Source organism: Vigna umbellata, chromosome 3, assembly GCF_029865625.1.
Source record: "Vigna umbellata cultivar VRB3 chromosome 3, Vumbellata_1.0, whole genome shotgun sequence".
Classification (NCBI taxonomy): Eukaryota; Viridiplantae; Streptophyta; class Magnoliopsida; order Fabales; family Fabaceae; genus Vigna; species Vigna umbellata.
This window is the reverse complement of record NC_142167.1, coordinates 20,449,632-20,510,579: the sequence shown is the minus strand read 5'-3', so window position 1 is coordinate 20,510,579 and position 60,948 is coordinate 20,449,632. Positions and strand designations below refer to the sequence as shown.

General features: G+C 34.0%; 7 protein-coding genes across 8 annotated transcripts in view; 3 read left to right on the top strand and 4 right to left on the bottom strand.

The window, feature by feature from the left end:
* The first annotated feature begins 5,476 nt into the window (after window positions 1-5,476).
* Window positions 5,477-6,674, top strand: LOC124840982 (actin-depolymerizing factor 5). The gene is made up of 3 exons (XM_047317141.2): window positions 5,477-5,610; window positions 5,768-6,027; window positions 6,306-6,674. The coding sequence occupies exons 1-3, from the start codon at window positions 5,590-5,592 to the stop codon at window positions 6,454-6,456; spliced, it is 432 nt and encodes a 143-aa protein (XP_047173097.1). The 5' UTR covers window positions 5,477-5,589; the 3' UTR covers window positions 6,457-6,674.
* Window positions 6,675-16,284: 9,610 nt separating this feature from the next.
* Window positions 16,285-18,997, top strand: LOC124840962 (subtilisin-like protease SBT1.6). Its single transcript, XM_047317119.2, has one exon. It carries the CDS (start codon window positions 16,364-16,366, stop codon window positions 18,689-18,691), a length of 2,328 nt encoding a protein of 775 aa, XP_047173075.1. The 5' UTR covers window positions 16,285-16,363; the 3' UTR covers window positions 18,692-18,997.
* Window positions 18,998-21,379: 2,382 nt separating this feature from the next.
* Window positions 21,380-23,250, top strand: LOC124840964 (protein EARLY-RESPONSIVE TO DEHYDRATION 7, chloroplastic-like). Its single transcript, XM_047317123.2, has 3 exons — window positions 21,380-22,442; window positions 22,563-22,647; window positions 22,815-23,250. Exons 1-3 carry the CDS (start codon window positions 21,434-21,436, stop codon window positions 22,996-22,998), a joined length of 1,278 nt encoding a protein of 425 aa, XP_047173079.2. The 5' UTR covers window positions 21,380-21,433; the 3' UTR covers window positions 22,999-23,250.
* Window positions 23,251-23,323: 73 nt separating this feature from the next.
* LOC124840978 (amino acid permease 4-like) lies at window positions 23,324-26,041 on the bottom strand. Of its 2 annotated transcripts, XM_047317138.2 has the most exons (8): window positions 25,900-26,041; window positions 25,688-25,808; window positions 25,176-25,409; window positions 24,977-25,070; window positions 24,633-24,847; window positions 24,390-24,547; window positions 24,068-24,295; window positions 23,324-23,984 (listed from the first exon to the last, which is right to left on the bottom strand). In XM_047317138.2, the coding sequence occupies exons 1-8, from the start codon at window positions 25,945-25,947 to the stop codon at window positions 23,559-23,561; spliced, it is 1,524 nt and encodes a 507-aa protein (XP_047173094.1). In that variant the 5' UTR covers window positions 25,948-26,041; the 3' UTR covers window positions 23,324-23,558. The 2 variants fall into 2 exon arrangements, with proteins under 2 accessions (XP_047173094.1, XP_087965282.1); XM_088109156.1 differs by lacking the exon at window positions 25,900-26,041 and having other exon boundaries at window positions 24,977-25,409; window positions 25,688-25,868.
* A 14,827-nt stretch (window positions 26,042-40,868) lies between these two features.
* LOC124840961 (myb-related protein 308-like) lies at window positions 40,869-42,450 on the bottom strand. The gene is made up of 2 exons (XM_047317118.2): window positions 41,852-42,450; window positions 40,869-41,729 (listed from the first exon to the last, which is right to left on the bottom strand). Exons 1-2 carry the CDS (start codon window positions 42,112-42,114, stop codon window positions 41,216-41,218), a joined length of 777 nt encoding a protein of 258 aa, XP_047173074.2. The 5' UTR covers window positions 42,115-42,450; the 3' UTR covers window positions 40,869-41,215.
* A 2,825-nt stretch (window positions 42,451-45,275) lies between these two features.
* Window positions 45,276-50,224, bottom strand: APX3 (ascorbate peroxidase 3). The gene is made up of 9 exons (XM_047317120.2): window positions 49,986-50,224; window positions 49,707-49,831; window positions 49,410-49,459; window positions 48,031-48,096; window positions 47,896-47,944; window positions 47,671-47,753; window positions 47,506-47,585; window positions 47,268-47,370; window positions 45,276-45,691 (listed from the first exon to the last, which is right to left on the bottom strand). Exons 1-9 carry the CDS (start codon window positions 50,099-50,101, stop codon window positions 45,500-45,502), a joined length of 864 nt encoding a protein of 287 aa, XP_047173076.1. The 5' UTR covers window positions 50,102-50,224; the 3' UTR covers window positions 45,276-45,499.
* Window positions 50,225-52,137: 1,913 nt separating this feature from the next.
* LOC124840943 (synaptotagmin-2-like) overlaps window positions 52,138-60,948 on the bottom strand; it is a 9,580-nt gene continuing 769 nt past the window's right edge. The window contains exons 4-12 of the mRNA XM_047317084.2: window positions 60,844-60,948; window positions 59,757-59,875; window positions 59,571-59,672; window positions 55,323-55,397; window positions 54,650-54,726; window positions 54,303-54,549; window positions 53,873-54,223; window positions 53,277-53,405; window positions 52,138-52,456 (exon numbers count right to left, since the gene is read on the bottom strand). The exon at window positions 60,844-60,948 is cut by the window's right edge and continues 19 nt beyond it. Of these exons, the coding sequence (XP_047173040.2) occupies window positions 52,319-52,456; window positions 53,277-53,405; window positions 53,873-54,223; window positions 54,303-54,549; window positions 54,650-54,726; window positions 55,323-55,397; window positions 59,571-59,672; window positions 59,757-59,875; window positions 60,844-60,948 (1,343 nt within the window). The 3' untranslated portion in view covers window positions 52,138-52,318. The remainder of the gene's footprint in view (window positions 52,457-53,276; window positions 53,406-53,872; window positions 54,224-54,302; window positions 54,550-54,649; window positions 54,727-55,322; window positions 55,398-59,570; window positions 59,673-59,756; window positions 59,876-60,843) is intronic.

Below are 60,948 nucleotides of genomic sequence, written 5' to 3'. Positions count from 1 at the left end.
ATAAAAATGATAAAATGTATATCTTAAAATAAATAACTAAATTAGGAAAATATTTAATATTTAATTTTAAATGATTTAATAAATTAAATATATTTTAATAATTTCAAATAATATACTATGGCAAATATTAAAATAGATGAGGCAGAGAAAGAAACATGTTCATACACAGTCTTTGTATCAAATTTCAAAAACAAATATTATTTATACTCGTACTTTTCACCGTACATACGAAAGCAGATTAATGTATAATAAACTAAACATTAAATATAGACATTTATTAACATTTAATATTTGATGAAATTAAAAAACTGGTTATGGCAACAACGGAATACTAAAATAACTGGTTCCTTCCTATTAATTAGTAAGAAACAAAAATAATAAAAAAGAAAATATGGTTTCCTGTACAAATATATTTCCATATTCCTTAACGGAAATAATTGCTAAATTGTTTTGCTTTAAGATGTTAAAACTTTTAATTTTTTCTTTTTCACATTTAATGTTTTATATTTAAGCTATTTTAGAAGGATTGGAAAGTTTTATTAAAGGTATATATATATAGCCTTTATTAAATAAAAATCAAATCTCCTCAATGAATTAGTTTATTATCTTTCTATTGAATTAAAGAAAATCTGAAATAATATTTTGTTGACAAAAATTATCCAAGATTTATTACTCATAATGTTTTTAAAAAATTTAAAAATTAATTATATGTAATTAATTACTTTATATAAAATACTAAGCACATTTCTTAATTGAATTATGTGCTTAATATTGTTAGTGGCTAATGCTTTTAATTGACAAGAGTTAATGACAAAGAAAGAATATTACAAAAATATTAGAGAATATTTTTTTTAAAAGCCTAATAACATGATTGTATATGAATGGAAATTTAATATATATATATATATATATATATATATATATATATATATATATATATATATATATATATATATATAAAGAATTTAAGTCATTTAACGAAATGAAATATTTTAGAAGATAATTAATAATAAATATGTATGTAAAAATTATTTCTATTTAAATAAATATTCTTTTTGGATATAAATCTTTCATTTTAGTTACATGAATCTCGAAGTGTTCCTATAATATTAAAGTGTTTTTTTGCTTTCTTATAATGATATTAGTTAATGTATTAATAAAACAATATGTTGAAATATATGTTAAGTTACATTGATAATGAAGGGTATGTATAACATTGCATGGAAAATATAAAGAGAGAATTTTGTTGTTGAGATTGAACTTAGTTTTATCTTATGCACTTATAAGAAAATATAATTAAAAACATTACTTATATTTTTTACAAAACCAATTAAGTGTGAATGGTAAGCAATATCTTTTTTTCTAAATATTTTTTTTTAATTCTTATTAATAAAACGAATATTACATGTGGCTCGAGTTTGATATATTAATTAAGTTAAAATAACTGTGTACTAATTAATTTCATGCTCAAAAAATAACAAATCTCAGTTAATAACTTTAAATAAAAAGTTTTACCTGAAACTTTCATTATTTGTAAAGTAAAGTGTCCTTATTATAGTTGACATTTATGCTTATACACAATTAATTTGTATCAAAAATCATATGAGTTGTTTATTACATTTTAAAATATATTAAAATATATAGCACACAGATTAAGTATTTCAATGTACAAATCTACTAATATTAATGTTTCTATATTAAATGTTTACATTAATTTCATAAATAATTAGTTTTTATATCAATAACTGAACCATTTTATTTATTTATCTACTAATATTAAAGTATATTTTTATCAAATAATATTGTGTATGTAAATAATGATGTTTACGTATTTACTTCAATTGAAAATTTTGCTGTGATCGTAAAAGTAAACAGTAAATTCTGCTACGTAATGCTAAATAACATTTGTAAATAAGGGCAGGTTAGTCAATAATTTTGTTTAATACAAATTTCATTAGCTTCATGATTGAATGTATGAATCAATGTGAAATTATTTCTGTTGATTTATTAGTTATTAATTATCTCTCATAAAGATAAAAATGTGTATGTTATAGAAAATAAATTGTTATATATAGGATTCAAAAGTGATTCTTGTATAAGTTGACTCACTTTAAGTTAAACAAAAAATAAGTTTCTTCAACCCGATTCATTTTTAGTAAAACATAAGTTTTTAATTTCATTCACTACGATATAATAGGTTGACTAATTAAAATATATTTTATTTTATATATTATAATCAAGGATCGATTTAATTCATCTTTCATTGTAATACACTCAAAATATTAACTTATTTTACCAAATATTACTTATAAAAATACTGATTGAAAATTAAAATCAACCTACATAAATTTATAAACAAATAAATTACACATTTAAACTATTCAATAATATTTTAATATTTAAAAATTAATAAATGAAAATTATAAAGAAAAGTGATAAAATTTTAATAAAGAATTATTTTGGATAAGATACAGGTCAACTTACTTCAACCATATTAAACCTTCGATTAAGTAAGTAGATTTTAATTTGTTTTTCCATTAAACAATGCATCTAATTAACATCCCAATTTAGTAATATAAACTACTAAAATGGACCTTACATTAATAATGATAGAACAGAACTACAAATCTTTCGAAGAATAAAATTCTTCACCTAAAGAATAAAAGTAGAACCTACTCTATAAGCTTCACTCCCAACCTCCTGTTGAGTCAACTGAAAAATATATCCCTAAGCTCACACCATTAAGGTGATCATCGCAATAGAGAAACCACAAACAAAGACAGACCACAGAAAATGCAAGGGTAAGCTAGTTTACAATTGAGAAACGATATATATATATATATATATATATATAAACTCATTTCAAACATGTTCTATACAACCAACATATCACTACACAATCACAAACCCTTTATGCAGAACACTTATTATGAATGGACTATCCGGACTTAGAATGATTGCCGAGCTATGGCGGGTCGTGCACTCGTGGTGGCTTCTACTGCTTTGCAAAGCCATTGCCAATGGGTTTCACCCTACCACACTCACGAGGTTAGTCTGTTATCACTCATCTTGGATCATACTGGAAGCACCCAAGACTAGGACCTCCTGCTACTCCTCACGACATGGATCAATCATCTCTACTTGAGAATGAAAGACCATTGGAGTTTCAAGATAACCCCAAAGACTGAGCTCCTACATTCATTCTAAACATACTTGAATCTCAACAAGAGAATTCACTTTGGATCACAACATAAGGCACCACCATGTAACCTCTCCGTGAGAATCATGGAATTACGTCCATCAACCATACTTTGAAATCACATACTTTCACTTTATAACATAACTCGTGAAAATAACCAATTATGTAACGTAAGACGAACTTAAACATACTTCATATTGCACTCAACAATTCATTTAAAACAACTTAAGACTAAAAGAAAAGAGTGAATTCAACCTGAACCATTCGCACAACGCACACATTTGCAGAGCGAATTTAGAAGTTTCTCGCACAGCGACCCAACTCGTTGTACGAATCCTCAAACAGAGACCCACTCCTCATAACCATTCGCACATCGATTAAACTCGCTATGCGAATAAACTCCTAATTGAATCAGACCCTAAACCCCTCGCATAGCGCCCCAATTCGCCATGCGGATCATCAACCAGAGAGCAACCCTCTCAAACCATTCACACATCGATTAAACTCGCTATGCGAATAAACTCCCAATTGAATCAGACTCTAAACCCCTCGCATAGCGCCCCAATTCGCCATGCAAATCATCAAACAGAGAGCAACCCTGTCAAACCATTCGCACATTGCGTCTATTCGCTGTGCGAATGCCCTGGCAGAGAGCACCTCGCCAGGGTGACTCGCTGTGCGAATCCATTCGCACAACGAGTCTGCATAATCTGCATAACGAAAATCTGAAAAATTATACAACTCAAATCCCAACTACCAATTCTATCTATTTTTCCCAACTTCTAACACCTCTAGATTGTTTTATATACCTAATTAGACTTGACTAAGTGATTTTAAACCTTCATAACATCAATCTAAAGTGTTTATGAACCAATTTCTACCCCAAAACTTACAATTCAACAACCTAAGGACTCAATTCATAATTTATCACTTTTGACACGTTTTTCAGCAAGGTAAGACTTCAAACAAGTCACAATTGACTTAACTAAACTATTACAACAGACCATTTGAACCTTTATCCCCTAATTCTCATTTTCAGTACTCCACTTCCTCAAAATGAACTTTAAACCAAGTATAACTCTACCTTATCTATCATTACACCTTCTCCCCACAAATTCATCCATTTTAAACATCTTAACCACTCAAAACAGACTTCACATACTTCAAACCAGTTCACAAGACTTCTCTCACAGTTTTCACTTCCTAAGACCTTATTTCAAACCAAAAACCTATAACCAAGATTAACACTTGCTTCCAAATAATTCCATCATTAAACTTCACTTTATCAATACCCAATCCAACATCAAAACACATATAACAGATTCCACATAGCATACATCAATCATCATCACACAAAACATCCACCACATAATTGATTTCTATACTTCCAAATCATAGAACATAATTTTACTCAAATATTTCAATATTCATACCTTCTCTAACATGCACAATTAACATAAATTAAAGAAACTCTAGCTTCCCTTACCTCTGGTCAACAGCACAGCTCAATGCAACTCTGACATATGCTTGCAGCGCAAGGCAACTCTAGAAAACCCTATAAATCACCAATTGGTGATAGGAAATCAACCTTAGAACCTAATTTGAGCTAAGAATCGAAGAGAAAAGCTACTAGATACATGTAAACATAATTTTATCGCATGATCATAGTTCAAGAACGTACGGAGGAAAAAGAGGAAACGACTTACCGACTCAAAACAAGAAATTGATCGGTAGAGATTGTTGCCCTTGACGCAAGGATCGTCTAGGCACTTCCTAATCGTCGAACAAATGATCCAAGAGTGAGAAAGGTTAGAGAGATTGTAGAAAACTCTAGAAAAGTAGTTTGTGGAGAGATGGTACGTTTTAAAATAATGAAACTCGTTTATAATAAAACTATTTATAATAAAATCCTTTAATTTAAAATAATCGAGTCTCACTATTTGTAGACTACCACCACTTCTAAAATATCATTTTACGGGGTTTCACCCGTAACCCATTTTCACTTAAGAAAATAGATAATTGTAGGTAAAAAACGTTTAAATATAAAATAAATAATACGTTAGATTAATTTAGTAAATTATGAATAGAAATTAAATTTATAAATATTTATTTTTTGTAAAATTACTAAACAGGCATTTATTCAAAGATTGAATGATTTTTTATATATGCCGAGATGAAATTAATGAATATTTAATTATTTTGACGATTTATTAAATATAAAACAGGACACGTCTGTAAATAAGAGGAAATAGCGATGGCAAACTGGGGGAGACCGTGCTTATATATAGACCCAAGTCCCACTCTTCCTTCAGATTCTTGTCAACTTTCAACGCTCAATAAGAAAAGAGAAAAAGTAAGGGAAACTTTGTTCTTCTTCTCACCTCATAAAAATGGCGATGGCGTTCAAAATGGTACCTCTCCACTGCATCTGAAACCCTTTTTCTCATTCAATTTCTTCTGATTTTGATATGAATATCATACAAGAGTGTATGCGGTTGGATTTTGTAGATTTCGATGTGTGTTTATAATGTTATAGTGATGAATCGGTTGTGATTTGTGAATTAACAGGCGACTACTGGGATGTGGGTGACGGATGAGTGCAAGAACTCATTCATGGAAATGAAGTGGAAGAAGGTGCATAGATACATAGTGTTTAAGATCGATGAAAAGTCAAGGCTTGTGACCGTTGATAAGGTTGGTGGTCCCGGCGAAAGCTACGGTGATCTTGCAGCATCTTTGCCCGACGACGATTGTAGATATGCCGTGTTCGATTTTGATTTTGTCACCGTCGATAACTGCCGGAAGAGCAAGATCTTCTTCATTGCATGGTATCTATATATATACAATTCATTTACTGACACATTTCATGAGTTAATCAGCCTTGTATTGTTCGTATGTCATGACTGTCATCAGCACCAGAACCATGGTTGTTTGCAACTCACCCTGCACCCTTCTTGTATAAATTTTGACTCTTTAGGGCAAAATAATGTAATTGGAAAATGACCCATTACCCAATAGTGTAATTTAAGTTATTTTTTAGGTGCAAATGCAATTATGGTGGGAATTAAATAAGATGGTTGATTTTGTTTTTTGCAAAATTTGTCAGGTCTCCAACAGCATCAAGGATAAGAGCAAAGATGCTGTACGCAACATCAAAGGATGGGCTGAGAAGAGCTCTGGATGGAATAAGCTATGAAGTTCAGGCCACTGACCCAACCGAGATGGGATTCGATGTAATTCAAGACAGAGCAAAATAGATGCCCTTTTTTAAGTGGGAATCTTACTCCTAAATTATGTGCTCATCCACCTAGCTAATCAATCAATTAATCCCTCAATCTTACTCTCTTGTTTCCGATAATAATACTTAAATAACTATATCTATATATGTATATGGTCCATCCGATGACTCTGTATGACATGTGCTCTTCTTATTTCTTGTTTTTATGCCAGTTTAATCGTGTTGGTTTCGGCACCACCGTGATGTAAGTGGGGCATCTGATCTTCAATCCTTAGTCATGATAATAAGTTATGTGTAATATATGACTGTCGGGTGTATGATAAGTTAATGGCAACAAACTTTGGTTGCGATCTCTTTAATGATGAAAATTATTGAAAAGAATGGATTAGCTCAACTTTTCACACGGAAAGTTGATGCCTTACCGTGTATAACTCACGCTTTTCCATTCTACATTCTTAATACCCAACTTCTTAACCATTGCAGTTTCTCGTGGATTTCTGCAAAACCAGAAATACAAAATCAGAAACAGTGTCTGAGAACATCGAAATAAACTAAACAATGGAAGACCTTTTACATGTCAAAAGTATTTTTATACTTTTCCAAGATAAAGAGAGAGAATATAGCAAGTGCACCACCAATATTTTAGATTAAAAGTAAATCTAATGGTTAAAAAAATAATATTTTACACAGAAATAATAGTAATATATATGAACAAGTGTCTGCAATATTACTTGGACGCTAAACTATCCGCTGTCACCTTTTGTTTGTATGACAGGGATTTTCTTTTGACTTTTTCCTTTCGTCTTTATCTTTTAAACAGCCAACAAAATTGAAAAGATGTTGATCGCATGAAATTGTAGTATTTGGTTAATACTTGGGTAAATGCACCATCTTTTCTTCACAACACATTCAAAGGGCTTTTCTTGTGCAAAGGACGCCAGAAAGATTACACACAAGTTAGCTAGCCTATCAAGATGGCGATGTGCGTGATTGTCAAAGATTGAAAATTTCTCTAAGTTAAATATATATATATATATATTCCAACATTCATAGCTATCATTTTCAATACCCTAATATACATGACAAGATGCGAAAATATTCAGTACTGTGAATAACTCAGAAAGTACAACATATCGTAGTGTGTGTGATATATTATATGGAAACAGAGGTTGTGTAGTGTTTGTCGGTTAAGGTAATGCAGAGATCTAAATTTCGTAGATGGGTTGAGTTTGTCCGAATTGGGCAATGGTAGTGGGTAGACGGAGCTGGGCCGGGCCGGGCCTTACTGTTGATTCCTTGGCAGAGCATAAATCAACCTTTTGATTTCCATGTCGTTTTCGTGCTGCTGTGGACGCATTAACTTCACCATTCAACCTTATCACCAATTCGTCTTTTTCTACAACCCCACCTCAACTACTCTCCCTTTTTTTCTTTTTTTTTCTTTGCTAATTATTCTTACTCAATAATGCTATCATCACATGCCTTTTTAATCATTTGTTGAGCAATAAAACTAAATTATTACCATTTATTTATAAAAGCTGAGGAGGAGAAATGGCGATGGCTACTCGAATCAAATCAAAGCACCATTGCATGCTAAAACCAGAAAAAATGTCGATCGGATATATAGTTCTAGGTATTCACAAACATTGCTCTTACAAGCCAACTCCAAAAACCAATTTATAGCATGATATAAACAAATCTTATACGAGTTTTCTAATAGTATTACTAACCAACGTCACACATTTAAACACACTTCCCAACTATCACCAATGAATGCACACTACATATCATTCTTCATACTTATGTGGCTGTGTCTCATTCCTTGAAGCTTAAATAGCAATAAATGCACACTACACCGCACTTTAAATATTACTATATTTGAGTATCAAAATAATATTAAATAAATAATTTAATAACTTACTTTAGGTTTTATTTCAAGGGCTGACTAATGCAACCAGTTCTGCACTTTAAGAATGTTTTATCCATTTCACAAATATTAAATTTTAACTTACTTTAGGTTAAAATTTTCTGGTAAATATATTGTAGTTGTTTGCTATCATGACTTGTACAGTTAAAATAGCAGGCAGCACTTGTACAAGTTGCCTGGTTTATGATGATCACTGTTGAAATGGACCACAACCGGAAGCCTTTATCACTGGCCCAGAATGCTGCCATTCTACTATTGGGCTTCGCTCGCATTCGGTTTAGATGTCTTTCAGGGGGTTACTTCCTGCACCTAATATTTTTTTCTGCGTCCCCAAGTTCTTCAAAATGCCACTACTACCCTTTGACTTTGATTAGGTAAAAACAAAATAAGAAAAATGATGTAGGAGGATTGTTGATAACTTATTTAGAGAGGAGCAGAGGACATAACAATCTGACTGAAAGCAGATTTCAAAACAAAATAAGTGTTGACAGTTTTTGTCGATTGTATATCTTGTTAGTATCTAGAGTATTTTATTTTTCTAATAATTGTGATGTTATCATGAGTATCCCTTTAATTAAATTAGATAATGTTTATCAACTAAATACCATGTCGTGCATACTCTAATAATAAGTAGTTTGAATCGGGTATCCTATAGATACTACTACACTAAAAATTACCACAAAGTTATACACAGAGTTGATTTACCGCAGTTTTGCAAGTCTGTTTTTAATTTTTCTTTTTATTTCTTTGTTACATATTAAATTTTTTTATGCTTGAAATTATTTTAACTATTATGGTTTTATTTACCACCGTGATTGTTGAACACATTAATTTGTTTGATGTTGAAGAAAAAATCCATTTTCCTCTTTTTTTTTATTGGGTTGTGATTAAAAAACAATGGATTTTTAAATATCATATATTTATATATCCTCAATTTTTTCGGAATAGCAAAATCTTTAAAATTAATTATATTTGGATTTATATATTGAATTTATTCTACTGATAATACTCTCTATCCCATCATTTTAAAGTCAAGAATAATTATGTTAACAAACCTTTACATAATCATTAATGTTGTGTTCACTTGGGGTTGGGGTGATTGGGAAAGATGATTTGGAGAAGAATGATTGAATGGATTTGAGGAGATTTGAGGAAACCCAAGTCTACATGCGCCACCATTTTCTACTTGAGACTCGGTGACCATTAGAATGTCAGGATGAACGACAGCAGCTTAGTCTACTGGAAACCCAGCATCAATATTCCACACCAACAGTACCAAACACCCAATTCATCCAATTTTACATTCATGCAGCTTTATCCAAATCAATTTCATACACATGCATAATTATCAAACAACATATTCATACATCAAAAACCAAGTAATTAAATTATCTAGCTTCCCTTACCTCTTAACCGGACCGAAGGAAGACCTCTCACTGAAATGGCTATCCCACACGCACAATCACCGCCTACAAATCTTTGGATGGTTGAGAAAACAACATTCACCCAACCCATAACTAAGAATTAGACCCAGAAGAGTAGTTGATTGACACATGCAAGTTAGTAGTGCTCGGTCTTGAACCAAACGCTCGGTCTCAGTAGTGTTCCGTCTTGTATTAAGCACTCGGTTTCGTCATATTACCAAATTATATACTTGTATTTGATACCAATAGTATTCAGCCTAATTCAATAGTGGTCGGTCTAAGCTAGCAGTGTTCGGCCTAAGCTCTTAGGTTTAGGATTAAAAGCTTTTAGTATTCGGTCATGCCTAATTATAAGTATTCTATAGTGTTCAATTCAACTAAAAGTGTTTAGCCTGGTTATCACGTTCGGTCGCGTTGGTCATTAAGAGTTAGTCTTTCGTTCGGTCTTGTTCTTAGGAATGATGTTATCTCTTTAGGTTTTTTTCAAGGACGGGATCATATTTTATTGTTCGGTTTGATTGTATTGATGATTAAGTATGATGGTATTTAAAATGTGATATGAATGGAAATGTATGGATATGAAAGAGTATTACAAGGAGGAATATCTCATGGTTGGATATTGGAATGGTAGAGTATGAATGTGGTTATGCTTAGCTAGCGTTTATCCTGATATTCTATGATTACTCATTCTCAAGTAGAGAGGAGTAAGTCATGTGTGAGAATGGCAGGAGGTCCTAGTCCATAAGGTGAACTTGGGCGGAACGGACTAACCTCGGGTGGCAGCTGTTGAGGGCATCTCGGCTACTACATCACCCGGGTGCACAAACGTCGCAGCTACACAAAATTCATACATTCCGGACAGTCAAAGTAAGGTGGTAGGTCATTGCATGTATTGTTGTATGGTTATGATTGGTTGTTGCATGATTGACCTTTTGATTTATGTCAGATTTATGTGAATTATATGTTTTACTGAATTAATTAAATTACATAAGCTTACCCTACTTTCCTGTCTTGACATGTTGTCCGTCCGGTTATTCTTCCTGTTGTAATGATCATCCTGTGGATGTGAGCAGGGGGGGACAAGTGTTTGCTGGAAGAGGGTTTGGAAGAAGTGGAAGTTAAAGATGAACCTTAAGACCGTTCGGTCGTTAGAACTAGTTTTATTTTGTATAACCGTTCGGTGTAAGCATAGTTTTGGAACCGTTCGGTCTAGTCCTTCATTTATTAAAGTTTAAATTCTGGAGTATTATTGTAAGGTCGTTCGGCCATAAACGTACCACCTTTTCTTTCAGAACTGAACTGTAATATTGTTAATTGTGAGTATTCTATGATATGATTTTATACTGTATTTTTGGGATACATATGTCATAGCGCTTATATTTTGTGTTTGTGTATTTTGTACAAGGAAATTAAAATTAATTTTTAAAAAGTAATCATACAATGCCTCTAGAAGCTCCAGTCACCACTACAACAGGCGCTTCCACTTTCTGAGTTGCTCCACTTCCCGCTTCCTTCAGAGTAGCAACCTGCGCTCTCACACCTGCACATACGCGTATCAAATAATCACCAAAACTGAACACGCGGACATAGTAACGATTGTAAAGCAAAACGCAAAGAAAAAAACAAATCGGTACCAGAGAATCTAAACGGAGCATTCGATTGGTGACGAAGACCGGAAACGGAACGGTGATTCGTGAGAACCGGAGACCATTGCCGGATCTGACAGACTTTCCGGTTACCAGAGGCGGCAAAGTTGGCGGTTCGAAGAACGACATAATTGGATCCGGCAATAAAAGCCATGAGTGTTCTTAAAATGCAACGAGTATTTTAAGTACCTGTATTCATCTGGGAATTATTTCCAGGTCAGGGACATTTAAGAGAATGTGTATTTCATCCGTCCAAATCTCTTTACAACTGCGGGTGAGTGAACAGTAAATGAATCACACGTTTCGTTTCAATTTCATCCACGCATTTCACTTCAAGTGAACACGTAAAAATTGAAAATCATTGCTCGCCAATGACAATAAAGAGTGTAATCAACACAAATGAACACACGCTAAAGAAATAAATAAATAAATAAATAAATATATATATATATATATATATATATATATATATATATATATATATATATAGTGTTTTTAACTAAAGCCTTGCGAATAATTTTAAGCTTAGTTAAATAAGATATAAATAAAGATTATTTTCACTTAATAAATTAATTTTACAATGATATAATCAATTTTAAACTCATCTTTCAATCAATTTGCAGGAATAATTTATGTTTAATAATAGCTTATCACCTGCCTTGACTTGCCTGACTTATATAACTCAAACTTCGGTAGCATGTCTATAAATGACCGTTTGAAAGTTTAGATGTGTCTTATTTTTTATTCGTAAGTGTAACTAATTTATTGATTTAATCTTAATGGAAAAAATTAAATATAATTGTGTGTGGGGACATATATTCCGTTGAAGCGTGTTGCTTTGTTATCCATGGTGTGATTCCGTAGTGGATGGATATAGATTGATTTCGAAGTGCATCAATGGCATATATTCCGAGTTGACTCAACATCTAAACTCGTCGTCAATGGGAATTAACCACCTTCTGACAAAAACCACTTTCCAGCTCAAACCAAAATAAAGAAAGGCAAAGAAAAAGAATAAGACATGTGTCGGATCAGACCACTCTTGGGGCCGTCAATCACTCAAATCATCACATGTCCTCCCACGCACAAATCTTTCTCCAACGCAATCTCCACCCTTCATCTTTCTCCACCATGGCCCACCCAATCATCTTACACCGTCCGATTCAGCGTCGTGGGACACTGTCTTACTATGTCCCTTGCCTAGTTAAACAGGGGACATACATAAACGTTGTGCAATAAAATAAAGTTTAAATCACCTATTGCTTCCCACGCGACTCTCAAGCGCGTAGACTAACTTTCTTTCCCTGCACTGCTCTAAGCAGTTCTGCAAATCGAAAGCATGCGTGCAAGGTGCTTACTCTGTACATGCTTGTTTCCTAGCTAACAAAAACAAAATAATTTCACATTTCATTTCATTTACAGTATTCATTAGAAATAAATAATAAGCAATGATGGTAGAAATATTGCATTTTGGCTTCGCTTAAATTGGCATTAACTATGATTATCTTCTGATCATTTCTTTTTTTTTCTTTTTCACTTGCTTTAACTTTTTTTTCTGACTATCTTTTACTCTATACATTATAATAATTTATAGTGAATATATATAATAAAGTATCAAATAAACAGTGCCAATTTTTTGTCGGTTGATGGAAAAATAATATTAAAAAAACATTTCTGTCGGTAGTATTGTTCCTATGGAATTTTTTTTGGGGGTTAAAGTCCCTACCAGTTTCCTGTATTGCAAGTAACTGTTGTATATGATTTGTCACCACTTAAGTTATTTTTACTTTCTTACATAAATTTATGTTAAAATTTGAAGATAAGGAAAACGCTTTTAAGTAACTGATTTGGTTATAGGATTAAGGTTATTCGTCTACTAAGTTTTTTCTTTTAATGTTTGTTTGGCTTTTGATTCTTTTAAATTATTCAATACACTTAAGTCATACGCAAAAGATATTTTGATGTATATTAACAAGTAAATTTAAAAATCCCACGATGAGATTGTATGATAAGATTTATTTATATATTACAATTTCACTTTATTTTTAATTGACGTGGACCTTTCAACCGTCTAATAATATAATTAATGTGTAATCCAATAATGGACTGACAATAAATAAAATAAAATGTCCATATAAATCTCGTTAGGAAAAAGCTAAATTTAACATATTGAGTAATTAATATATAATAAATATAATCACTTATTTTTTATTTTAAATTTGTATTTATAAATTTTGAAATGAATTTTAAATGATTATTAACTCAATTGATATTAATCATATTTTTGTAAATTAATCTTCACCAAAACTAATTTTTGTTTAAAAATATCATTCAATTTGAATAATACAGCCGATCTCTTTAATGATCGTCGTGATGTTTTTCAATGTATAAATTGTTCAATACTAAATTAACCGGATGAATATATTGTACAATAACAATAAAAAGTATATAATAATCGGTTAGATTAAATTTTAATGTGTAAATGTACAATAGTTATTATTTCAGGGAATGCTTTAGTTTAAAATAGTACAAAGAACAGGTGTTTAGAATTCCACGACGAACCTTACACTTCCATGAATGGATAAAATATTTATTGGTGAGTCTCCCAATTGGCATGCATGCATGGAAATAAGTGCATGAATACTCTTAAATGCCGTGGGAAGGTAATTCATGACACTTATGTGATGCTACTGTTATTTTTATTTTACTCTAACTTCAAAAGTACATTTTTACATTTTCAATTTATTGTTTTTTACACTATATATTGAGACATATAAATAGTTTTTCGTTTTAATATCTGTCGTCACTTTTATCATTTCTCTAAAAATATAAACTTCTAATATTGATATTTAGTTTTGTTATTCTAACTCCACAAATTACCATCACGTAAATACAAAAGATTACGTTGAAAATTAAAATAAAACAAATCAATTTAATAAGACACTAGACAGAAACAAACAAACAATAAATTTAAAAGTCCAGAACAAAAATAATAATGTATTAAATAGTTAGATTTCTCTGAGAGTTTGGTGTGTATAATTGATATTGTTTTGTCATACCTTCAATGATATATTTACACATATTTACCATATACAAATAAGTGGAAGGGCATACTGGTGCAAATTTTGACTTAATGTTAATTATCTACAATTTTTTTTATTAAAATTCGTGAAAATAAATTTTAACTGCATTTTCTCGGTGAACAGTTATTATAATTTTGAATATTTGAATACATTAAAAAATTAAATTCAATATGAAGAGAACAATAATCATGTTTTAATTATATTGTGCTGTATATAATAAATGCAGCTTAGAGAAGAATTAAAAAGGTACAATAATTTCGTTGGTGAGGTCCAAGCGGTGTTAGTAAGATTACGAAAGATATACATGTGACATTTTAATGTATAATATATACTTTTGTTGTCACTTTCTAAGATGTTTTTTCAACATGAAGAAAGAAAGAAGAAGAATTGGGGGTGATTGAATGAGACTGATGGAATGGGCCATGGTCTTAGGTGTCATGGGTGTCCAAGTTTCCTTTCATATCATTTATTTATTTATTTATCATTTAATCCTAAAATGTTGAAACTTACATTTTTCATATTATTGCTACACATATAATTAGATTTTTATTTCAAGTGTAGTTAATATTAATTTTGATCTGATATTAATTTATATAATGAAAATTTAATATTTTTACATTTTTATTACTTTTTAAACACGTATGGAGTCTAACTTCTTTTTTATTAGATACGGTCTATTTAATACTCAAATTTGATTTAATTATAAAAATGTAATGAAATGTTTTTATTATTATTCAACAACATTTTTTTTATGAAAAAAAAATGTCTATTCTTATGATAATTATTTGACTGGACCGTTGCACGAAATGAATGTGACAAATTTAATCTAAGTTTTGAAGTTTATCATATCACGTTTAATGGCATATTAAAAAGAAAAAAAAAATCCTTTGTTGATATATATATATATATATATATATATATATATATATATATATGTATGTATGTATTATGTTTATTTTATAAACCATAATAATTATTGTTTTTGTGACAATAATATAAATGAAAAATGTTTAATTCAATCCATTTAATTTAAATTGTAATGAATTTAATTTAATTTATTTCACTTATTATATAATGTATTTTATTTCTATCTAAATTATTTTTAAAGTTTAATTTAATTATATATAATAATTCAGGTAATTTGTTGTCACTTTTATAAACAATAAAAAAAAACTCTTTACACAGTAGTAATATAAATAGGATTTATAAAATTGTGTTTTATATGACCAGATTCATGAACAGGGGGTAATAATTTTTATGCAATTAAGAATCATCGTATTTATTAGTGTCAAATCCAGATAAGAGCTTTAATATTGATGTCGTTTGTAATTTTCAATTCATCCTAATTACTTTTGAGTCTTTGTAGTAAAAGAGTTACAATTATATTAAAGTGAAGTCCTTCTCATGCCAGCAGTTAAATCCAAAATTGGAAATAGAAGGGTACATGGTGTTTGGTTTTTCTCAATTAAAGGAAGAATTAACTTTTTTTATGTGTTAAATAACAAAATGCATCTATTTTTTTTTAAATGTTATTTATATATATAATATATATTTAAATTATGCGATCTAAAATATTTGCTGGGATATTGAGCTGACTCATCCGATCTGACTAGGTAGCAAGGATTAGTTACTAATTTAGAATTAAGTAAGGGAAATGAATTATTAGAAAGAATTATATTATTTAAAAACTTCCATGTTTTTGGGTTTTATGTTTTAATAAAAAAAGGAAAAAGAAAAAAGTGTTGCTGAGTGTTGAGTGTCCCAGAGAGTGGATGTTATAACACTGGCCTCTCACTCGCGAGTTTGTTATCAGTAGTGACTGAGTTCTCACTTCCGAGTGTCTGAAATGGGCAAGCCAGTTTTGAAATCGAGTCTTCCCCAGTTAGCTTTCTCCGTCCTTTTCTTGTTCATTTTCTTTTCCTCTGTTTGCTCCGATGAAGCTTCCAAAACCTTCATCTTCCGTGTCGACTCGCAGTCCAAGCCATCGGTGTTTCCCACTCACTACCACTGGTATACCTCCGAGTTCACCCAACAAACTCACATCCTCCACGTATACAACACCGTTTTCCACGGCTTCTCCGCCTTTCTCACGCCCCAACAGGTAGCCTCCATAAGCAACCACCCTTCCGTCCTCGCTGTCTTCGAAGACCGTCGCCGCCAGCTCCACACCACACGCTCCCCGCAGTTCCTCGGCCTCCGCAACCAGCGAGGCCTCTGGTCCGAATCCGACTATGGCTCTGATGTCATCATCGGAGTCTTTGATACCGGCGTCTGGCCTGAGCACCGCAGCTTTTCTGATTTGAACCTCGGCCCAATTCCCCGTCGCTGGAAAGGCGCGTGCGAAACCGGCGCCAGGTTCTCTCCCAAAAACTGCAACCGTAAGCTCATCGGTGCCAGATTCTTCTCCAAGGGTCACGAAGCTGGCGCGGCTTCCGGTCCTCTCAATCCGATCAACGACACCGTTGAATTTCGTTCCCCTCGCGACGCGGATGGCCATGGCACGCACACCGCTTCCACCGCTGCGGGCCGCTACGCCTTCCAAGCTAACATGTCCGGGTACGCTTCGGGAATCGCGAAGGGAGTGGCCCCGAAAGCGCGATTGGCGGTCTACAAAGTTTGCTGGAAAAACTCTGGCTGCTTCGATTCTGACATCCTCGCTGCATTCGACATCGCTGTCAGCGACGGCGTCGATGTCATTTCGATATCCATTGGCGGTGGTGACGGTATTGCCTCCCCTTATTACCTCGATCCTATCGCAATTGGGTCCTACGGTGCGGTTTCTAGAGGAGTGTTCGTGTCTTCTTCCGCCGGCAACGATGGGCCAAGCGGAATGACAGTGACCAACCTCGCTCCGTGGTTAACAACAGTGGGAGCGGGCACCATTGATCGTGACTTCCCGGCACAGGTGTTTTTAGGCGACGGGAGGAAGCTCTCGGGCGTGTCGCTCTACGCCGGAGCGGCGTTGAGTGGGAAAATGTATCAACTGGTTTACCCTGGGAAATCAGGGATTCTTGGGGATTCCCTCTGCATGGAGAATTCCTTGGATCCGAACCTGGTGAAGGGTAAGATAGTAGTATGCGACAGAGGAAGTAGCCCGAGGGTTGCGAAAGGGTTGGTGGTGAAGAAAGCCGGCGGCGTGGGAATGATTCTGGCGAACGGAATCTCCAACGGCGAAGGACTGGTGGGAGATGCTCATCTTCTTCCTGCATGTGCTGTTGGCGCCAACGAAGGAGATGCAATCAAGAAATACATCTCAACTTCCGCAAACCCAACGGCCACGCTTGATTTCAAAGGCACCATTCTTGGAATCAAACCGGCACCGGTCATTGCTTCTTTCTCGGCGAGAGGACCCAACGGTTTGAACCCTCAACTACTTAAACCCGATTTGATTGCTCCCGGTGTCAACATCATAGCGGCATGGACCGACGCTGTCGGCCCGACCGGTTTGGATTCGGATACGAGGAGAACGGAGTTCAACATCTTGTCTGGCACTTCCATGGCTTGCCCTCACGTGAGTGGCGCAGCAGCTTTGCTCAAATCCGCGCACCCTGATTGGAGCCCCGCCGCCATTAGGTCCGCCATGATGACCACCGCCACCGTCTTCGATAACCGCAACCGGATCATGACCGACGAAGCCACCGGGAACAGTTCCACTCCTTATGATTTCGGCGCTGGTCATCTTAACCTTGGACGAGCCTTGGATCCTGGGTTGGTCTATGACATCACCAACAATGATTATGTTAACTTCCTTTGTGGTATTGGTTACGGACCCAAGGTTATTCAGGTGATTACTCGCACACCGGCGAGTTGTCCGGTGAGAAAGCCGTCACCGGAGAATCTGAACTACCCTTCCTTTGTTGCCATGTTTCCGGTTTCGTCCAAGGGAGTGGCGTCCAAGACGTTCATTCGGACCGTGACCAACGTGGGGTCCGCGAACGCCGTTTATCGCGTGAGCGTGGAGGCCCCGGCGAGTGGTGTGACCGTGACGGTGAAGCCATCGCGGCTGGTGTTCTCGGAGGCGGTGAAGAAGCGGAGCTATGTGGTGACAGTGGCAGGGGATACCCGGAATCTAAAGATGGGTCAATCTGGGGCTGTTTTCGGGTCGCTGACGTGGACGGATGGGAAGCACGTGGTTCGGAGCCCCATTGTCGTTACTCAAATAGATCCGTTATAAACTTTGATCATGTGGTTTTGATCGATGCGGCGCGTGAGTAGTGATGGAAGTGAGTGGCACCTCTCTAAGTTGCCACAGCTAATATAAGACAATAGTCAAATACTTTGTATTTCTTTTTCTTTTTTAATTATTAATTTAGGATGTGTTTGGTTGAAGTGACAAGCAGAAGTTGTAAACTTTTGTCGTACTTTTTTATAGTAAGTTTTTTTATTTTGGATTCAATTAAACTTCACCCTGTATTTTTAGACTTCAGGAGTCTATCTTTTATACTTTATAAAATTATAGGATGAATTATAATTTGTTTTATACTCTTTATGTTAAATTATTTTATTTCAATATAAATAACTACGAGTTATTTATAATTGTAATTTTGTTTTTCTATAAATTAGTTATTATTATTATTATACCAACCTTAAAATGTGAGGTTTCTGCTGCCAATTTACACTACATTAAACAGTGCATTAATTAAGGAGGGGAATCTCCTGGTTTCTTTGACTAATATGGAGGACTTCTATCATCTTCACTCTCGTATCTGTTTTCTATTATTCCATCTGCATGTTAGCTTTATTTGGTGTCAATCTTAATTTTAGGAATTAAGAACCATATCCTGAAAGGGAATAAAAAATCATCTAATTCTTGTATTTCTTTTATTACTGATGCTTATTTGGATATATATTATTTTCATTTCTTTTTTCAAAACCATAACATTGAAATAAATGATAATGAATGGATGGACAGAATCTTGACTAAATATAAATTATTTGAAATACTTAATTACTGTAATCTTAATATAATAAACATCTTATTGGAATTTAATTACTATTAAATCATAAAAATACTCTCCTGCTCGAATTTAACCACATCATTCTAAAAATATCTCAAACCCAGTCATTAATATTAAAAAAAAAAGTTACACTATTAAAAGCTAAAAGGCTATCCATAACATTGCCACATAAATTGTATTGTGTTAAAAATCTGATATTGAATAAGATAATTACTTTTATAGTAGAATGATTTTCACTTAAAAGATAATATGCAAATCTTTGTACTGGTAGAATATGACAATTGAACTCTTGATTATTGAATTAGTTTCATATATAATCTTATAAAAGAAAGCGAGCAGATAGACAAGAGTATCAATAGCCTCACCATACAGTATTCTTTTAAGGACATTTATAACTTTATTATTGTAAAGTTCGTTTGTTATACAAAAAATATTTAATGTGTATGGAATGGAAATACATAAAATAGCGTCAAAGTATTAAAATAAGCACAAAAATTGATGCCATAAGATGAAAAGAAGAAAAAACTGCGACGCAAAGTGTTGGGAAAGACCAAAAAAAAAAACAGCTACATGTGGTAGTAGTCAAAGTTGCATTTAATATCCTTGATTGAAGTTATGCATGTGAAAGAAAAAAACGCAATAACATCTTTTAAAATCAAAATAAAAGTAAAGATGTTATCGAAATAAATTCGAAGTAACTAGATACTAAACCTTATATAACAACATTATTTTATGCTTTAAGATATACTATTTCAGAATTTTACATAGAAATAGGTGTAATATACAGATAAAAGAAATGCAAAAAATATATATATTTTATTTTGAAATAAGTTTATGCCCGAAATGAGGGGATGGAGTACCTTATGTGTTAAGGGACAATGGATTGATTAAAGAGCCATTGCCTTTTGACCAACAACCTTTATTCCTTACCTACGCACCAATATTTAGCATAAATTAGTCAAATTCGTCTTCTTTGAATTGGAATTCAATCTCATTAAAATTTTGTTCTTAAAACTAATCATGGCTATTAAAAGAGGAGGTTGACTTTAATTCTTAAATTATGTAAGATTTGTAGATGTATTAAAACAAGTCTTCTATTGGTGGGTGAATGATGAGTAGATGTGATTTAAAATCTTTATTTTTATCATTATCTTATTTATTGCGTATTAATCGATTTTATTTTAAGATGAACCTTCAATGTGAATAGCACTCGTTACGTAATTAAGAGAGATAGATGAGTAAACAAATTATCAATAAAAAATATAAATTCTAATAAATTATAGAATTATGAAATTTATATAATTTATATTTAAAGTAATATTAAGTAGAAAAGTACAATGTATCTTTATTCATTTTTTTCTTTTATTGTCGCTAATTAGAGTGAGACAAGAGTGTTTCTTTCTGTATTTCTTCACATTTCTCCTTACATTTCCATATTTTAAAAATACTTTTTCTCAATCAATTTTGAAATTCATTAAAATTTTCGAAAAATTCTTCAACCGATTTTAAAATTTATTGAAATTTTTTTTTCTTCAATAAATTTTAAAATTTGTTGAAGAAAAAAAGTGAGATATAGGATTTTTTGAAATATAAGAAATAATTTTGAAAAAAATGTGGGAGTGTAGAAAGAAATACGGAGTAGTGTAGGGAAAACACTCTTGAGCCAATTGGGCCATGGAACGTCACAGGTCCAGTTAAAGGGATTGGCCCGTATGGAATCTGGATTGTTCGCAGTTCATTCTTGATTTCTTAAACAGAAAGTAAGTATAATTGCTTGACACCGCGGTTGTTACACGTAATTCCCACAACCACGTCACGTGTTTCCTTTTCCGTGGCATGTCGGTTTTGTTTATGTTTTTTAATGTTCGACTTCATCTTAATCTATCCAACGAAGTAACGGTAGGTATATATATCATATTTGTCTTCCATCCTCCATAGTTCTTCTTCACTTACAAGCCATGTCTCAACAAAATTCATTCTACCCACAAGTTGATTTGACAAATCCAGAAGCTGCTTCTCCCTTTTCCCACCATTCATCGTCATCTTCTTCTTCCATTTATCCTACAGTAGAAACAACAGAAAATCTCATTGCGGAAGAGCCGAACGCGACACAAGCCATGGAAAACGTTCTCGTCACGGTTCCGGGTGCGATTCTGCATCTCATAGAAAAGGATTCAAGCGTGCACCTCGCTTCAGGGGATCTCACCATATCCAGCCTCGGAGAAGGGGACAAAGTGGTGGCTGTTCTCGCTCGCGTCGGAGACAAGGTTCAGTGGCCGTTGGCCAAGGACGTGGCGGCGGTGAAGCTGGACCAGTCGCACTACTTCTTCACGCTGCAAGTTCCACAGAAACAGGCGGAGAACGGATTTGAGGTGTTGAATTATGGGTTGACGGTGGCGGCGAAGGGGCAAGAGAGGGTGCTGAAGGAACTGGACGGGGTTCTGGAGAAGTATAGCTTTCTGTCGAAGGAGAAAGTGAAGGGTGTGAGTGGATGGGAGGTGTTGGATGGTTCCGTGTCGACAGAGACATCACCCGAAGAATTAAAATCAGAGGAGAAGAGGGAAGTGATCGAGGAGCGTTCTGGTGCTTATTGGACAACGTTGGCACCAAACGTGGAGGATTACAGTGGGAGTTTTGCGAGGTGGATTGCTGCGGGGTCGGGGCATGTTATTAGGGGGATTTTGTGGGCTGGGGATGTTACTGTGGAGAGGTTGAAGTGGGGGAATGATTTCATGAAGAAGAGATTGGAGCCTGGTTCCCACTCCCAGATGAGTCCTCAGGCATTGGAGAATATGAAAAGGGTCAAGAAGTTGACCAAGATGTCAGAGAAAGTAGCCACTGGTGTCCTCTCTGGGGTTGTCAAGGTGTCTGGATTCTTCACAAGCTCTGTAGTCAACTCCAAACCTGGAAAGAAGTTCTTCAGTCTTCTTCCTGGAGAAATCGTCCTTGCTACCATGGATGGATTCAGTAAGTTATATTAATTTATCATAGCTGTTTTGGGGGTTTAGTATAGTCTTTTTGATTCTGTGTCAATGGAAGGAAGGATTTTTTTTTATTTATATATTTTTTTGGCTGTGTGATGTGCAGATAAGGTGCTGGATGCTGTAGAAGTAGCTGGGAGGAATGTTATGTCCACTTCGTCATCCGTGACCACCGAACTCGTTTCACATAAGTAAGTTCATTTCTTCAAAAGTTTTCTTATCATTGCCAACATACTTGCCTGGCTTATTGAGATTAAGACCTTTGCATGAAATCTTACCTTTTTTTTATCAAACCAATGGTTTGTTTAACGATTGACATGGTTTTTTTTTCTTTCCATTGCCTTTTTGGTTGTGTTAGGTATGGAGAGCAAGCGGCCCAGGTTGCTAATGAAGGTCTTGACGCCGCAGGGCATGCAATTGGGACAGCTTGGGCAGTGTTCAAACTTAGGAAGGCACTCAACCCTAAGAGTGTGATCAAGCCAACAACACTGGCCAAAGCTGCTGCTGAAGCAAATTCTGCCAAACTCAAGGCTAAGAAATGAGTTATGTTATGACAGCAAAAGAATTAGGACACCCTTTATATAGAGTAGTTTGTCTGTTTGTTCATGGATTTTTTATTTTAATCAATCTTGATAGTGGTTAGTATTTATGGTTTTAATGTAGATGTTCGGGAAAAGGAACTTTGTTTGTTCCTCTCTTTTTTCCATGCAGGGTTGTGTTTTTTTATTTATAGAAGTCCAACTGGTTACGCACCAAATTTGCGATAATGAATTCCATTTATTCTTTTCCCTTGAGTAGAGAAATGTAACATAGCTGAAGAAATAAATGGCACTAGCGACTGTGAAGAAGATAATATGACTAAAGAAATAAAAGGTTCAAAGGCTTCTTATTCCTTTTGACTTCAAAGTAACACTTACACAGACGTATATATAACTCCAAATCTGAGGCATGTTATGTCCAAAGTCCAATTATATAATTTTCGTTCTGAAATCAAGCTGCTCCAACAGCAGCAGACATGGAGCGTATTTACTTTAACTGCACAAACTAACTTTTGACTAGTCATCTGCTTAAACACTGGTATTTGTGAAGAACTGGTTTTCACTTAATAGCTAGTTCTAAATGGCTTGTAAGTCTTGAGGTCCAAAACCACCCCGGCCATGGAACCAATGGCAGATACTAATGAAATCATGAGGCAACTAACGCTAAGTAGCTGAAGTCCTATCCATCGACTTGTCCACCGTTCAATCTTCTTTTGCGAAATATACATGTCGATAGGGAAGTAAACTGTTAATGGCCAGAACCCAAAAGCTCCAAGCATTCCAACCACGTCATTGAAAAAGGGCATGAGCATGGCTACGAGGGTCGTCAACAACACAAAAATGCTTCTCCATACTAAGCGGAAGAAGTTGAGTTGGTACACCCCATAGAAGGGAACCGCTATGTCATATTCTGCCGTCACAAAACAACTCTTTGGCCATTTACGTGCACTCCATTTCTCCACAAATGCAAATAAGGGCTGGGAAAAAACCTGGAATAATATATACAGTTCAGAAAGAGGTTTGAAGCTCTGTTCAATTTTCTCAAGTATCTACAATTCACAACAGATAATACCTGGTATGCCCCAACTAGGTGCACAACAATTGCAATGTTGGCAATGTCCAGAAGCCAATAAGGGTCATAAAACCCAAAACCAGTTAAGAGATTTCCAGGTGCATTGTCTCCGAAAGCTGCATACCCCATGCATCCACAGAGTAAATAGAACACTGTGGTAACTGCGATGCTCAACGCTGTGGCTTTTCTCATGGTCTTGTGCTCTGCAGGAGGAGATTTTATGGTGTCCTTCATCAAAGCCAGATGCTTTCTTAATTTCTCATGTAGTATTGTTAATTATGTGCAGAATACGTATGATCGACATAGGCCATATCTGAGTTACCTGAATTTCGATCAGGATAATGGAAAAAGAGTATGCAAAGGCCATTGCTCCCAGAGCTTGTAAACTTCTCCATATTTTCTGCGTGCCAGTTACTGTTCCAGCTTGTGTCACTGTGCCAATGCTAATTCCCAGCATGCTTCCTTTAAAAGTTTTGTTTTCTACAACATGAAAAACAAACTTAGAAGTTGCACAGACCAGGAAACAATGGTTCCACGCTGACATAAAAGATAAATCTGCTTGCACCTGCCACTTTCGCCACGCCAAGACTCAATCCAACTGAAGAATACGTGAAGGACATAATGGCCGCGACTATGGATAGCCACCACACCTGATCAAAGTCTGGGATTTGGGAAAAAATCACTTCTGCTATTCCAAATGTTATCATATACCCATTGCTTGACATGTGACAGGGATCTTTTCCATGACTGTTATGGTAGCAATTCGACCTTTTTATGGCCCTGAGTTAATCAAAAAAAGGTCAACTTTTAAGGGGAGGGAAACATCACTAGTTTAATCAAGTTCATAGTTTACTTATAGAGAAAGAGAGAATATATAACTAAAGTCACTAATGTTTGAATTGAACTCACATCATACTGACAGAGGCAGCAATGGTATACCCTATTGCAATTCCAAACAGATTGACATATTGAATCAGGCCACATAACTTGACCTTTTTTCCTCCTGAAACCCAAACAAAGTGGTATGGTATGATAGTTCCATTAGCAACACATTGGTTTCTTTTGGTTACATAGATATATAGTAATGGAATGTTCTTAATCCTCTTACCCAAGATGGACTTTACTGCCTCCATGTAGGTGTAATTTCTCTGTCCAGTAACAGAGTCACCCGTCCTATAACACTGTGTTAGTAGGGTGGAAGTGTAGAGATTGACCAAAGCAAAGAGAAGCATGACAACAGGTCCAGCAACCCAACCAAGCTGAGCTACTGCCCATGCAAGAGAAAGAACTCCAGACCCTATCACAGCAGTGATGATATGAGCAGTTGCCGTCCAAAATGTTCCTGCAATCACAGGCACAACATTCTTTCTCACTTCCACATACTGCTTCCTCCAGGATTGCCTATTGCTACTGTTTTACGTAGTTTCGCTTAAGAGACAAGACAAGTTTTACTTCCCAACAACCATTTTCGGAAGGTTAATACAGAATTCATTTAAATATAAATGTATATACTAAAAATTAACAGTATAGTTAATGAATAGGGACATATATAAAATATGGTCGAAAACTGTAGAACTACAACAGCATATAGATTTTATATCAAGTTAAAGTATGGTGAACCTGTTCTCTTCAAACGACCATCATCATCTAAGCATTTGGAATAGTTAGGCTGAATATTCATAGCAACAGTCTCCGTTTGAGTATTTTGTAAGTAGTGCTTCACATCTTGCCTCTCTTCTATCTGTATTAAACAGTGAGCATCAATCAACGACTGAACGTAAATAATAGTAAATGAATACATATACAAAAGAAGGAGAGTGCATAGTTCCTACAATTCCTTGGTGCATTCTGCTGGGAAGAGTTCTACTTCTTTGCAACATGGGTGTGAGCTAAATGCAGGTAACAGTGAGAGTAGGAGTGAGGTATTGAAAAGTAAGAAGCAAGGTGAATGAAAGGGAAGGGATGTTTCTAAATGATGAAACTGAATGGGGTTTTATAGGAAAAGACTGTGCCTACATACAGTCAACTATCGTACTACACGTTTCCATTGATAGTTATGGTATAACATTTTCATGAAAGTTATGGTATTGGGCAGGCTCAATTTCAGCTTGCAATCAATGCCTCTTATGACGAGATAGCAAACTGCCACTATACAAATTAATAATATATATACTTATATAGGTGCTGCTTATATGTAGCTTTCTTTTGCTATTGGTTTCAAGCAATTGAACATTTTGATATTTTTTGGTAGATTGATGGCTGTTTTCTTCATCCTAACACTGCTAATCGCTTTATACAACAAGTAGGTCCATATTCATGATGACGATTGCTTTCGACTTTCTGATATCACCAAGATAACGTATCCATTTCACAACGACAAAGCTTTCGGCAAACTATGTTATCATTTCTTCTTATAAGCTGCCTCGACAAACTATAGTAGAACCCAGTTCTACCTCCTCTTACTATCATTAGAACACGTACGACTTAAAGCTCAAGAACATATTTTTTTATCATTTTAACAGAAACTTTAAGAGTAATGATATCGTGCATTGTACTGCCAGAAATGTCGAATAGAAAAAACAAGGATAAAACCGAAGGGGGCATGGAAGAAACAGTATTTTCTGAACTTTGTTAGTGTCTTGTAAATTTTAGTGCATGTACGACCATATGGTCGGAGGAAGAAAAGTTTGAATTACGAGTGTACCACCAGAAGAAGGTGGTCAATGTGATTATTTGTCAAATATTACATTTCTAAAGTAATAATCTTAAAGTAAACCTGAAATATTCAACAGGCCCTCCTCTTATCATCTAACCCATTTTACGTATGAATTAAAATTTACAAAACCTACTTATAAAATAATATTTATCTTCACTTATATATATTACAATATTTATCTTTACTTATTTATATATATATATATATATATATATATATATATATAAATAAAATGTAAGACTAAATATTAATAAATGATTATAAGATAGAACAATATATCTAATAAATTTGTTATGATAGATTCTAACTCATGACTATGATATTAGTGGATTTTAAATTTAATTCAATTTTATAAAATTGGCTTATATAAAAATGAGCTTTGTACTCGTTTATATATTTTAAATTGATTTTTGTTTCGTGTATAAGGTGGAGGATCTCCGCAAAATGTTCTTTCACACTTGTCATTAGGTTAGCTTAGGTTATTCTCCATGCACTTAGTTAAAATTCTTTCTTGTTCATGTTATAAACCGTTCGTGTGTATCTGTCAAAAACACTCTAATGCTTAAGTTAGTAATCAATCCGATTGGGGTCACAATAAATTTTTTAAATTCGTAATTCATCTATTTTCTTACATTTGATTTATAAGTTTTGAGATAGGTTTTTGATTAGTGCAATCCTAATCACGACCCATTTTTTTCACTAAGTAATTCTTACTAGTAATTTTGATTAGAAGCAATCTTTATAAGTTCTTACTGTTGAGAGACATCTGACCTTTCGGTGTTTTATCCCCGTGATCGTGCGATCAGCTAATAAATAGTGTTTATTAATAATCTTAATTAAATGATGTTTAATAATGTTAATCGCAATTTATTTGAACTGGTCGTCCTTTGTCGTAGTCTTATCCAATCGATTATTCTATATGTCGGTATGACCATACGGTACAACTTTATTTATAATAGATGAGGTTGGGTCTAAATTTATACTAGGCAAGCCATGAAGATGTTGGTGGAGGGAGAGATAGATAAAGAGGGAAGCACAATGGTGAGACGTTGGAGGAAATGGTAATAAATGATTGGTTTGATGAAAATATGGGCCTCTAGTAAACTAAATGTTGTTGACCATCATCTCTACTACTCGAGTGTGCTCTGATTAACTCCAAAACGTAATGCGGTTGTTGGATCATACCGTGTTTGTGGGCTTACCACTCAAGTCCATTCATTGCCCACACCCAAAAAATCCATTACTATCATATCATCCACAACATTTTTTTTTCTGCTCTCAAGCACATGGAATAAACTAAAAATTAACTTTCATCTTGAACAATTAATTTACTTCTGTTATTGTTATAAATATATTGACAACGTAAAAAGTACTGTTATGTGATCATAACTTGTAATATATAATAAATTTCTTAGAGTTTTATAATCACTTTTTTCAAAAAGTTTCATGGTGTATAAGTGTTTCCTTTGCAAAATTTTCGTTATAAATAAGCTCTTGAATTTTAGTCTCTTTCTGATGAAACATTTAATTTTAGCGTATCTAATAGATATATTAATTAGTAAATAAGTAATACTTGGAGCTCTTTTTTAACGCAGTTTGAACAATCATAACAAGGGATTAAAAGTCATTAGTTTATTTATAATAAGAAACTTATAAAAGAAGCACTTTAGAAACATCAAAGAATAAAACAATAGTTCAAGCATCGAAATGCTTTTAGCAGAAACGAAAGGTTTCTATGAGCGAAGGATCAAGCCACGCTATACAAAAATTATTATAAAGTAATGAAAATTTAATTACCTTCTTAAGCATTAGCAATGCCTTCTATGATTGAAACTATCGTTTTATTAATTAATTGTGATGATAAAGTGAACGTACAAAGACATTAAAAATAATAAAATATAAAATGACCTAAAATGAGATTAGAAATTATCATAACATGGTAGATGTAGATAATAGTATTGAATGCCTTCATTTTGTATCACTAGAAGTGTCGTTTGCTCATTAACAAGAAAAAAGAAATATTTATCTGAGAATTTAGCTTAGCAAGACCATAAATAAGTCAAGTTGTTTTTTATTAAATAATTGTTCTTAAAAGATCTTAGACAATATCCTATCATCCCAACGTATGAATATGAAATTTAAATAAACAACTCAAGACATGACTAAACCCATACACATGATTCACAAACTCATTTTGACTTTAGTCAAATTAAATATGATAATTTTTCTTTAAATAGACAAAAAAAATAACACTAAAAAATTCATAGTCCATTATAACACTATTTCTATTTCTATTTTATCTTAAATTATGTGAAATTTTTCATATCAACTTAACCATTCTAAAACTAAAAAAAACACAATATAGAAATAAAAGAAAATAATCAACACAAAATAACCCAACATGATCAAAATACTAAAATCATCATTAAAAGTGTTTCTTGTAATGTATGTGGCTAGAGATTTATTGGTCCGGTTAATCGAAGTCTATAACTTAAATGTAATTAAGACGAGATACTGGGAACTGGATGTTGGAGACCGGACACTGTGTGCTCATATCTCCTGTAATCTATTAAGAGTGCAACGTGGGCTGATTCAGCCAAAGATGAGTCTCGCTTAACCGTTAATTTGGCCATTGGATTTCAAGGTCAATGGGCTAATAAGCCAATAAGTTAAGTTGTGGTCCATTCGAATGTGTTCATGGTCAATGAGATAAACACTATAAATAACATTAATAATGATTTACTATTCACTTGTTACATTAATTGATATTCGACTTTAACTTAGTATTGACTTGAGTTTTGGAGAGTCATCTATAGATATTTTCGAAACATGAGGTTTGGAGGATTGATAGTGTAGAATTGTGAAGATAAGACATTTTTATAGATTACACTTGATCTTGTGAGAACACTCTTTATTCTACTCTTATGATTTTTTATTTTTCATACAAGATTTACACTTATTGGTATATAACATACCGAAACAAAATTCCTTTTTTAAGGAAGTGAAAACTGTACTGAATACAACGTTGCAGGGTTACATATGTTCTTGGCGAGTGAGACAAATAAGTAGGTTTCAAGAAATTTGGTTTGAGGCCACAATGTCTTTGTGATGATCTTATAAAGCCTGATCCACGTTTATATTAATTGATTGATGTTGAAGAAGCCACCAAGCAACATGCTTAGGTAACGTCCATGTCTTAAACCCACCATTATTCATCAATTTAATAATGTTCTGAATTGTGAATCACATGTTTTACATTCAAAATGTTAGGTCATTCGGATTTTATCTTGCCACATCAGACTAAATCTAAACACACCAGTCTCCATTCAAATCTCCAATAACAAGTTGACTTTACTGTCATAAATTACACTGCACTTGTTGTGTTGTAATTGATTACGTAAATCTGCAAACTTAAATATTAGATTATAACTCCTTATAAATCAATCCACTGCATGTCTATCTTCGTCACAAATTCTTTTTTCTTTTTCCTTTTCATAGTCAAACGGTTACATGTACTTGTATAATTATTGTGCTCAATTTCAGAAAAAATGTGTTAAAAAATCAACAAAATTCAGTGAAAGCTCGTAAAACAATCATTCACTGTGCTCAATGAAATCTTCTGTTCTACTATTACCTTTACTCTGTTCTGTACCCTATAATTTTTGTTTTTAAAATTAGACATTTAAACGAACACGATTAAGTAACCAATCCCTTACTATAAGAATTTATTTACGTTTATATCACTATACTATTCAAGTTAAATTTCTTAGTGTGAAAGAACATTAAAATAATACTATGAGTAGTATCTTGATTCATGGAAATTCATATCTTAGTCAAAAACTGCTTATCATTAGTGAAAGAATTATAATTAATACGCTGAATACAACTTTTTCTACTTTATAATATAATAATTCAAACCATTATAAATTAACTCAATTAACTAGAATTACGGGACAATGACTATGAACTACGGATATTCCACCTTGAGGGTTTCTATTTATAGTCTCTCGTCAATTTAATGAATATACGACATGTTTAATATCTAGTTTATCCAAATGGTCACAACCTATTATTATTATTATTATTATTATTCTATTTCTAATACTTTAAATATATTATATGTCCGAGAGTTCATAGTCTTTTTGTGGCTTTATCACTACTTTATTGACTACGTGGCAAGTTGTCATGAAGTTTGAAGATTTTGATTCGGTCAATGCCTTTATTAATTTATCATATATTTCTAAAACATGTATCAACGTCTTTCACTTTCCTTTTCCCATCCATCAATTTCATTCACTTCTAGTATTTCTTCATCGTAGTCCACACAACCTCCATCAGGCCCAATCATAACTAAAAAATCTCTAGGGGTGCAAACAGCAAAAAGGGTAAAATCCCATGGCTGTATCGTTTGTTGGGTTGGGCCGTGTAACTCTGAGTAGCTTCCACGCTGTTGACACTGGTTTTGTTTTAAGGTGCAACATGTGTCTCTGTCGTGAAGCAGATTCATCGGAAAAAAACAATACCTATTGAATTAAACGTTATAAGAAATCATTATGTCTAATCTTTAAAGTTAAGATAATGAATTTGAATTTATAATTTTTACTAATATGTTATGTTTATGTTAAATTGAGATGAGGAGGACTCCTGATCAACTATTCTGAACGAACGTCTGTTCTCTTTAATCGGTTTGAGATAAATAATCTGCAGAAGATATTTCGACGTTCAAATCAGAATTTTTCTTTGAAAATCTCGAATAATAACATAATGCAACTAACTTACAAAGTTGATGGAGGATTTGAAAAAAAAGTAAATGTTTTGACAAAAGCACCGAAAAGGCACGTGACATGGACATGTAAACTGTGGTTGTATTGCATTGTAATGATATGAACTTGATTGATGATTGTGGTAGTTGGTAGAAACTCTAGCTCAATATTTTATTTGTTGGTGTTGGTTGTTGCGTTCAGGAAGCAGTATCACATTTTACACACATCTTAAATTTATCTTGCTTCTGAAGCTTTTGGAAAAGTGCTTTTGGGAATTCAGATAAGACAGTGTAAAGTTAGTTATCCTCTTCAGCAAATTGAAACAACTCTCTCGTCAAGAAACGCTTGGAAACTGAGAAAAGAAAATCCAATAATTGGAGCTAACCGTTTAAAATGTCAGCATCAAATTTAAGATAGATTATTGTAAGTTAGTTGCATTATGCGTCGGATTTTTTAGTTTTTAAGGGCCCAGCGCCATGTGATGGCAATGGCATGTCAAAAAACCAATTCATTTCGGCCTAAGCTTTTTTGTAAGATTGCTTTGATTTGGAAATGTTTGGAGTTTAGGCTGTCGATGTTTGGCAAGGATTTTTGCAAAATCCATGCTTCCTTTTCTTCCTCTTCATCATCTACTCCACTCCAGGTATCCATCACTTTCTATAACACTTTAACATAAATAAATCCTCTAAATTAATTCAAAATTAATATATAAATATAATCTATCTTACTTGAAACTTGACCGTAAACTTTAAGTTGATAAGAGAGTTAAAATTAAAGTATAGTAGTGTTTATTAGAGAATGTGAAAGATAATTCATTCGAAATAATAGTTATATTTATAAATTCAATATTAACAGTGAGTTTATGTTTCTGTTTTTGAAATAATATTTAATTAAAAAGTATAATAATAATAATATAATAATAAACAATAACCCATAACACCAAACTACTTCAATTTAGTTATAAAGATGATCCTAAAATATAAGTTGAATTGTTTCATAATAAAAGGTTTAAAAGAACTTATTGGATTTTAGTCTTTAATATATCTATTGGATCTGACAGGAACAAAATCTAAGTAAGATTGTTTTTAAAAAATTAGTAAATATTAATAAAAGAATAAGGCTATTTATCATGTATCAATCAACAAATAATCCTAACAACTACAATTAGAAATTAAATTTCATTTTACTCAATAAAATTTGTTCATTCATAGTTATGAAGAAATGTTAATGTTAATGTTGCTGAATGAAATTGCTAAGAACATATGTTATAAACTTACTTTAACATATATTTTTAGATAGACTTTGGTCGAAAATAGTCATGGTGAAATTAATTAAAAATTATATATATTAATAAAAATTATGTTTCATGTAAGTATTTTTAATATTGATAAAAAACCATAAATTAATGTTCATTAAAAAATAATATAGTAGTATGTATAAAAAGATAACATTGGCAAATGTAATTGAAAAACAAACTGTAATCAAATTTAATGGAGAAAATACATTTTTCGACATCCATATAAAAGAAGACGTTAAGATGTCATAACTAAAGTCAATCTAACAACATCTCAAATAAATTAAGTCAAACAGATAACACAGAGAGAAAAGGCAAGAATTTAAAAGAGAAAATTTATAAATTCATATATTTTAAATTATCATATTACTTCTATGTAATCTTATTATTTAAAATTGTTTTCAAAAAAAGTATACAATACAATATATTCTACCATAAAATATTTCAATTTTTTTAATAAAATGAATAACATTCTAAAGCTTCACCCCAATCACAAGGTATATATAATAACTCTAACATTCATATAATTACACATATACTCAATTTGAATATATACATGCATACACGAATATATCTACATGTATACATGTTTTCAAAAGACTAACTTTAAAAATCTCGTATATGGCTGCTGTTACGGTTTATAAAATTAATCTTTAATATAAATAATTAAAAATTATAATTAAAGATAAAATTAATTTATAATATATAAGCGACGATTTTATTTCACTTTTACGAGGTGTTCTAACGTAGATCGCTCCGATTCAAGCGTCACTGCACAATTATCATACACAGTTACAAATCAAACAAACAAACAAAATAAGATAAGCTCACAGTAATAAAATCATACGAGCTATTAACAATAATAAGTAAACATATATCATGGACTATACTAAATGCACAAAAAGCACGTTTAACAGTAAACAGTGACACTGCAGGTTTTGTTTGATTCTTAAACGACGTAGAATTATTAGATGTGTCTGTAGGAGAATTTATGTTCCTCAGTGGCTGTAATGGAAATGCAGAAGTTGTTTTGTGGAAACGTTGGTTGAGCAGGAAAAGGGCAAAGGGAGTTTTTATGTGTAATGTCAAAGGACCACTTGCAGTGTTGGCAAGACATGAAACAAGTGAACAAGTGGAAGAGTTTTGATAAAAAAGAGAGATAACATAACACACTGACTTTGGGTTTACAAAGAAACAGAGCATAGAAGAAAATAATTTCAGTTTATTAAAATAAATAAATAAATAAAAGAGATGAGTTTCCGAAAGGGATAGATGGTTGACTCAGAAAAGACTGGATGTATGTACATGGGCATGAGATACATGACTTTCCATAATAATAATAATAATAAAAATAATAATGATCATCATCACCTAAATCCAAGCAACCACTACCTAACAACATGCCCATCCATCAATCCATGGTCATCATCCACACCACACACAGTGCAATAATATCTTTTTATTTATTTATTTATTTATGATATGGATTTTTGTGCTGCTTCTTCATGTGCCTATCTCATTATTTAATCATAGACATCTCACCAAACTTCGTGAACTTTTCCTACCCGCTACATTTTTGCTATTTTGCGCACGGTGCTATCTCCTCCTGCATCTCTCTCTCTCTCTTTCCGTCCTTTTCAGGGTTTGGTACCCTAAGGCCCATCCATGGCCCACCCATGGCCCAAACCAATTAAAACACCTGCTCCACCCCAAGACCTAACCAACCACTAATCAATAACCCTCACTCCTTTGCAATAAAGGCATATTCACTTTTAACAACACAACACAACCTTTTATTTTTCCAACCGTCTCCTTCTTCTTCTTATTATTTTTATTATTATTACATCTCACTCTCTACCAGCCAACCATTAAACACACACATCACTCACCCCAAATTAATAACCATCCATCTCTTTTTCAACCCTCACATACCAAACTATTTCAAACAACACAAAAACATGCATCTCATCTCATGCTTATAAGACTCTTTCAAACTGCACCTTTCTCTTGCATTTATTATCTGTGACTGAAGAAGCAGGAGAAGGGTTGGGATGTTCCTTTCTGTTCCTGATCAGATTCCAGGTGTGGCAGCTTCACTTCATTGCATCAGAAATGTTGGACACTCTTCATTTCTTTCTTCAGTAAAACAAGATAAAACCAATGCAGTATAGTAGAACTATTATTATTTATTGAAAAAAAAAAATGGTACCAACCAGCAAGTGCCACAAGCTGAACCAGAGAGATCCAATTCTATCTAGACTTGTAGGGTAGTAGGGTATAGGGTATTAGGTCTCTCACCCTCCTGCTCCTAGTAATGCCTCTGTCCCATGCATGTCTTCAAAATTAAAACAAGATAGCAATTGCTTCTTCTCTTCATGCACCGCCAAAATCATTGCCTGATTCAACTCCTCTCGGTTCTGCTTATCTTATCCGAATCAACTCACAAAATCAGGATTATACCTGCAAATTAACATCATTTATGGCTATTTTACACTGCACATTTTGTCTTCTATTACTATGATATGTGCAATCGGATATAGAGATTCGATGATCGATGAAGTCATTAGTCCTCACGGACCCAACTCACTCGAATACTGTCAAATCTTGAAAAAAGAAATTATCAGGAGGACCGCGGATTGTCGTTTACTAATTATTATTGTTGCTTCTGACTGGTGACTATGAAAGAACGAAACTTTGATGCAATTCATAATAATTAAGATTGGATTTGGATTCTTGGTATCTGTTTACCTAAAAGTTTAAGAAAATATTAACTTTTAAACCACCACCTCGGATTTCATCGTATAAACATAAGCTGAGCTAATATGATTGTGATGCGCTTTATATAGTTAATCCTCTCTGTTTTTTTTTTTGTATCTGATAACATCATCGAATCGATGGATATTTCTACGAGTGTTCCATCATGATGCACCGGTTTGTCTGGTGGAGATTGGAGAGAAGAATTAAGGATTAAAGTGAGGAATTAATGGGAAGATTTTGCTTAAACAATGTCTGATTAGATTAGAGAAAATGTTGAAATGAAATATCAGACAAGAGGGCATGTGATGGGAAAGTTGTAATTATGTGGAATTGGGTTGAGGCGTATGTTGACTAATCACTATAAGTGATATTAGGGTTTGATGGGACCCACCGCTGATTGACGGTGGTTTGGGGGAGGACCCACCGCCGCAGCAGCGCACATGTGCCTACGTCGGACGGCTACCAACTACCGCCCCAAAACATACTCGAGTTGGTAATGTTGAGGGCCCAGACCATAGGTAGGTTATTCCATTCAATAATGCTACTTTTTATATGGGATTATAATATCTCTATGTTATTACTAACTTCTAAATGTATTTAGATCAAAATAGTTTAACCTTTATCTTATATAAGTTTTTCGAAAATTTAATCTTTAACTTTTATAAGTTTTCATTTAAAAAAAAGAAGAACATATCTATTTTTTTATTTTCTTACAATTATGTCTGGAGAAGTTTAGCGAAATTACACGTGTCTCTTGAGAGAAAAAAACTTATTATCTGAAAGATAAACTAAAAAAAAATGCTTTTAAGTGATTAAGTCAAAATCATTGACGACATAATTAGTTCCATGTCTTGAGTCCATGCCTGAAAAAAAAACTAATCTTAATTTGAGTGAAAGGTGGTGAATGGCAACCCTAATTTTAGCAAACCATACCTCCCACTTATACATGCCAAACTCACACATTCATGTCCTTCCTGCTTCTTTATGTAATTTTGATAGGAAAGTGTTCCTACTTTTAGGACTTCATACCTACCCTGCCCATGCCTCAATTTCTAGGACCATGTTCTCCAACACTTTTCCCCCCACAACACAAATACACGTCTTATTCCCAATCTTATCTAATTTAGGTTTAATTATAACTTTTATTATTCATTTATTACCATTTCATGAATTTTGCTATTTAATTTTTATACATATTTTACACCCTTAGTCTTACTAAATACGATATTTAAATATAAGAATGTGTCTGTCGAGATGACTTATAGATAATATAATTGATAAACCGATTACAAGGTATTCTATAAATAAGGATGGATCATTTACTAGATATTAATGATTGTTTTACATTCAATTATCACTAGCAGGTATTAAATACTGACATCGATTGCGCTTCTTTGATAACTAAGTTGCTCAATGAGCTAGGATACTACTTACCAGTACTTCTTTGTGTTTGTTGGAGATACTCTCATATTGAATAGCTTAACTAAGAAACAAGTAGAAATACTCACAAGTAAACTAACATTTAAGCTAATGGACTCGTAATTATGGCTAATTCAAATAAGGACTCATGATCAACAAAATATATTATAAATATTGTTTTAATCGTTTGACTTCATTTTTTCTTAACATTAATCTGAATTTGATCAGAATCTTTGACAAAATAGTCTTTTTGAATGTTTTAGAATCTTCACTCCATCACTCGATAACCAAAAAAAAGAAAGAAACTTAGAAGATGAGTAAGAAATAATAAAAAGTTTAGATAATAAAAAGTTTACTTAATAATAGAATGACACTTTGTAAGATACGTTTGATTCTAAAATACATTATCTAATCATTAAACATTGAATTAAATATGTTTTCCTTTCTCCAACTATTATAAAAAAAATTATATTTCATATATAAGTTAAGTTATAAATTTTTTTCGTCTATGCAAATAACGTGTAAAACACATCCCCAACAAATTAACACGTTAGATGTTATATTATAATTTATTATAAAATTGATTTTATAACATGAAAAATATTTAATTTCGTTTGTTAGATAAGATGTTCTATAAAAATTTAATAAAATACATAGACTAAATACACGTTATAACTTAGTTTATCAATGAAATACCATTTTATAATAATTTAGGACAAAAAAATAGATGTAACTTTTAAATATTATTATTATTATTATGATATACAGAACACAAATATCTAACGTTGTAAAAGTTAAAGATTATTGCCTGGTTTCTTCATAGATTATATGTAACTCATCGGTGAAGGTTTTAGAAAATTTATACCATCGTTCTGCGAACATGTAAGTTTTTCAAAGCTAGATATGTCTTGGAGTGTTTGTTTGTTGCTTACACTTTATTTGGACCTGCAGTTTTATAGATGAAAGACAGATTATGAAGAGAAAGTGGATAATGTTTTAAGTTATTAAAGTTAAAAAGAATAAATGTTTTTTTTTCCTTCTCAGCTTTAAGAGAATGATTTTATCAGTAGGACATTTCTATGTCCAAGATAATAGTTATGACTTTTGTCTGATTACATAGAAACTGCATATGCAAGTGGGTGAGAAAAGGAGCAGTTAAAATAGAAACAAAGTACACCAACAATTCAACCCTTCTGGTTTTCTTAACATTCAACGAAAGATCAATGCTTGACTAGGTCCCAAATAACAGGACTTAATTTTATTACTTTATATTGGTCAAGAAATACAGTTTCTCCAACATGGTTGCTGTTCATCTATCCTGGTAAATGATGAGAACATGTGGAAAGCAAAGTGAAAAAAAATATAAAATCTGGTAGGCTAAAATTAGCAAAAAAAGAATTAGTATAGGAAGTGGGAAAGAAAAAGAGAAGAAACGATGAAGCAATAATTGACATACAGCAAGGCCCAGTTTTACCTATAAAGGACCCCAGGGAATGGCCATAAAGTGTACACATGTGTGGTGCCATTTATCAAGTTGGTTAAGGTACTATCAACATTACGATTATTATTATTATTATTATTATTATAATTATTAACATCATGTGATCCATATCTATATGCTACACACATGCACATCCAAGGAACAGAATTGGATAAAGTACTTGCACCAAACAATGGCTTATGTAAGGCATCCTTGTCCATAATTTAGTAATCTCCAAGGTGATGGTGCGAGGATCTAGAGATGAATCAAAATGGACCCACTAGAAATCATGCATGTGAAGTGGGTGCAGGTTCAACCAATTTAACAATACGTATGATCGTGATCATGATCAGAGTAGAGTAGTAGTAGAGCAGGAACAATAAGAAAGCTGCAATCTTTGGCCAACCCAGTTGCTATTTCACGGTCACAGAAAGAAAGCAATAAATTAAAATCAGAAAAGTCCCCTATCTCGGGGCACTTCTTGGCTGCGCTACCTGTTCATCAAAAACAAGATCATAATTTTTGTGAGGCTACCTTAGCTTGGGAGCAGTGAAGAAATAAATATTAAAAAAATATCTGATGGAAGCTTCTAATGTCTCTACCTAACACTTTTGAAAAAGGAAAAAGGGATGGTTGAAAAGGGACGCTCCCCATTATATGTGGGAAGGACTGGTTTTGGGATCTGATCTGGTTGGAAAGTAGCTACCACCACCACCTCTGTCTTTTCTCTTCCTTGTTATCTAATCCTATTTATCCTGCATAATTTTTTAATTTACTCACAAATTACAAAATTCAATCAACTGGGGTAACTAAAAAATGAATCTTTTTTTATTTCTTCTGTATCAGACACGAATGTCACAGTCTTGAAAATGTTATTAGGTTGGAGAAAAACATCCCCATTAATAATCCAATGCACCCAGAACTGGCCAATCGAATCCAATTGGTCTATGGTCTGACAGACCCCATGACATGACCCTCAGTTAATGGGGCAGATAAAATTTGAATGGTTGGTAGGATCAATTTACTGCCAATTTTATTTTAGTTGCTCCCACCTTTTAATGTGATTTATGCCATTTACCTATTCTAAACCTCTTTTTGTATATATATCTATCTATCTATCTATCCATCGTCAATACGCAATAATGTGGCTAGTAGCTACCTAGCCAGTGTTGAGAAAGCATACTCGCACCAAGCAAACACCATAAAGTTTAGAAACATAACCACGCAACTCCAATTTTATCACCCAAAACCACCACAAAACATTCTTTAAATAACTAACAATGAATATAGATGTGGACTGAAAACGAGTGTGCCTACCCAATACAACAACTAACACAGGATTGCTGGTGTTTTGTTTCATTAACCTAACGAAACCAATTAAGTACCTAATTAATTATACAGTTTTACCTGTCTTTCATTTCTCTCTAATCTGATTGCAAATATGATACCAAGACGTATCACCAAATATGGAAGAGCAGAGTGTGTTTGTGTGTGGTGGATCTCTCTGTAAGGTAAAATAAATAAAGTCTGGGAAAAACTAGGTATGTTATGTTGGCATCTACACACACACACACCCCAAAGTTAAGAAGTTGGTTGGACCATGGCCTAAATAATTTGATGTTAATGAGGTTGGTAGAAGGAACATGTGGTACTACGGATTCTACTCTACTCTGCTGCTTCATTCACGCGTTTTACATATCTTGTTTGTACCTGATATCATATGTATCAGTATTTAGCTAGCTGTAACTCTGATTCAGTAGATATCAGATTGAGATTTTCGCCACTCTTTTTTTGTTTTCTTTTTCAATTACCAAACTAGCCACATGTTTCAGTTTTCTCCACACAACATGTGGGTAATTAATTATATTAAAGAACAAAAATTGTAGACAGCATTATTTTATTTAAACTTGATTAGGTAGCAGTGGAATAGAGCTATTAATTCCGTCTAAAAAAGTTCTCTTCCAGTTCCAGCTTATCCATTCACTGTTTGCGTATACATGGATGGATATATCTATCATCTCCCTTTTCCTTTTATTTTTCTCCATAAAAGACAAGCCCAAAAGCCTCCATAAAGAATTTAAAGAGCAAGAAAAAGGGAAATAAAGATCGTCGTCACCAACAGCCTCAGTGGTGTCTATACTCTATATATATGACGCATGAATGCATACATAATATTATTCACCATAGCATCAATCCAAAATCACAAGATTCATATATAATACCGTATCTGAGGGAGCTGGCGCAATTGTTCTGTGTATCCATGTGGAGCCTCGAATAATTATTATACATACTCAAATTAAAAATTAAGAATTAGGAAGAAAAAGATTAACTATATATGACCTGGGATGTGATGATGCAGATAAACCATTGAATATTCAGTAAAATATGATTAAAAGAGCTGTCATTACTCACTCCAATCGGAAAGATGGACTTCCGTTAAATAAAAAAAAGTTTGCAAATTGAGAAGATTTGAATGAATATTCTGCCATACCGGTCCGGTTGCAGATCAGAGGAGAGTAACAAGAAAAGGAAAAGTGGGGAATGATGTTCAACTGTACTGGAACTGTATATTATGCATCAGCGACTAATTAAGTAATTAATTAATTAATTACACAAATCAGAGAAGAGAAGAAAGGAACAAGGAGAGAAAATTCAAAACTTATGAATTCCATTCTCTCAGTTCTCTCCGGCAACACTAACTAATCGGTATGGCTTGGATTCATTTCATTTCCAAGCTGGTGCAATCCCAAACACCGTTGGTTTTCAAGCCCAAGAAATCATAAGCGGCGGCAGAAGCAGGAGGAGCGGTGTTGTTGGCAGCGACGGCGTTGGCCACGTTGCAGCTGCAATCCTTGCTGTTGTGCAAACCCAAACTGCAAACGAAGCAAAGATTCTTCTGAGGTTGTTGTTGTTGTTGATGATGATGATGTTGTTGGTGGCGAGGAGGACTAATGGTTAACTCAAGGTTCAAGTCAGGGCAGCGTTCTAAGATGGACCCTATAACCACGCTTCCATTACTCGAACTTGTCTCTTGTTCTTGTTTACCGAAAGATATATTACTGGCAGTTGCAACTGTTACAACTGTTGCAGAAGAAGCTGCTGCTTCGTTGAGAGGTCTGTGAGTTGCAGGGTCGATTCCTCTGTTCAAAAGCTTCCTTCTTATGTGAGTGTTCCAATAGTTCTTTATTTCATTGTCCGTTCTCCCCGGCAATCTTCCAGCTATCAAAGACCACCTAAAACAGCACCAACAACGCCAACCAACAACGTGGTTGTTTTGTTTCGATTTAGATAAAAAGATAAGATTTTTTCTTTTTTCGTGTGATGAGAATACGAGATACGAGATGGGTTTGCTTACTTGTTCCCGAGGAGGCTGTGGAGTTTGATGATGAGTTCATCCTCTTCCTCGGTGAAGTTGCCACGCTTGAGGTCGGGACGGAGGTAGTTGATCCAGCGGAGACGGCAGCTCTTGCCGCAGCGGAGGAGGCCGGCGGCTTTGGGGAGTGACCGCCAGCAGCCCTCGCCGTGAGCTCGAATGTAAGATATGAGTCTGTCATCTTCTTCTTTGGTCCATGCACCTTTGTTTGTGTGAGCTTTCTCACAGCAAGGCGATCTTCCCATAATTAGCTCAGAATTGAATTGTGTTGTGAAATTTCTGTTTTTTGGTCACTTTAGAGATATGATATGATATGTATATGTAATGTAAGTAAGGGTAGGAATTAAGATTGGCTTGCAGCAACAAAGAAGCCGGTTTAAGAGGGAGTTGGGGTGTGGTTTTATAGGCTTTTGACTCCAAAAGAAAGGGGACAGAACACAACAGAGAGAGAGAGAGAGAGAGAGAGAGAGAGAGAGAGAGGAGAGGACAGAGAAGGAAGACCCTAATTGGTGCTTCTAGACGCGAGTTGGTGAGACAGGTTAAGGAGAGTGGCTGTTGGCTCTTTCTCTCTCTCTTTCTCTTTCCTCTCCCTATCTGATGATATATTTATACTATATTTGCATCAATGATATAACTAGTTAAAAGACATTAACAATGGGTAACCTTCAGGTTGGTGTAAAGTAGAATGTATTAAAGTATGGGCAAGGCAGGACAAGATGTGATCTCTTACCCCTTTTTGGAAATAAAGGAAACATATTTTATTTCTCATAAACTTTACCCTTAATATAAAAGTTAAAGCCACACCAGCCAATTTATCTGTGCTAAGTAAAAAACCAGTTTCAAATTCCTTCTTCAACAACTGCTCGATGAGGTTATGTGAGGAGCAAGCTATCTCTTATTTAATCGTTTAGGTTGAGGATTAAAAAAATGTACATGTGACAGTGGAATCAAATTGAAGTTAGAGAGCCTTTTATTATTCGAAATTGACTTCATTAGGCGGATCTACCTACCTTAACGCATTTCAGTTTGATTCTTATTATTATATATTGGAATGTTACGACCTCTCATCCTTCTAAACCTTGTTCTATTTCAATAAAAAAATGTTACATGTCATGTTTTTTCTATCCAGCACATGACTGCACATCCGATGGTATGTTTCTTACATGGCAAAACATAATTCCGAAGCTCTTCACAACCATTTTATTGTGGACAGCAGCTAACACTGTCTTATAAACATAAGGGTTCGTGTGGGCTTAATTTCCCTAAAAGAATAGTTACTTGGGAAAGTTAGTTGCAACAGGCAAAAGAAAATAGTGTGGAAAAGCATAGGGATGGATGGTAATGGTAGTTGTGGTTCTTTATTGTATTGGTGCATTAGGATGCATGAGAGAGAGAGAGATGAAATAGACAAGTTTGTACTTTCTAGAAGTGTTGGAGGCTGAGTTGAATGAAAGATGTTGAAGTAAGAGAAGGGAAATGAGCGAGAGTGTGGTTGTGGTTGTGATGTGTAGGGGCTTTGGTTTACCTTCCAGTTTTGGTTTCTGTGTTGGAAAACCTTGTGTTGCAAGTATAGGAAAAGGTTGGGAATGGGAGCATGGTTGATCTTTTTGTTGTGTTCTTATTATAGTAGTTATCCATTACCATTCTTTTCTCTTTCCCTGAGAACGTCAAGTGGATGATGGCGAGGGCTAATATTCATGGGTAGAGGTTGCTTTCAAGGAGGAACAGCACGATTGTAGGGAAAAGATTCAGTCCACATGGGTGAAATTATTGGGAGTATTTTCACCCACCTTTTCATCTTTTCTGACTGTACTTGCAATTCTAGACCAAATCCTCTTCAAACTACGCCACATAACACACCGGTTCACCACTTCCTGTACCACACCCAAGTAACCAAATAAATTTTTGTACACCTAAAAACAAGCACAACTTTTAACAACTGTATTCGCCAAAACGTCTCGTATCGTATTAACTGCATTGGCTTTTAATACCAAGTCTTTGATTTTAAAGAGAATGAACAAGCCAACTAAGATGATTAGCATTTGGTAGTAGGAGATTTTATTGGGAGAGGCAACAACGCTACCCAACCCAACCCAACTAAAATTTCGTAGGGTAGCCAAAAGATGCAATGTGCGTATAAGAGTAAAGTTAGCAATAAATAATATATGATTGAAGAAAGGCGAAATAATAGACATACACATAGATGAATGAATGGAATCCATTATGAGTTGGGTTAAATTATTATTAATATTATGATTAGATATGATATGATGGGGTTGTTCTTCCCCTGGCTCTCCCCACATGGGAGGGAAAATGTGAATGTTGAAGGGAAAAGTGAGTCGTCTGATATACTACTACTACATATAGAGGAAGAGAGTGTGGCGTACGATTTGCATTTACATGATTGATGATAGCCATCACAGCACATCAACACGAGTTTGTCATGTGCTTAGGTACTCGTGGGAGGTTGTCCTAACTTCCATGAGCTCTTACCTACCTCTTTCGTTGTCCTCCACATGTGTCTTCCTCAACTTCAACCTTTTCTCATCTCTCTCTCTCTCTCTTTCTCTCTGTACAGTGGATAAGATTTTTTTAAAAAATAATTAATAAACTTCCTCGCCGAGGAGATAGATGAACTCTTATAACAGTTTTGGCAGACAAATACCGCAGATTTCGATATATCTCAGTCTCCTTTTACCGCTCTTCATTTTTATCCGATTTAAATAACACATTTTCAATTCAGCAATAGATGATGATGAGTACTGGAGATGGAGGAGGGTAGGAGGGCTCCAAATTTTATCCTATCAAACACGTTTGCTTGTCTTTCTTCAGCCAAGAAACAGAAATGCACCTCCGCTCCTCCATTGTTAGTACAGTTAACGCACCGTATTCTACTATACCTGGATTGTATTCAACACTTGCCACAACTTTTTTTTTTTTTAATTATTCTTAGCGTAACTAGATTCCTCCTTGTACAAATTAACTAAATATTGAATCTAACTGAGCTTGATGTATTTATATTTTATAAAAAAAAAATCACATTGATAGTATTTATGACATAGTTTTGACATTTACTATTAATTACAAAGTTAAAAGATACAAATACATTTCAATAAATTATGTTTGATTGTGTATATTCAATTTTATAGCAATTATGTACTAATAATTTTATTTTATTTTATTGAATATATTTAAATCCTTTTATATCTGGTTATGACTAAACCAGTATTCTCTAGTCTACTGCAGACTAACTTAATGCATGATTTTCATAAATCTCAGCTAGCGCAGTACCAGTTTTCGTAATTCTGATTTCCTGGCACGAAACATGCATGACAAATTAGCCTTTCTGATTTGAGCAAATGAGCATGTCTACCCTCCTCTAACCTTTCAGTGAATAACACGTAACTGGGAATGCTAAATTTTTTGTATTTACGTATTATGACGTTGCGCTTAAATTGAGTATTCAGGATATTTTTAGTCTATTCATATAAAAGTCAGAGTGGCTGTGGCATTATTCTTTATTGGTGCCAAGTAAACAGAAACTGAAGCTGCAAAAATGAACCCTATTTTGCACATAATGGGTCGGGGTCAACCAAATGTAACATCCAAGAGAGATGAACAGGTCCCGGTCTACTTCCCCCTTTTGCGAACTTCATACAAGTAACTGAGGATCACCACCGCCGCAGTAACTACAACTCCTACAGCACCTTGTGCCAGTACGGTCCCATCCTTAATAGAAATCGCCTTTGAACTTGGCACAAAGCCTAGCTCTGAAAGTTTCTTATGCGATTCAGCATAATCCCTGAAAAATGCATCCTCGTCCTGCCCGAGTGACAGTTTAAAAATATAAGACAACGGACAGATTCAAGCAATTCAATGATACACTAACAGCAATCACAACTTTGCTTCAAATAGCTATGCTCTTAATTTTCTTTAATAGAGCAAAACATAAACTTCTCCTAAATGTCTAAAGTTAACCTAAAACTCTACATAAGCGCTAAGAGCAGGGACACCAATTAGAATAGTCTGTGAACGTGTAACGAAAAAAATCACAATTCAAATAGAATACCACTCTTTCACAATAGTATTACTAGACCATCACTTTTAAACGGGAAGCAGAATTGTTGATGCTCATCATTAGACAGTTTTAGTATAATTATTGGTTATTTATAGTGCGAGTTATAATTTCTTTACTTTATGATTTAATCATATTTATGGACTGTAAAGGAAGTCATACATGAAATATAGTAAACTCCTTAACCTTTTCGAAATCCTTTTTCTCTCTTATTTGTCCTCTCATGCACCGTGCTCTTATTTGAAAGCACATAGAGTTGCACAACCTTCAAATTTCAATCCCATTCCCTACTTATTTTTCCTTGGGTGAGACTGTGCGTTTGTAACAGAAATAGAATGAGGGACCTATGATTTAAGAATGATCGCTATCTTCTTTTTCCTTATTCTAATTCAACCATTGATTTATTATAATCTCTGAGTGTCTAGCATGATTTAATCACATTTTGACACCTATATGACCTAAATTATTCAAAGGTTTTAAGGAAATTACCGTGTCCGTGAATATTGTACCAAAGCCACGGACCATGGGAAAACATTATAATATTTTTTTATAATAACTGCAAAATATTTCAATTAAATAAGTACTATAGTTAAGTGGGTGCAATGCAATTCACTAGACAATTAAATTATAATTGTAATTCTCTTATAATTTATGTAAGCATGGAAACTTGAGAGTTATGTTTATGTAAAATTGTTCTACGGTTGGACACCCAATAATCTAAGTCTAGCGATATCCCAGGCTAACAGGCATGTTATATAGTCTAATGTAAAAATTAGTTTCATCAGTGTAAAAAGAAAAAAAATAACGGACAAGGTATGGTCAATAGCCGGAAAAGTAAGCAGTTTTATTTATACCTGACCAACCAATGGATAAAAGGTCGATGTCACATTAAATAAGTTAATTTGTTGGTTTAGCCACCAACCTAACAACGGGAAATATACCATCTTAACTTATGAAGTGCCAAGATAGCGTAGTAAACTCCAAAGCACAACGCTTGTTATGGGTAAGAAGGGTCCGACTAATCAATCACTACTTAATGAACTCAGGCCAAGAGATTTTATTATGGACAACGGTGCCAATGTCGCAATGAGAATAGAACCTACTACCTTACGAATACAACACAAATCGCTCACCACTAGACCAACCCTAGAGGTAAATCAGGACAAAGATTGACCTAATAATTAATGCAATAAGCTTACAAGCTTAATGGTGCTTATACTAGACAAACAGACCGATGAAACACGACTGAGAAACATTAATTGGTAATTTGGACACGGCACAAACAGATATCCAATGGTAGTTATTTAAATTAATCTCAATTACCTTCGCATATAGTTCAACGTAACGGCGAAATTCAGGGTCCTCCAACAAAGCCTTGTCTGTTGGAAGTTTGAGCAGCCCAATATACTCGCCTTTCAAAAGTTCCCTGTTTAACGGTGATATTCAGTTGTAGACAAAAATCAAACTCTTTATGTATTGCAAAGCACTAGTGAAGCTCTATAAAATGTTTTTCTAGAACAGATAAAGCTAATAGTATTATTGCACACAACACGAGTCTTACACAAAGTACGAGTTATCAAACTTCAGAGGGTCCTCCGTCCAAGGTCCATCAAACCCTGATCTCTCTGGATGTGCTCTCCCCTTATAAGACCACAGAAATTAAGGTAAGTATATCTATCCATAATCACAGCAAGTAATATAAGAGATATTACACAAGGAGAATTACCAGCGTATGCCCTCCAGACAGTGCAACGATATCTCGATCAGTCAAGCCCATTCGATAGAAGATATCACGGAGATGTGAAACACCTACAAATAGCATTGACAAATTCTTATGCTTTCATTAAAATTCTTAACCTAGTCCATTGTGAAGGGAATAGAAAATATATAACATATTTCACCGTCCAGGAAAAGGGAACACTTCTACTACTGACAAAATTTAAAAACACACCTTGTTTAGCATCAGGAAGCCGCCCTTCTTTAGGGGATACTTTTGAATCCTGCAAGAATAGAAGATAACATCAATTAAACAAGATTCCATTATTTCATAACAAGAAATATTCCAATTTTGTATGGCACAACCAACCTTTCTACCAGGGACAAAATCAATTGTGGGACCCCCCGTAACCTCAACTGCAACAACACCAGCAAGCTGGAAAGCACGTGGAGAAAGAAATTATTTTAGAGCAGATTGTATAATCTAATCTATAAGGAAGTTAATTTATTTCTCTACTTAAGAATGTGAGTCTTATTTTATATAACGTAAGCCCCATGAGTGATAATCTCCCCCCTCTCTGTTTCAACAGAATCTAAATTCATGCACTCATCGGATTTAATGGACTGGTGCGTCATATACACAAACATCCAGTAAACGCTTGATTCTGACATAAAATATTTCAGAAACGTTAAGGGAAACTTTTATTTTCAGAATATGAAATTGCTCACATTTGCTAACCTTAACATTAGTACAAAAATGCATAAGAAAATCCAGTCAAATGGTGTTCAATTTCGTTGCAGAAATCTTAAGCACTAACGTTAATTGTATGCATGTCAAAACTAGCTACAAAAGAATTGAACCACAAGGAGGGAAATGATTAAACTATTAAAACTTGAAACGCATTGCATTAACGAACAGAGGAGCTCCACCTTTAATTGTACTCCTGTAAGCTTTTTAACTGGCAACATCTAGGTGTAGTATAGCTCTTTATCAAAAATTGACATAGCTACCCATAATTATTGTATTAAGGATTTCCCCCCCTCTTTTGACAGGGAAACATTTGATATGTAGCATTAAACAGGCCGTAAATGCCTTTAAAATAATACCTTCCGTTCACCAATTTGCCAACATCCTAAAATCCCCCCACCCTTCAAAATTTCCTAAATCTACTAAGTAAAGAAAGAGAAAGAATGAAGAAAATTTTGTTTGAGGACTTTGATTGCACTTACGTTGCAGATCCTTTGGTGATTTTCAAACATATCAAAAAGGTATGATAGTCACAACCACTAATCACAATATCACAGCCGCATAAAGGGTTGTAAAGTTAAACCATAAGTAGTCAGGGATGTAACACATTATGACAGCATGAGCCTTAAGTGTAAAAGGGCACTGCATCACTGGACTAGATAGGTCTGTAACTTTACTATTCATCCATCGACCTCGTACTGAAATTCAATATCAAGCAACAAAAATGAAACATGAGTCATAAACTACACCACCTGGCACTACGGAAAAGCCAATGCCTAGCCAGCATCCACGAGATTTGCATAAAAAACAGCGTACGAAAAGAGTAAATTGAATCAAAAGTTGCAGAAATTGAACCCTGAATCAATTACCATATACATCTCACACAACTTTGGAAGTTCATTTACCACATTCTACAATTATCGCAAAACAATTCAGTACCAAATTATCAGATTCACTACAGACTTTCATAATAAACAACTGAATGAAAACAGAATGATCACCTGGTAAAGATCTGCGTACGTAATCTTAGGATGTTTTTCCTTCACTTCCTCTGTGACATCAGAAAATAAGCCAACTCTTAGAAAAATAAGGGGACCGGCATAATTACAACCAGCATACTATTTCGGTAAAAAATATCCTAAGCAAGTTCGATTGGAATAGGTTCGAATCTCGATTCAACACAACGCAGGACCACGCCAATATACAAATAAAATTCAAGCCTATATATCTTATTATAAATTCAATACTCAAATAGCACAAGGCGCAAATAAAAGCGAGCGAGACAAGAAAAAGCATACCGCAGAAATCAATAGCCTTTTTCAAGCCATTGTTGGAACCGTGAGAAAACTCTTCCTCGTTCCGGATAGAACCGTTAGGTCCACCGGTCTTGGTTTTGGCATCGTAAGTGCCGGCATCGTGCCAGCTGCATCAGATTAAGCAATTTCAAGCACGGAAAAACGAAATATAATTGCACGATGGCGGCGTTGACCGCGTAAGAAGCGAAAACTAGAAACCTAAGTATCAGCATCAAACTGTTTAGCTGGAAAAAATAAAAGAAATAGAGAAGGAAAACATACGCTAGGCGAAGCATGAGAGGAGCGCAGTTCCTGTTAGCGATTAGTGCACGGAGATCGCGGCGAGCCTTGTCGACCTCCTTGAGGTACTCTGAGTCGACCACCACCGGCAACGCCATACTCAGGGGATAACGGAATCTGTTTGGACACACAAAAAGGAGAAACCAAACAAGAAAGAAGCAAAACTCACTGCACTGCTAACTGCTAACTGAGAATGTATTGAACGAATGAGTGAATGGATAATTGTGTTGTATGTATGGGTGGTGCTCCCATTACCATGGCATATTCCCATGCCTTCCCACTTCGCTATTGCCACGTCACGTTTTTTAATTGGCTCACTTAGCTTCACCACAATTCATAATCAATCAGCTAAAAACAAATCAAAATTAGGAAGGAATAAAAACCCATTCACATTTTGTTTTATTTCTAAACAAACTATATATTATTTTTATTAAATAATTTGATTTTTTTTAATTTTTTAACAATTTTTTCATGCATTAGTAAAAAGGTACTGTAAATATATGGCCGTGTTTCTTATGCAAGGCCATTAATTTCCAAATTGTTTCGGACAAGAGAGATAGTGCACGATCTTATTACCATGTCAATATTTTACGTATTCAAACAAACAATCTTGGAAAAAAAATTACATTTGTTTGTGATTTTCGTTTAAAACTTTACATCAATAAAACAATAAAACGTAATAAAAAACGTTGTTTTGATGACAGTTTCTCTTACAGTTTTCTAATTTTAAAATGTTTAAATATATTTTAACCTTTGTAAGATAAAATTTTTATTTTTGTGAACAAACCATTATTTTTTAAGAACTATAATAATTGTTTACAGTTCTTATAAAATGAATGAATATTAAATTTAAGTTATGCATTTTTTTTATTTTCATCTCACCAAAATTACTAATTTGAGCCCATTTTATTTATTTTGAAATAAATAAATGAAATTTCTTTGGAAGATTATATTTTTTAAAATAAGTTAAATATTGATATTGTATTAAAAAATCTAAATTGTCACGTGATATTTCATTCATCATATATATACGAGTATTATTACGATACAAAATATTCATTTTTGTATTTTAGAGAAAAATAAGAAGAGTTTGTTCTCATAAAAGATCAAAATTTTGATAATTTTACATAATCCATGTAATCCCCATGTAATTTGCAAAACTAAAGCTTAGAGTTTAATGCTATGGATATATAATTCCCATGCAATTTGCTTTTAGACCAATATTTATATAAAAAATCCTTACTCACCTCTCTCATTCCTCTCAACCCTTTCTCTTTCATCTTTCTCACTCCAATCTTTTCTCTATCATCCTTACTGTAGCCCCAATTGAAAAAATAAAAAACACTTGTCGTTAAACAATCTTACAGAAAAATGATTTTATAATGAGTTTTCATCTTATAATTTTTGTCTTATCTAATTTTATCCCATTTTCACAACCATAAAGGAATTGGTAATTGACCTGGAAAAAATCAGAAATACTCGCGGTTAAACAATTTCTTACAAAAAATGATTTTATATTGAGTTTTTATTTTATAATTTTTGTCTTTATCTAATTTTATCTAATTTTCACAAGCAGACATCAAAGGAATTGGTAATTGGTCTGGAAAAAATTAGAAACACTCGTTCTTAAACAATTTCTTACAAAAAATGACTTTATAATGAGTTTTCATTTTATAATTTTTGTCGTATATAATTTTATCTAATTTTCACAAGCATAATGACATCCAAAAGAATTGAGAATTAATTATATTTTTTTTTTCTTTTGTTATAACCATTGTATTTCAATTTTGAATAACTTTTTGAATGAATCTGATCTAAAATTTTGACTATTAAAGTTAAGTTGTTTCATCGATTTGGTAAAGGAATTTTAAACAAACTTTTTTATAAACACTTTAAAAAAAAGTAAAATAACTTTTGTATGTTAAAATTACTTTTTTTTTAAAAAAAAAACTTTGATGAATGGCCGTTTACGACTACGCAAATTTCGTGAGTCAAAAGTACCGGATATCATCAATATTGGATCTGGGCTAGTCGATTAATATGGAGAAAACGAGAAAAAAAAAAAGCAGGGGCTAGCCGACATTATTGTTCAAGCTGAAAATGGGATAAGCATCATATAGGTACTCCGATCAAATAATGTAAACGTATATTATACTCCAAACCAAATCATATTTATGCTTTTGCTATTTCAAACCTTTTTCACAAACATGTACATGATTGACAAATAAAACCAATATATCTCGCAAGACAAATTTAAAAGAAGGAAAGGATGGTGGGATAAGGAATCAGAAATACAAATTTGATGGAGAATTTAGTCATCCTGCTTGTGAGGTTCTCCACTGCAACTCTACCTGGAGGCGACCATTCTTGGAGTCTATGAGATGGTACCTCTCATTAATTCTTTTGTTGGCAACAACATCCCCAAGATTGATGTCGATATAACCCAGTGATTCCTGATGCCAAAAGAAGCAGCGGATAATAAAACTCGGCCATGTCAAGAACATGAGTGGTAAAAACAAATCATTGGGCTTAATTTCAGCGCAAAGTAGTGTTGTTTTAAGAACATATTTATGCAATCCATCACTGGTGATTGGAAAAAAAATCAAGTTGAAGAGTTGGTGAGCATCTAAATATGCATTTTAGCTATGAAGGCCAAAAACTAATGAAGTCATAGCAAAAATGGTCATGACAAAAACCTAATTCATGCGCATATAGTTTACCGCAGAACATAGAAAAGATCCTCTCTACCTTCCTATCTCCCAAAAATTAAAAACTATGAACTACTGAAGACAATTTCGCACGCATTCAATTCTACAGACATGAATACGGTCATTCCCCCAACGTACATTTTGACTAAGTTATATAAACCTCCCTCGAACTTCAGAGACATGTGATTTACTTTCTTTTCTTCCAATTAAACCAAGCAACATCATAAATATGTAAACTCATAAAGCTTCCATTAGAATAGATAACTGTGAGCATGTCACGGTAAAATGATTTCATTGGAAGGAAGCAGATGCAGGTAGATTAAACATGACATCACCCAAAGCTAAAGGCACTTGTGTATCCTACACTTTTTTATATTTGGATTTGAAATCATTAAACGTGTGTAGATTTCCCGAGTACTTCAAATTCTTTCAACAATTTGAAGCTTCCTAGTCTAGCCGGTTTAGTTTCTACTTGCTACGATCATGTACCTTTTCCACGGCATACCATCATATTAAGAATAATGCATTACATATTTGAAACATAAGACTTGCTATGAATATGTACCTTTTGGTGGAGCAGGTTTCGTGATGAAGTGCTGAGAACCTCCACGTGTAATCTATCATTGGTGGGAGGCTCATCTACCATAAAACGGAACTCATCTTCCCATCTTGGATCCCTATTCTTTTTAACGCGCTGTGATTGTAACCACAGTATCATTAGCATTTCATAAAAAAAAAAAAAAAAAACAATATCAATCCAAATTAATGTTCATGCTACCATCTTCTTGGTCTACTCTACTTTTGGTATAGTAATACACAATTGTTTTAGCAGTATATTAAACTAAAAAGCCAATACCATATGGTGAGTAGAATGATTAAATTACAATACGCTGATTAAAATCTCTAACACTCTATTACATTCCATAAGAAATATGCCAAATTGGACTGTGTACCCCACCCCTCCCAAGTAGGGTCTATTAGCAACTGCCTACAGGGATTAGTTGGATGTAAAGAAGTCAAAATGCCCATTAAGGCATATTAAAACCTAAGCTTGTAAAGATGTTTTCCCTATCTTCCACGGCAAAATTTAGGAAACCCACCTATTTAATCTATTACAGATAATGAATAACTAAAATGCAAGCACTTTTCAGAATTCTCTACCTTTGTTTTTTTCTCTTCCCCTCTGAATATAAGTCGTACATGTGGATTGGTGTGATACTTCCCTTCGACATCTTGAGCTTCATGGACTATAACTACAAGCAAACCTCCACCTTCTGGAGTACCTTCAGGAGCTTTCGGCACTGTCTGCGTCTCGTCAAACCCCTTGGCCAAATCCTCCTCCTTGAAGGGTTTATACGTCAGTTCTAAAACAATCTGTCCACGTGACTTCTCATTTTGGACATCATTGGGATCCATGTTTTTTAGGAGGTCAAGAGTAAAACGTTTAGGCTCTTCAGGGGAAACTTCTTTTAAAGATATCACATTCATACCCATCTTATCATGTTTCCCAACCTAAACAAGATACGAAACTAAAATTCAGTTGAGATATCATAAGAAACTAGAAAAACACTCAGAGTTCAAGAGGTTTTACCTGCTCCCAGTCATAAACATTAATCTCTAAAACCTGGGAGTCAGGATCTTTAACTATCATATTGAATTCTTCATTCCATTCAGGATTTAAGTTCTTGTGCTTCACAGTAGTCTTTTTCGATGGCAATTTATCATCAGTAAGCTTTAGCTTTACATAGGGGTCAGATGCACCAAGAAGATCTTTTTTCTTTAGCTTCATTGCCTGAAGAACCTTCACATGTAAAATTCCAACAGGCCTCTTCAAGGCTCTATGATTTCCCAATAACATTCACAAGAAAAAACAGAAAAGGGTTAAGGCAATATAAATATATATTTTCGACAAATATTTATAGAAATGAAGAAGCATACTTTGACATATCTAAAACTGGAACTTCCAAGGTTTTGGGCCATAAATACATGTTTGCAACCTGATCTTTGATAATATCCTGAAAGGAAAACTCTCTAAATTAGTTTAAAGCACTGAAACCTCAATAAACCAAAACAAGCTTAGTAAGATAACAAAAATAGGATGCTACTAAAGAATAAATCACAAATAGCCAAACTAGAAACTGGCTTCAATAAAAAATTATAACAACACACCATTGAACCACTTTAACCAATAAGACTTAATTATACCCTCTATGAACTGTAAGATAACACCTAACATGTCCACAAACCACTCAATTTAAGACCTCGATACTACTTATTGTATTTCTTCATGTTACATCCACATATACAAGTCAGTTCAATTACTAACGCACAAGTTATAATTTCCTAAGGCAATCAAATTTCTATCTATCATAAGCACACCAAACCAGCTTGATGCAATCCGTGATAATTCTCCCTTCATTCAGCAAGCAAGATGCTTTGTGCAAACACAAATCAATGGTCTAGGTTGATATTATCACTCTTCTGGAATAAAATCTACCACAGGTGACATAGTCTACTATGTAGGCAGCGGCCACTCTGGCTTAAAGGGTGGAAAACAAATTAAGCAAGTCTACCATGCAAACAAACAAATAAAAACAGTGGCATCTTATACCTGAACGATCCTATAGACACCTGGAATAGACATAAGATCAGCCCCTATGAGCTTTAGCCCAAAGTCAACATGCGGCTACAAGAAAATGTACACCAGAAACAAAGAGAAGATAAGTACGTACCATATATAAAATAATCACCAGTTGATATATCAATCTTGGGAAGAAGAAAACAAAACCAATTAACAATCAATTATCTATAAACTGTTGGAATTTCAACATCATCTAGGTTATCATAAGATGGCAATAACAACTCCAGACATACAACCACAGATCATTTACATATGGAGGAAGCCCACCCTAAAAGAAAAAGAACACTGTCACAATTATATGTAAAAAGTTGCTAAACTATATCCATCTATCCATCTATCTATTTATCTATATAATTTTAAGAAAAAGTAACTATATAAATAAAATAAAACTCTGTATAATTTTATTAATATTAATTTATATGATAATAAATATATGTATATATTAATACATACATATATATATATATATATATATATGTATATATATATATGTATATATATATATATATCATAATTTTTTATTTAACACATTATCTTATATGTATTTTGTAATGGCCTGAAAAATATAAGGTCATTGGGCCTTATGTGAGACAGCCAGACCCATCAGACTAAGGCCAACCTAACCTTAGGAAGGGCTCCTCAGAATATTATTCTTTTCCTGAGCTCTTTTTCTCTCTCTCTTTAAGACTCTTTGCCCTAAAACCTTCTTTGCCTTCTCTCCAGCTCACTAAACCATTCAATCTTGGGTTGGAAGGTGCTCAGGCGTTCACCACACCGAAGGCTTCCTTTTGAACCGATCGTATTTTCGATTGGACTGGTAAGTCGTTTTTCCCTTCCCTTTCACTGTCTTTGCACTTAGGGCATGCAACGTTACTGGTTGCACGTTACTAGTGGGGTTTCGTTTTCATACTTTCTGCCAAATCAAGCCCTAAGAGCGGTTGCTGTCACCCCTTTGGTGGTTTGTAGGGTTTGGTTGAGTTCTCGTTGTATGAGATACCGTTAAGGGACGTGCTTGTGAGCTTGGTAGTTCAACTCTGAGGTAAGGGGAGCTAGTTATTTCTCTTTGAATGAAATGCTTAAATTTGTTTGATAAATGTAGGTATGTCGTACTCTGAACTGCTGTACTGCAGTGGTCTGTATTTTGGATTTTATGTTCATTGGATGGCATGAACTGAAATGTGCAATTGGTGAAATTGAAATGTGGAATTTATGAATGTGACTGGTGTGGAATTACCTGTTGTAAATTTAACGTATGGGAAGTGGTTGGGGTGAGATTCTATTGTAGTATTAGTCAGATAATTAGTTCAACAATTAGGTAGCCTCTGAGGTTAAATTAAGGGAAGTGACATAGTGATTCTGAGTAACGAGGTCTAGGATGTGTTTACAGTGTCGAAACAATTTAGAGGGATCATTTGTGACTTGTTGAGAGTACTTTGTTGGTAGGATAGAAGAATCTTAAAAACCTGAGTTGGCACATCCCTGATCATAGAGCAGCCCTGGTCTGATCCAGTCAGTTGTGACTAGTCATATGTGCTAGCGCCGACGGTGAGTCTGATGCGTTCAGACATTGGACTCTTCTCCAATGACCAATTGGGTTAGTAAGGAGTGTTTGAGGTGGAAAACATGTGTTAGCCTTGTTAGATGAGTAAATAGTTACTGGAGTACTGTTTTAGGTCTTTTGAGAGGAACTGAGGTAGAGAAATTGAGCATAGGTGGTCTTGAGTGCAATTGGGCAGTTTGGCTAGCTTGGATGAGTCAATTAGAACAGGTTAGGGTCATAAAACTGAGTAAAGTCATGTTCACAATGGTAGAATCGAAATTTGGTTCTTGGGTTAATGAAATTGGAATTTTAAGTTAAAAATTGGGTATTGATCACTTTAGAATCATGTTAATAACATTTATAATCACCTAGACGAGTTTAACTAGGTGTAATACAGGAATTAGGAGTGTTAGAAGTTGGGGAAAATAACTAGAAATGGTAAAGGGTGTGTGAGTTGCATAATTCTGCAGAATTTGCGTTACGCAAATTATGCAGACACGCTATGCGAGTTGTCTCACATAGCGAGACCCTGTAGAGAGTGCTCACTGTTTGAGTCACTCGCTATGCGAGTTGGTGCGCTGTGCGAGTGACCAGATGGTGTTGCTCTTTGTTTGTGGATTCGCCTGGCGAATCCTGTCGCTATGCGACTGGTGGTGGTCTGGAACTACTGCCTTTTTAATTCGAAGAGCGAGATAGGCGCATAGAGAGTCCTCCCTGGGGGTGCTCTCTGTTTGAACCGTTCGCTATGCAAAAGAAGTGCGTTGTGCGAATGGTCAAACAGTGGTGCTCCCTGTTAGATAATTCGCAAGGCGAATCAGGTGCGCTGTGCGACTGGTGGTGGCCTGGAGCCTCTGCCAGAAGTAATTCGCAAGGCGAATAGTCTGTGTGCGCTATGCGACCAGACCAAGTAGGTTTCACCCTTTTCTTCTCTGGTTTGGATTGATTGATGTTGTTTGCTTAACAGATTGTTGTGTACGTTTATGTATGAGGCTTGGGTGGTTGGAAAGCATTTGAATGTGAACTATAATGATGTAATTGAGTATGGATTGGACATCTCAGGGTGAGATGATTAGAAGTGATTATAGGGGTTTGTTGTATCGTATAATTGTATGGAGCTTTGAAATGGTACGTCTATCCCTACACTCAGCACTGTTCATGCTCAAATAGAGAAGGATGGTGTGAGTGGTGAGAGTAGAGGGAGGTCTTCGTCTATAGTCTTAGAATTTAGACATAGACTGGTAAGAGGATTCACCTTGCGTAGTGTTGGGAAAGGCCAGCTGAACTATGCAAGTGCAAAGATGACCAATAGTTCGACAATTATACAAATCCGGATGAGTCGTGTTGAGTACATGTTGCATGGTTTGAAGGGTATGCTTTGGATTGTTTGATATATATATAACTAAACTTGATGATATTCATTGATTGTGTTATATGAATAATGCTTGTTTATCTAGCTCACCCTTGCTTCTTTGTTGTGTGCTGCTTGTGTATGTTTTTCCTTTGCGATGATCATCCACTTGGATGGGAACAGATGTTGTTGAGGAGATACCTTTGGAGCAACTACTGGAGGATGTTGATGCTACAGTGCAGTCTACTTAAGATTTCTGTTTAGGTTTAATTTCTGTCTTCAAATTTGGATGACTGTAGTTCCATACTCAACTGCAAGTCATGCTCTAACTGTTCTCTTTATTTGAATGTTGACGCTTATGTTATATGATTGTGGTTATTATTTATTTGGGATGTCACATATTTATGAGTCATTATTGTGACACATAAATTTAAATTTTATTATTTATCATAATATTAAAATTAAATAATACCTATTTAAATATTTTTAAAGATGCTAATAATAATTTTAAAATCTTATATTTATTTATTTTATAAATATAGTTCTATAAATAAAAAATAATTTAGTTAAAAAAAATTGTAATTTTCATAATGTTTAAGAAATTTAAATTGAAAATCGACTTTTACAAAATTATATATAATTTTAATGAAAAAGTGTCATTTCAAGATAATGTATATTATATCCAATCGTTGTTTTAGCTTATTGTCTTGTGTGCACTGAGCACTAAATATAATTATTCTTTATCTTCTTGTTATAACATCATATTCTCTTATCCTATTATATATCATATTCCCTTATCCTATCATATCATGTTCACGGAACAAGCCCTGATTGTCCTAGAATTTAAAAATATGTTGAAAGTCACCTTTCGGTAGTAAGATGCATAAATATCAATGACTGTGATTAGCTTTTTATTCTAAACATCACAAATGTAAAGGTTACCTCATTTAGGTTTACCTTATAAGGTAGTTGTGATTGTGATTTCTAGAAGATAATGATCCTTAATACATGTGTATTCTAGAAGTAAAAACAATTATAGCTCTTGTAAATAACATTGTTTAAAAACTTTCAAAGACATTACAGGTTCAAAAAAGCAATTCAAATATACAAGCAATAAAATAAGACATAAATATATCCTGAATTTAAGCATTTTCAATAGAATGACCATGAATTATATTTGTGCACAAGTAGATCAGAATGAAAGACCTATAATCACTCCTCCATTGACAGAATTTGTTCCCAAATATAGGTACTACAGTTGACTAAAACTGCGAAACACTGTCAAATATTTGCAAAGTACGTGGGGGGTAGTAATACAACAATCACCAACCTTTTCCATGAGGGAGACATATATGTTGGCAAAGCAAGGAAAACTAGGAACCAAAGGCTTCAAAGTAATGCGAGGCAATAGGAAAGCTTGCAAATCTACAACCTGATAAAAATAAGAGATCTTAGTAAGAAGGGGAAAAAAGCATCTACCCCTTTTCTACTAACTCACTCAAACGCAACAAATTACCTGCACAGTTGCTTTCAACCCAAATGCCTTAACAGAGACAGTAACATTAGGATTTCCAGCCCATTTTACAGAAGGCTCCATAATTAACTCCTTCTCATCAGTCACATAAACTTTCATTCCTATCAATGTGCATTCAACAAAAGTATTTGGAATATAAATACGACATAAAAAAAACTATCAAGACACAATCAGTTATAGCATAGAATAGTAGAGAAACAAGTCAAACAACCCTTTAATGCAAAGATGAAGACACAAAAGAGTCATCTTTAAGACTTTAACAACCGACTCACACATAAGTAAAACCCACCAGAGGGTCTTCCAGGGAAATGCATCGTATATAACATCAAGTTTTCTTCAATTACAAACCAGAAAATGTCCTCTAACTTGTTGGTTCCAGTTCAAGGAAAGCACAATCTCAATTTCAAACCTTAAATTTAATCGAGAAAATTTTATTTTAGACCGACAAAACACATGACGTTGGAGTTGTGTATACAGTGGCAAACGAGAAAATTTGGTGTGTAAATGCCGGTTACTCTGTCTCTATCAATGACTCTTTCTGATAATGGCTTTCCTATCCCAAAAAAACATTATCTTTGCTAAACTGCCAATGTCTAAAAGTAGCCATATTTATGGACCTAGACAAGCTGCAGTCACGTTTCACACAGTCAAGGGCTCACTCGTCATACTAACGGCTATTTTTTCCTCTTACAACAGATCAACTTTGTAAAGTTAAAAATATAATTGAAGGTTAAGATTCAAAACTACTTCTCTCTCAGACAGCAGGAACTCCTCTTCCTATATTATCCCTTTGTAAGCAATAGAATAGTAACTCCACGAAACCAAAAATTATCAGCACAGGTTATTTATTTGGGTTCCTTAACCAATGTCTGGGATTTAACTCTCGATTCGGGCATAAAGTCGCAACTGAAAGTCTGATTTGGGTACCATTTCATCCCCAAAAAAATTGACCGACCCGGGGGAGTAAACCTCCTAGTGATACCAAAAAAGAAAACTCGATGAATTAGCTGACGCAGTTTACAAAACATTGTCAAAACCCTAAGAATCCATCATGTCCAGATCTACTAACCTTGAAAAGTTGGCGGCAGCGAACCCAGCGTGAGTGTTTCAAACTCAACAGAATCAATTTTATATTTAGGAATCTGCTCAGCAATTATGGGTTTTGCAATGTTCC

Excerpts from the sequence above, each read along its gene's own strand:
- LOC124840962 (XM_047317119.2), top strand. The coding sequence starts at position 16,364 with ATGGGCAAGCCAGTTTTGAAATCGAGTCTTCCCCAGTTAGCTTTCTCC.
- LOC124840982 (XM_047317141.2), top strand. The coding sequence starts at position 5,590 with ATGGCGATGGCGTTCAAAATG. Across the intron at positions 5,611-5,767 it reads TGGCGATGGCGTTCAAAATG|GCGACTACTGGGATGTGGGT; the intron begins GTACCTCTCCAC and ends GTGAATTAACAG. Across the intron at positions 6,028-6,305 it reads AAGATCTTCTTCATTGCATG|GTCTCCAACAGCATCAAGGA; the intron begins GTATCTATATAT and ends AAAATTTGTCAG.
- APX3 (XM_047317120.2), bottom strand. The coding sequence starts at position 50,101 with ATGGCGTTGCCGGTGGTGGTCGACTCAGAGTACCTCAAGGAGGTCGAC. Across the intron at positions 49,832-49,985 it reads CCTCTCATGCTTCGCCTAGC|CTGGCACGATGCCGGCACTT; the intron begins GTATGTTTTCCT and ends AATCTGATGCAG. Across the intron at positions 47,945-48,030 it reads ATTTTGTCCCTGGTAGAAAG|GATTCAAAAGTATCCCCTAA; the intron begins GTTGGTTGTGCC and ends CTATTCTTGCAG.
- LOC124840961 (XM_047317118.2), bottom strand. The coding sequence starts at position 42,114 with ATGGGAAGATCGCCTTGCTGTGAGAAAGCTCACACAAACAAAGGTGCA. Across the intron at positions 41,730-41,851 it reads CACAGCCTCCTCGGGAACAA|GTGGTCTTTGATAGCTGGAA; the intron begins GTAAGCAAACCC and ends GTGCTGTTTTAG.
- LOC124840964 (XM_047317123.2), top strand. The coding sequence starts at position 21,434 with ATGTCTCAACAAAATTCATTCTACCCACAAGTTGATTTGACAAATCCA. Across the intron at positions 22,443-22,562 it reads TGCTACCATGGATGGATTCA|ATAAGGTGCTGGATGCTGTA; the intron begins GTAAGTTATATT and ends TGTGATGTGCAG. Across the intron at positions 22,648-22,814 it reads ACCGAACTCGTTTCACATAA|GTATGGAGAGCAAGCGGCCC; the intron begins GTAAGTTCATTT and ends TGGTTGTGTTAG.
- LOC124840978 (XM_088109156.1), bottom strand. The coding sequence starts at position 25,868 with ATGTATTCATTTACTATTATTTACGTTCAGTCGTTGATTGATGCTCAC. Across the intron at positions 24,848-24,976 it reads GCTGCCTCTGTCAGTATGAT|GGCCATAAAAAGGTCGAATT; the intron begins GTGAGTTCAATT and ends TGATTAACTCAG. Across the intron at positions 24,296-24,389 it reads TTATCCTGATCGAAATTCAG|GACACCATAAAATCTCCTCC; the intron begins GTAACTCAGATA and ends GCTTTGATGAAG.